The sequence below is a fragment of the Lactuca virosa genome, chromosome 4, assembly GCF_052849685.1.
Source record: "Lactuca virosa cultivar CGN04683 chromosome 4, Lactuca_virosa_CGN04683_v6, whole genome shotgun sequence".
Classification (NCBI taxonomy): domain Eukaryota; kingdom Viridiplantae; phylum Streptophyta; class Magnoliopsida; order Asterales; family Asteraceae; genus Lactuca; species Lactuca virosa.
Genome location: NC_136429.1, coordinates 263,952,814 through 264,019,978, shown reverse-complemented (window position 1 = coordinate 264,019,978; position 67,165 = coordinate 263,952,814). Strand labels below are relative to the sequence as shown.

At 38.2% G+C, this 67,165-nt stretch overlaps 3 protein-coding genes and 1 pseudogene across 3 annotated transcripts; 2 read left to right on the top strand and 2 right to left on the bottom strand.

The window, feature by feature from the left end:
* Positions 1 to 23,600: 23,600 nt before the first annotated feature.
* Positions 23,601 to 24,529, top strand: LOC145105865 (uncharacterized). Its single transcript, XM_079042946.1, has 3 exons — positions 23,601 to 23,774; positions 23,887 to 24,082; positions 24,132 to 24,529. Exons 1-3 carry the CDS (start codon positions 23,601 to 23,603, stop codon positions 24,527 to 24,529), a joined length of 768 nt encoding a protein of 255 aa, XP_078899072.1.
* Positions 24,530 to 25,236: 707 nt separating this feature from the next.
* LOC145108257 (glycine-rich RNA-binding protein 4, mitochondrial-like) lies at positions 25,237 to 27,065 on the top strand. The gene is made up of 5 exons (XM_079045279.1): positions 25,237 to 25,361; positions 25,910 to 26,064; positions 26,159 to 26,227; positions 26,327 to 26,433; positions 26,548 to 27,065. Exons 2-5 carry the CDS (start codon positions 25,926 to 25,928, stop codon positions 26,914 to 26,916), a joined length of 684 nt encoding a protein of 227 aa, XP_078901405.1. The 5' UTR covers positions 25,237 to 25,361; positions 25,910 to 25,925; the 3' UTR covers positions 26,917 to 27,065.
* A 3,113-nt stretch (positions 27,066 to 30,178) lies between these two features.
* On the bottom strand, positions 30,179 to 33,004 carry LOC145108256 (uncharacterized). The gene is made up of 2 exons (XM_079045278.1): positions 31,308 to 33,004; positions 30,179 to 30,865 (listed from the first exon to the last, which is right to left on the bottom strand). Exons 1-2 carry the CDS (start codon positions 32,280 to 32,282, stop codon positions 30,284 to 30,286), a joined length of 1,557 nt encoding a protein of 518 aa, XP_078901404.1. The 5' UTR covers positions 32,283 to 33,004; the 3' UTR covers positions 30,179 to 30,283.
* Positions 33,005 to 35,643: 2,639 nt separating this feature from the next.
* LOC145168820 (phosphoserine phosphatase, chloroplastic-like) lies at positions 35,644 to 37,417 on the bottom strand (annotated as a pseudogene).
* Between the last annotated feature and the right edge of the window lie 29,748 nt (positions 37,418 to 67,165).

The following is a 67,165-nucleotide window of genomic DNA, read 5'->3' as shown; positions in this document are numbered from 1 at the left end:
TATATACGAATATCACTAAGTCTTAGTCTTATATTACTGACCACTAATGATAGTCTAGATTCCTCATTAATCCCATTGTCTACATCAAGATCTATCAAGTAAGGAACAACCAGGTATGATCATATCAGAAGTAGGGTTTGTTTGATATACATAGTATACTGTTTGGAAATCTCACTTTAAACACCTCACTAAATCCAGCCTAGACATCATTCCCATAAGTAGATCAATCAGTATAATGACTTCAAATCATTGATAAATTTTATTTATAAGTTCATAATAACGACTATGAACATAAATATAAGTTACACTTAAAATAAAGTTAGTGTAGCTTAACTTACATGAATTTTAGCGAAAACCAGGAAATTACGCAGGCAAAATTCTGAAACCGAAGGCTCTATATCTCCGGGCTCTCTAGCCCTCCAAAACCTTACTATTAATCCCTAAAAATAACTATAATTGACACTTAAGGTTTTGGGGTTGTTTGAGAGTGTTTTGGAAGAGAGGTGTGAGAAAATAGGACAAATATGAGAGGTATTTATATGCTTCAGGGGGGGGGGCGTGCATTGCGTATCTTACTGGGAGTGTCGCACCCTTCGATAACACAGATGCCCTCGTCGCCTGACATGTGTCGTCGTCTCCGTGGTCCACCTCGTCGCTTCTAGAAGGTCTCCACGTGTCGTATTTATGTGGATCCATGTGTCATGCCCACGTTGCACCACATCACAGTGTCTCTTGGAAGAGTCGGCCACGTGGCGCCACCAGGTGGTGCCACTTCATCAACCCATGTAATTTTGTAACATCCGGATTCCCAGGTATATGATTTCACTTATTTATTTTTGAGGATTATTGATCCACTTGACGAGTTGGTGCTACAACTCGCCGAGTAGAGGCGGGTGTGGCCACGTGAGTTTAATGATCTACTCGACGAGTCCGAGAGTCGACTCGCCGAGTAGGCGCTGTGGGTGGAAACCCTAAATCCCCGGGTTTGGGGCCTACTTAAAGGCACTTATAGCCTCATTTGCGGCTACACTTCCCTGAGAAAAACCCTAATCACCCTTTTAAGCTTTAAGAGAGAGAGAGAGAGAGAGGGTGAGCTAACATTGAGCATTTTGGTGTATCTTTGGAAGAAAGGAGGAGGTTTTCGAGCAAGGAGCAAGAGGAGGCTGTTAGATTTGTTGTTATTCGTCCAAGGGCTCCTGTTAAAGGTATAAAGTTCGTACCTTTCTCATTTGTTGAGTAGATCTCAAGTTTTTGGAGATTAGGGCTTTTTATATATATTATTGGGACTTTGAGGATTGTGAGTTAATATGGAGGTATGGACTTTAGATTTGGACCTTGTGAGGTCCCCAGCATCCAAAGATCCATGCTTTATTCAGCCTTAGTGGAACACTTGAGTGAAAAACCCATATGAGAACATGTTCTTGGCATTTCATGCCCAAAGTGCCATGCATGAACGTAAAGCCTGTGACTTTACGTGATAAATGAGCCCTGAGAGTGTAGATCTAGAGTTTGGAGAAGTCTTCTGCCTTAAAATTGTCTAATTTAGGAGAGAGTCTGAATGGACTCGCCGAGTGCAGGAGCAGACTCGACGAGTCGGTTAGGGTTTGTCCCGAAGAGCTGTCAATGCTGTTACTCGTCGAGTTAGGGGTTAACTCGACGGGCTGGACCGTCGCAAGAACCTCTGGATAGCGACTGGACTCGACGAGTCACATGAGTGTACTCGGCGAGTCAGGTCAAACTAGGTCTGTTGACTCGAGTTGACTTCTGTTGACTTTAGGGTTTGACCAACAAAAGTAATGGAGACCGTGGAGGGGTAAAATAGTCTTTTACCCGTTCCAAGAGGTAGAAAGACAGTTAGAGAAACTTTTGGAGTATTTGAATAAGAGTGGGGTATTGATTAGAAACGCTTATCTAATGTGTTAGGCGGAGGCTAGTTCGAGATTTCCGAGTACGTGATTGTTACTTGCTAGTTTACGAGGTGAGTCTTCTCTCTATACTATACCTAGAGTGATATTTATGTGTGGTCGGAAGGTCTTTATGTGCTTACTTGAGTTATGCAGTTGTCTGTGTGATATATGCTAGATTATGACCGGACCGGAAGGTCCAACGATCCATGGGACTGGCGGGTCCCAACCAGACCGGACCGGAGGGGCCATCGAATCATGGGATTGGAAGGTTCCAACCAGACCGGACCGGAGGTTCCAACGAATCATGGGACCGGAAGGTTCCAACCAGATCGGACCGGAGGGTCCAACGAGCCGCGGGACTGGAGGGTCCTACTGAGACACATTGACTGGAAGGTCTTACAGAGTATAGCCTCGAGTGGCTAATGTGTTGTATGTGGTATTTTTGGGGAACTCACTAAGCTTTGTGCTTACCGTGTTATGTGTTATGTGTTTCAGGTAGTTCCGAGGATCGCGGGAAGGCACCGGCATAATTGTACACACTGGCGAGAGATTATTTTATGATTCTGGGATTTTGATTTACATTTGTGGATTGTTGACATTTGAGACACTTGTGATTTTTCTGAAGTATAATATATGAGTTTCATGTGTTTTAAAAATGAAAAAAAAAATGTTTGAAAATTTACGTCGTTACAAGTTGGTATCGGAGCCTTGGTTTGAGGGATTCGGATGCACCTTCGGGTATGTATGGACTCAAACTGAGGATTTGAGAAAAAAAATTTAGAGAAACAATTTTTAAATAAGCAAGAGTTTCTAAGAGAAAAACGAGAAAGAGCAGTGTGTACAATCAGCCAGCGCCCGAACGGTGATTTCTCAAAATACCCTTACTTTCTATGTTATGAGATATTTGTGAGATATTATGAGATATATATTATGCATGCTAGAGTGCAGGCTAGGTATTTCATATTTTAGGACTAGAGTGGCCTGATTTGGGATGCCTTAGCCTAGGAGTTACTGCTACTTGTGATTTGCTTTGAGTTCGAGTATGTAGCAGAAATGAGCTTATGAGGGTAGTTGGTGTTCGGCAAGATATAGAGTACTTGCAATCTAGAATCCTAGGAGGAGGACTTGGGGTGATTACAGATGCGGTGTGGAAGGTAGTATTGGGCCCGTACTGCTGGAAGCACCGGGTCGGTGAGCAGTTTAAGTAAGAATCATTGGGATACTAAGGAGCAAGTATGGGGAGTAATCGAGTGTGAGTATACTCGAGCGAGTCTCTGATTATTTTGTGTTGTATTTCAGAGACATCATGGTGGGTACGCACCACAACCCAGGGGCAGTGGTACCAGTGACGATGAGATTCGGAGGATGATTCATGAGGAGGTGGTCGCAGCCATCCGAGCAGAGATTCCCGTGATGTTTAGGTCTATCAAGACCACCCTGATTGAGACATTTGATGAGCGATACGCTGCTGTCACTGAGGCTGCTGCTGCTGCCGCCACTGCAGTTGTCGCTACTGCTAGGCCACAGGGAGGTGACTCGTTGTTGTTCCGGGAGTTCAACAACACGAAGTCACCAGAGTTTGATGGGACACAGGATCTGATTGTTGCGATGAGATTGATTTCTGATATCGAGGGGCGTTTCTATACGTGTTCATGTCCAGAGCACTTGAGGGTACGGTTCGCGCTGAACCAGCTTCGTTTGGGAGTGAAGGATTGGTGGAAGTTTGTGACAGCTCATTTTACTCCTGCAGAGTACACCGTCGTGACTTGGAGAGATTTACTGTGATGTTTCGAGACGAGTATGTTCCCCCGGTAGAGAGGGAATGGTTGGCCCAGGAGTTTCTTTCCCTCAAGCAGAGGACAGAGTCAGTGACAGTGATTACGAGGATGTTCCATGAGAGGGCAATATTTTTCCCTGAGCACGTGTCTACCGAGCAGGCACGTATGAGCCGGTATTTGGGCATTCTGAGGAGGGATATTCGAGAGTTCGTGGAGAACTCGACTTATCGGTCATTTGCTAAGCTTCAGGCAAATGCCCGAAAGAGGGAGATTGAATTGGAGACTCAGGGCAGAGAGGGGGTGGAGTCTCAGGGGAGGGATCGGCGACCGACACAGTCTCAGCCGGCAGCCAAGCTGGCTAAGCCCGCAGACTCGAGATCAGGGGGCCAGAAGAGCCCACTTGCGTGAAGTGCGGCAAGAGTCATAAGGGTACATGTCAAGCGGGAGGTTGCTACAAATGTGGCAAGGAGCGGCATATAGCGAGGGATTGCCCCAAGGGATTCTCAGTCTGCTTTCACTGCAACCAGATCGGCCATCGGAAGGCCAAGTGTCCCCAGCTACTCCAGGGATCTGCATCTGCTGTTACTCGAGCTACAGAGAGTCGGCCAGCGAAGGCCGAGGCACCGAAGGTTCGCGGGAGAGCCTTTCAGCTGACAGCGGAAAAGGTCCGCGCAACACCTGATGTCGTGGTCGGTATGTATTCCTTTGTTTACTCTATTCTGAGATATTTGTGCTTATATTGTGATATGCGTAGGTACTTTTCTTGTGAGTTTTGTACATGCCTTAGTGTTATTTGACTCGGGTGCGAGTCGATCGTTCGTATCATTAGCATTTAGTCTCCATATTAGTATCAAACGTGAGTCGTTGAGTCGACCTTTGAGAGTTTCTATAGCTGATGAGCGTGCGGTGTTTGCCACTGATGTGATCCGGGGATGTGTGCTCGACATTTTTGGTGTTGAGTTTCCGATAGATCTGGTACCGATCGCGATGGGTGATGTCTGTGTCATTGTGGGCATGGACATATTGAGTCGGTACGGAGTGGTAATCGACTGCGAGCGTCAGCTAGTGACCATACGAGACCCTAGTGGGGGAGTGCTTACATTATATGGCGAGGGTACCCGATCTGGATCAGCTTTCTGCTCTGCTGCCCGAGCGAGGCAGAATTTACAGCAGGGTTGCATGGGTTTTCTGGCGTATGTGATGGATACGCAGGTTACTGCTGAGAGACCGAGTTCTATCGCTGAGGTTCCGATAGTGAGTGAATTTACGGATGTTTTTCCCGAGGAGTTACCGGGTGTGCCTCCCGAGAGGCAGGTGGAGTTCCAGATTGATTTGGTTCCGGGAGCGGCGCCTATTGCCAAGGCACCTTATTGCCTTGCGTTGCCCGAGATGCAGGAGTTATCCTCGCAGCTTCAGGATCTGTTGGGGAAGGGTTTTATCCGACCGAGTAGCTCGCCTTGGGGAGCACCGACCCTTTTTTTCAAGAAAAAGGATGGTTCACACTGGATGTGCATTGATTACCGGGAGTTGAACAAGCTGACGGTCAAGAATCGCTATCCACTTCCGAGGATCGACGATCTGTTCGATTAGTTGCAGGGTGCGTCTTGGTTTTCCAAGATCGATTTGAGGTCTGGATATCATCAGATGAGGGTTCGTGAGGAGGATATCCAGAAGACGGCCTTTAGAACCCGTTATGGGCATTACGAGTTTGTGGTGATGCCATTTGGACTCACCAACACACCGGAGGCATTCATGGATCTCATGAACCGGGTGTGCAGGCCTATGCTGGATCGATCATTGATCATGTTCATCGACGATATTTTGGTGTATTCGAGATCCAGAGAACAACATGAGGAGCATTTGAGAGAGATTCTTGGAGTATTAAGATCGGAGAGGCTTTATGCCAAATTCTCCAAGTGTGATTTCTGGTTACGAGAGGTCCAGTTCCTGGGACACCTCGTTAATCAGAATAGGATTCTGTTCAACCCGGCCAAGATTGAGGCAGTTATGCGATGGGAGGTGCCGAGATCTCCATCCGAGATCAGGAGTTTTCTGGGATTGGTCGGCTATTTTCGGATATTTATCAGGGATTTCCAAGATTGCGGTTCCTATCACCAAGTTGACCCGGAAGGGTGTTATTTTTACTTGGGGTCCCAAGCAGCAGACCTCATTTGAGACACTTCGCCAGAGGTTGTGCGAATCCCCGTTGTTAGCCCTTCCGGAGGGAGTGGAGGATTTTGTGGTTTATTGCGATGCATCTATTACCGGCATGGGTACGGTACTGATGCAGAGGGGGCACGTGATAGCATACGCACCGAGGCAGTTGAAGCCTCATGAGACGAGATATCCCACCCACGATCTAGAGCTGGGGGCGGTGGTGCTCGCCCTCAAAATCTGGCGTCACTATCTGTACGGGGTTCGATATACCATATACACGGACCACAAGAGTTTGAAGTATCTTATGGATCAGCCCAACCTGAACATGAGACAGAGGAGATGGTTGGATGTGGTGAAAGATTATGACTGCGAGATTCTGTATCATCCGGGCAAGGCTAATGTGGTAGCCGACGCCCTGATCCGTAGAGCAGAGAGTGCACCGATCTGAGATGTGTATATGATTATGACAGTGATGACTCCGATCTTGGATACCATTCGAGAGGCCCAGGTGGAGGCCGTGAAACCAAAGATCCACAAGAGGGAGCGGGTGATTGGGCAGGTGTCCAAGTTTGTGACGGATAGCCGAGGACTTATGACTTTCCGAGGGCGGATTTGGGTGCCCTATACGGGCGGGGCTCGGCATATACTGTTGGAGGAGGCGCATAGATCGAGATTCTCGATCCATCCCGAGGTTACTAAGATGTACTTGGACCTGAAGAGGGATTACTGGTGGCCCTGTATGAAGGCGGGATGTTGCCTGGGTGGTTGAGAGGTGCTTGACCTGCCGTCAGGTCAAAGCAGAGCACCAGCTTCCACATAGTCCATTGCAGCCTCTCGAGATTCCCTAGTGGAAGTGGGAGCAGATCTCGATGGACTTTATCACGAAGTTGTCGAGGACTGCACGTGGAGTCGATGCAATTCGGGTGATTGTGGACCGATTGACAAAGAGTGCTCACTTCTTTGCTATTAGTGAGAGCTCTTCTGTGGAGAAATTGGCTGAGATCTATGTGAGAGAGGTGGTAGCACAGCATGGGGTGCCGATCTCTATCGTGTCAGATCGAGACGTGCGTTTTACTTCCAGATTCTGGAAGAAGTTCCATGAGGAGTTGGGTACCCGATTGCACTTCAGTACCGCATACCATCCGCAAACAGACGGGGAAAGTGAGCGGACGATTCAGACGCTCGAGGATATGTTGCGTGCATGTGTCATGGACTTTGGAGGAAGTTGGGACACTTACTTGCCTTTGGCTGAGTTTTCTTACAACAACAGCCATCATTCGAGTATTGGTATGCCTCCCTTTGAGCTCCTGTATGGGAGGAGGTGTCAGACTCCCATTTGTTGGGGAGAAGTGGGGAAGAGGGTGATGGGTAGCACGAAGATAGTGTTGAAGACGACCGAGCAGATTCAGCAGGTCAAACAGAGGTTACTGACGGCACAGAGTCGCCAGAAGAGTTATGCGGACAGGCGACGATCCGAGCTAGAGTTTCAGGTCGGAGACTTTGTACTCCTGAAGGTATCCCCATGGAAGGGGGTGATCCGATTCAGGAAGCGAGGTAAGCTGGGACCCCGGTACATCGGTCCTTTCAAAGTGACCGCCAGAGTGGGTAGAGTAGCATACCAGTTGGAGCTACATGAGGACTTGAGTCAGATCCATAACACCTTCCACGTGTCCCAGTTGAGGAAGTATGTAGCCGATGAGACGGCAGTGGTACCACTGGAGGACATTCAGGTAGATGCAAGCCTGAATTATACTGAGAGGTCGATTGCGATTTTGGATAGAAAGGTGAAGGTTCTGAGGAACAAGGAAGTGCCCCTGGTTCAGGTCCAGTGGCAGCATCGGAGAGGGTCCAATTTGACTTGGGAGCCGGAGTTAGAGATGCGGGAGCATCATCCAGAATTATTTGCGGAGCATGACTTCGAGGGTGAAGTTTGATTCTAGTGAGGGAGAATTGTAACATCTGGATTTCGAGGTATATGATTTCACTTATTTATTTTTGAGGATTATTGATCTACTCGACGAGTTGGTGCTACAACTCGCCGAGTAGAGGCGGGTGTGGCCACGTGGGTTTAATGATCTACTCGACGAGTCCGAGAGTCGACTTGCCTAGTAGGCACTGTGGGTAGAAACCCTAAATCCCCGGGTTTGGGGCCTATTTAAAGGCACTTATAGCCTCATTTGCGGCTACACTTCCCTGAGAAAAACCCTAATCACCCTTTTAAGCTTTAAGAGAGAGAGAGAGAGAGGGTGAGCTAACATTGAGCATTTTGGTGTATCTTTGGAAGAAAGGAGGAGGTTTTCGAGCAAGGAGCAAGAGGAGGCTGTTAGATTTGTTGTTATTCGTCCAAGGGCTCCTGTTAAAGGTATAAAGTTCGTACCTTTCTCATTTGTTGAGTATATCTCAAGTTTTTGGAGATTAGGGCTTTTTATATATATTATTGGGACTTTGAGGATTGTGAGTTAATATGGAGGTATGGACTTTAGATTTGGACCTTGTGAGGTCCCCAGCATCCAAAGATCCATGCTTTATTCAGCCTTAGTGGAACACTTGAGTGAAAAACCCATATGAGAACATGTTCTTGGCATTTCATGCCCAAAGTGCCATGCATGAACGTAAAGCCTGTGACTTTACGTGATAAATGAGCCCTGAGAGTGTAGATCTAGAGTTTGGAGAAGTCTTCTGCCTTAAAATTGTCTAATTTAGGAGAGAGTCTGAATGGACTCGCCGAGTGCAGGAGCAGACTCGACGAGTCGGTTAGGGTTTGTCCCGAAGAGCTGTCAATGCTGTTACTCGTCGAGTTAGGGGTTAACTCGACGGGCTGGACCGTCGCAAGAACCTCTGGATAGCGACTGGACTCGACGAGTCACATGAGTGTACTCGGCGAGTCAGGTCAAACTAGGTCTGTTGACTCGAGTTGACTTCTGTTGACTTTAGGGTTTGACCAACAAAAGTAATGGAGACCGTGGAGGGGTAAAATAGTCTTTTACCCGTTCCAAGAGGTAGAAAGACAGTTAGAGAAACTTTTGGAGTATTTGAATAAGAGTGGGGTATTGATTAGAAACGCTTATCTAATGTGTTAGGCGGAGGCTAGTTCGAGATTTCCGAGTACGTGATTGTTACTTGCTAGTTTACGAGGTGAGTCTTCTCTCTATACTATACCTAGAGTGATATTTATGTGTGGTCGGAAGGTCTTTATGTGCTTACTTGAGTTATGCAGTTGTCTGTGTGATATATGCTAGATTATGACCGGACCGGAAGGTCCAACGATCCATGGGACTGGCGGGTCCCAACCAGACCGGACCGGAGGGGCCATCAAATCATGGGACCGGAGGGTCCAACGAATCATGGGATCGGAAGGTCCCAACCAGACCAGATCGGAGGGTCCAACGAATCATGGGACCGGAAGGTCCCAACCAGACCGGACCGGAGGGTCCAACGAATCATGGGACCGGAAGGTCCCAACCAGACCAGACCAGAGGGTCCAACGAGCCGCGGGACTGGAGGGTCCCACTGAGACACATTGATCAGAATGTCTTACAGAGTATAGCCTCGAGTGGCTAATGTGTTGTATGTGGTATTTTTGGGGAACTCACTAAGCTTTGTGCTTACCGTGTTATGTGTTTCAGGTAGTTCCGATGATCGCAGGAAGGCACCGGCATGATTGTACACTACTACACACTGGCGAGAGATTATTTTATGATTCTGGGATTTTGATTTACATTTGTGGATTGTTGACATTCGAGACACTTGTGATTTTTATGAAGTATAGTATATGAGTTTCATGTGTTTTAAAAATGAAAAAAAAAATTGAAAATTTACGTAGTTACAAATTTTTCGTTGATCTTTGGATGGCCAAAACTTTTATATACGAGTTCCGTTTTTGATGTTATTTATATCCCCATAATCCTATCTAAGATCTCTACAACTTTCATTAAGGTCTCAACCGCTAATTCTCACTCTAACTAAAATTCATATTTAGACCGGTTTAGACTGTTAAAGTTTGTGCGAAATTCATAACTTCTTCATACGGACTCCGTTCTTGACTGTTTTTATATTAACAGACTCCTAATCACGAGATCTTCAACTCTCATTTAGATTGTTTTGCCCAACAATCAACCGATTTGAATTTTGATTTCTGTGCCCGCACTGCTGCGTTGAAACTTTGAAAAATCATAACTTCTTCATACGAAGTCAGATTTGGATGTTCTCTATTTGCACGCTCTCAGTTTTATGCTTACTACGACTTTCATTTGGATTGGTTAGGCTATACGCAACCTATCTAAAATTCACTTTTTACGATGCGCGTAGCCGTGTCGATTTAATCGTGAAACTTCGAAGAAGTATAACTTCTTCATACGAAGCCGGATTTCATAGTTATGTATATGTATGAAATCCTTGTCACGTATACTATAACTTTGATTAAGATTATGTATCCTAATTAATCTTCTATCAAAATGTTGTTTTTTATCATAGTCAATGCCTTGAATCTGAGTGTAACCATTCGCTGATCTTTGGATGGCCAAAACTTTTATATACGAGTTCCGTTTTTGATGTTATTTATATCCCCATAATCCTATCTAAGATCTCTACAACTTTCATTAAGGTCTCAACCGCTAATTCTCACTCTAACTAAAATTCATATTTAGACCGGTTTAGACTGTTAAAGTTTGTGCGAAATTCATAACTTCTTCATACGGACTCCGTTCTTGACTGTTTTTATATCAACAGACTCCTAATCACGAGATCTTCAACTCTCATTTAGATTGTTTTGCCCAACAATCAACCGATTTGAATTTTGATTTCTGTGCCCGCACTGCTGCGTTGAAACTTTGAAAAATCATAACTTCTTCATACGAAGTCAGATTTGGATGTTCTCTATTTGCACGCTCTCAGTTTTATGCTTACTACGACTTTCATTTGGATTGGTTAGGCTATACGCAACCTATCTAAAATTCACTTTTTACGATGCGCGTAGCCGTGTCGATTTAATCGTGAAACTTCGAAGAAGTATAACTTCTTCATACGAAGCCGGATTTCATAGTTATGTATATGTATGAAATCCTTGTCACGTATACTATAACTTTGATTAAGATTATGTATCCTAATTAATCTTCTATCAAAATGTTGTTTTTTATCATAGTCAATGCCTTGAATCTGAGTGTAACCATTCGCAACCAACCTTAATTTAAATGTGTGCTCATTCACATCCATATCAGTCTTCTTCTTGAAGATCCACTTGCACCAAACGTTTTTAATGTCATGCGTATGATCATCCAAATTCCAAACTTGGTTATCGTACATTGATTGAATCTCACTTTCCATAATCTCCTTCCATTTATTAGCTTCAGTGTTGTCATTGCTTTCTTATAATTAGATGGTTCATCCATATTAGCCGGTATACGATCATTGATTAGTGTTTCTCATTTGGTTCATACATACATTTTACCTTTTAAAAACAAACACCATCTAATGTCTTCCAATCTTAATATATATCAAAATACGAAGGTTGAACCTAAAAACCTAATAATCGCTACTTATTTCAACTCTTAAACGTTTCAAATAAACGGACTATCCAAACTTAAAATTAAACCTTTAAAAATATTTTCAAAAGATTAAAATATCTTTTATGCTTAATATGTTTAATATAAAGGGAAAAGCAACATCAACTCAATAAAATAAATATGTAATCTCAAAATAATATATATATATATATATATATATATATATATATATATATATCAAAAGAAAGTTGAACTTAAAAACATAATAATCGCTACTTATGTCAACTCTTACAGCTTGTTCCCCAGTTGTACTTAAGGACGGAAACGGGAGGATTTGGAGGTGATGTGAGGGATATGGACGGAAAACCTTGTTCCCGAGTTTAAATTATGGAAGGAAAGTGAGGGGAGGTGAAGGATTTTGAAGCCCCATTTTCCTTCCAAATTTTCCTCCCAATTTGGGCGGATTCGGGAAGAAAACTGGAAGGATACGTACACTGAATATATTACGGGCCATAATACCCTCAACCCTATTTATAAAATCACATAGCCACATAATCAATACCTCCCTATAGAATTCTCATTCGTCCGTTCCTGTTCAAGTCAACCCTGCAATTCAATTCGTCCCCCTGATCAGGTATATCTTCCATATCCCTGTACAATCTTCTTGCTCATTTCCTCCATCTAATCATCTTCTGTATGCATGAAACCATTGAATATGAAAAGATTATAAAAAACTGCATGTGACTTCACTGTGTTCGATGCTTCCTGTCATCTTCTTTTTGTTGTTTTTGTTGATTCATGAATCACATAACATCTAAACACCCGAATAACACTATGGGATTTGTATAATCCTTTTATAACAGATGTACAATTTATGTTATGATGAGCTATACAACTTATGAGTATATACAAAAATTACTTGAACATGAGAGGTTATAGATGTTTTGTTGGCCTGAAAGACAAAGACTAATGTTGCTAGGTTATATATTACAATTTATGTTATGATGGTAACCTTGCCATCGGCTTTTTCAAGTCTACCACATATAGCTTTCATATCAGATGCATAGTCTTTTATGTGTACATCCTCTTTGATGTGTTCTTCAGAATCACCATCTTCTATAACAACTCCTCTGTCTGCATCGTCCTCTTTCGTAATTTCAAGTCTTTGTAAGCTTCCCAAATGCTTTGCATAACGATATAAGTGGAACATATTGGTGTTTACTATTGAACCTGCTTTGTGTTCCCCTTCATTGCCAACTTCTTTCTTCCTTACTATTGTTGATTGCCTCACAATTAACCCACGAGTCTCAAGATTCCTTAATATATTGTATATGTTGTTGTTTTTAATGCCAAGTTCTTTGGCAAGATCATTATGGGTTATTCCATCTGTTCTGCAGCAGTAAAAGTAGAGTAAGATCAATAACCTTTATGCATAGTTTTAAACTTCAAAGTGGTCCAAGAGATAGCATATGAGCTGACTTCGAGTTCAAATTCACATAGCTAATGAGATTTTTTTTTTCTTTTTCTTGATCAAATGAATTTTTAGTATTAGGAAAGTGTCATGACCAGCCAAGATGATGATGGGGAAAAAAGACGAAGGCTAGTGGTTACTCTGATGTTCATGGCCATTGTAATACAACGTAGACTTTTGAAAAAAAATAACCATAATTTACTTAGTAAGGAAGAACTATTAAAGCGTCAACTTGAACGAGAACGACTATTACACAAACTTATTAAAGGTGGGAAATGTCGTGAGCTTATTCGTGTGAGTGAACAAGCTTTGAGAAAGTTGTGTACTATCTTACGACGTGATGGTGCACTGCGACCTACGCAACGCATGTCTGTTGAAGAACATGTTGCAAGGTTTCTACACATCGTAGGTAACGATATGAGAAATACAATGGTCTCCTTCATTTATGGGCGTGCTAAATCTACAACAAGTAGGTGCTTCCATAGATTTCTTCGCGCGGTTGTAGCACTAAAAAGTTACTACATTCAACAACCTAAAGGTGATGTGGTCCCGAAAAAATTCAAGAGAAAAAGAGATTTTATCCCTACTTCAAGAATTGTGTAGGGGCAATTGACGGGACACATGTTCATGTAAAAGTACCCAATAGAGATGCCCCTAGATATCGTGGTCGCAAGGGTTACCCTACCATAAATGTCTTACCCGCATGTCCATTTGATTTGAAGTTTACGTACGTTTTAACTGGGTGGGAGGGCACTGCCTCAGACTCAAGGATAGTGAAAGATGCACTTAAAAGAGATGATAAGCTACTAATTCCTAGGGGTAATTTTGGTTAACTAATTTAATTTTGTGTGTAGTCTTTTATTAGAAAACTAATTACATGTTATTTATAGGCCGATATTGTTTGGTAGACGCTGTTTTGCCTCATACCATTGAACTAATGACACCATATAGAGGTGTCAGGTATCATTTGAAAGAGTATTCTGCTCACCCCCAGTGAATGCAAGAGAGTTGTTCAATCTTCGACATGCTTCTTTATGTAACGCAATAGAACGGGCATTTGGTGTTTTAAAAAGAAGGTTCCCAATCGTTAGAAGTACACAAGAACCTTTTTACTCGTGCGACACACAATCAGACATTTTTGTGGCATGTTGTATCTTACATAATTTTTTACTAGACGAAGATCGTGATAAAAAACTTGAACATGAAGTCTTACAAGAGGTGTTGGATGAACAACCACAACAAGTGAGACATGATGTTAACAACGGACGTGTGCGTAGTGATGGGGCTGAGGAATTGAGGAACGCTATTACAACTCAAATGTGGAATGATTACTTTTTGAAACCAAACAATGAAATAGATATGTCTAATTAGTTTTATAGTAGATCAACAATTTATCAGTTTTAGTTCATTCTGTTAATTTAGTTTAATTTTGTAGTGACATTTGCAATTTATTTTTTTGATGGTGTTATTTAAATTATGAGCCCTATCTTTTTTATAAATATTTGTACAATTTTTAACAATGTATTTCTGGTTATGTTATCTTTGTATGTACAGAGCAATCATGAACAAAAGGGCAGCGAATGGAAGTGTTGTGAAAAAAGAAAATTTGACATGGACAGATCATATGGATAATGTTCTAGTTGAAGCTCTTGTAAAGGAAGATGATATAGGTAATTGGATGAATGGTACATTCTGTAGCACCCGGTTCCTGGTATGTATTTTCATTCAAGTAATTATAACATTTTGGCCTGGGAATCGGCGAGTTGAAGGACCAACTCGTCGAGTAGAATCGACTTTGGACAAGCGGGTTTAGTGACCTACTCAACGAGTCGGCGAACCGACTCGACGAGTAGGCGCTGTTTGGACAAAACCCTAAATTTGAGGGATTGCACCCTATTTAAACGTCCTAATGCAGCCTCCATCGTCCCTTATGCTCCCAGAACACCTCCTACTGAAACCCTAATCGTTTGTGTTAAGATATAAGGCCTTTGTGGTGGTTTTTAGTGCTTTTGGAACATAAGAAGGAAGAGAAAGGCTTGAGGAATCAAGAAGAGGCAAGAGGAGTTCGAGTTTGTGCACCCACTGCAGTTCTTTAGAGGTATAAAGCTGATACCTTGCTCTTTCATGTTTTAGATCCCCTTTTGGGGTGATTTAGGGCTTTTAGGAGCCATTCTTGGTGACCAATCATGAGTGCAAGCATGGTTGGGGGCTAAGACTTCAGATCCAAGGTCTTTAAGGGGTTATAAGGCAGAAAGGGACTGATTTTGGAGCTTTAGAGAGCCCTATGCATCTTAAGAGTCTCATTTAGGGCCATTTGAGCTCATAGTCCCATGCATGCACGTAAAGTTTGTAACTTTACGTGCTAGATCGATCTTAGAAGCCTAGATCTATCTTTTGGTCAAGTGTTGTACATCAGAAATCGAGAAATGAGACTTGGTCATTCTCGACTCGACGAGTCGTTCTTGGGACTCGACGAGTCCATGGCTTGACTTCCCTTTTCTGTTATGGTTTGAAGGAACCCAGTGAGTGTTAGAGTGGTCTTAGAGGGGTCCGAGGGAGTGACCCAACGCATTGGACTTAGCCATAGACCTGGAAATCATGGGACTCGGCGAGTGTATGAGCAGACTCGGCGAGTCCAAGGCAATCTCCCAACTTTCGAAGATGAACTCGACGAGTTGTTCATACAACTCGGCGAGTCAAGGGCAGGACTTGTTCATAGGATGGGGATGAACTCGACGAGTTGTTCATACAACTCAGCGAGTCGGATGAAGGTTCATTTGAGGTTGTTTTAGAAGGAGAACTCGTCGAGTCGTTGCTAAACTCGACGAGTAGCAGCGTGAAGAAGGACAAATGAAAGGATAGGGACTCGACGAGTTGGCGGCCCAACTCGGCGAGTCAGGTCAACTGGAAGTTGACTTTGACTTTGACTTGGTCAGGGGTAAAATAGTCATTTTACCCTAAGAGTAGTTATCAGTGTCTGATTAAGTGTTTTATGGATTTATAGCCGGAGGATCACCGGAGCAGCAGTTAGACATCTGCTGATCAGCTTTTCAGCAGTCAGCCTTACGAGGTTCTCTGGATTGTACTCTGACATTGTTACATTTATGGTTTGGTTTTCAGACATGAGATATTAGTTTTATGAAATGATATGTCTTCACTATGTTTTCTTATGAAAGTTTTATAAATCAATTAATTAAAAATGAAATTTTTTGACCCGAAATTTGGGATGTTACAAGTTGGTATCAGAGCCCTGGTTTGAGGGATTCGGACACACCCTCGGGAGTGTCTGGACTCAAAACGAGGGATTTAAAAGATTTTTTTTACAAAGAAAATGGTTTTCTAAAATCTAAGTCAAAGAGTTTTGAGAAAGAACAAGGTGTGTGATGTGCGTAACCGGCCGAGCTCAAGTAAGTACCCCAAAATACCCATACAAGTTATGTTATGATGTGCTTATTAGAACTGCATGCTAGATTAGGACTAAGGATATAGGAGGACGCCTTATGTGCCTATTATATGTGTATGAGACTTATGAATTGCATGCTATTATAGATTCCTGAGTAGAGGATAAAGCAGTATGATTGGATTATGTGGTAGGTTTACTTCGTCCGAATGCTACTTGCTTTGTGCTTTGCGGGACTCGGAGTGATGGGAGTTAGCCATTAGGTGAATACGTTAAGTCACATGTGATCAGGGTTGAATAATCTCAGAGTGCTGGATTTGGCCCTATTGCGCAACTCTTGTTTGAGTCTAACCGTTGTAGGGACGAGCCCTTTACTCGACGGATTATCTAAGTCTCGTCACATGTGATGGTATTCAGGTAGGGGCTAATTGGCATTATGAGGATACCTTCAGTAGCTGAGGACTGAGTTTGGGTGGGTGATTACCCTAGGGCAAGCCTGGGATGAGAGTGGTGCTGAGAGCAGTGTTAGTAGCAGTGAAAGGGACTTAGTGAAGTCGAAGCAATCCTCGGGGAAAGTACGGATAGATGTGGAAGGTAGTATGGGCCCGTACTACTAAAATCAAAGGATACGTACTCGGATCGAGAAGGGCCGAGATGGAGCCAGGAAACTTGTTGAGTGCATGGAACCTCTAGAGGTTTATACATGATTCTGACAGTTATGTGTTATGTTTCAGAATGGTAATGATCACACGTCATGGAGGAGGAGGTTCAGGATCAGGATCTGGTTCAGGATCAGGATCCGGTTCAGGATCAGGTACGGGGGCAGGTACCGAGCCAGTTGATGAGGGACTACGCAAGTTCATTGCTTCCGAGATCACGAGAGGTATCCTTGAGTCGACCCCGGTGATTTTCGGGTCGATCAAGGAAGGGATCATTGAGTTGATGGAGGGTCGACTCAGGTCGTTCAGGAGTGACATTGCGGCCAGCCAGTCAGGATCACGCACGCTGTCCTTTAAGGACTTCAGGGGCAGTGGTGCGCCAGATTTCCATGGGGCAAAGGACCCCATTGTTGCCAGAAGATGGATTGCAGACATTGAGTCTGCACAGTTGACTAGCTTCTGCCCCGAGGGGTCGAAGGTTCGATATGCGACAGGATGCTTGAGGGACAGGGCCGGGGATTGGTGGGAGTCGGTTGGTGACTCTCTTGGAGCCTCGGCTATTGAGGCTATGACGTGGCCGGATTTCGTGACCCGGTTCAGAGCTGAGTTCGCGCATGCGGTGGAGCTCCAACAGCTCGCCCGGGAGTTCCTGGATATGAGATAGACGACTGAGACAGTGGCAGAGATCACCGCCAAGTTCCGGGAGAGGGAGTTAATGGTGCCCCAGTATGCGGGAGACGAGGATATGAGGAGGACCCGCTACCATGACATGATGTGAGCCGACATTCGGGAGCATGTCAGTTTTTCAGCTTCCCCTACCCTGGATTCCATGATTTCCAGGGCAAGGGAGAGGGAGATTGACCTGGAGCACGTCCGGAAGAGGAAGGCCGAAGAGGGACAGGTGATTGGGGCTTCGGGGAAGAAGCCCAAGGGATCAGACGCTGGGCCAAAAGGCCAGCAGGGCCGAGGCCGCTGCAGGAAATGCGGCAAGTCGCATGAGGGAGCGTGCAGGTTGGGATCGTCGGGCTGCTATAAGTGCGGCAAGTTGGGGCATTTCAGCAAGGATTGTACCGCCCCTGCACCCACTATTCAGACATCCGAGTTGCTGTGTTTCCACTGCAACCAGAGGGGCCATAAGAAGGCCAATTGCCCCCAGTTGACAGCAGCAGCGCCAGTGAAGGCGCCAGCTCTAGCGACCCTGCGGATTACGGATGGCCGGCAGGGCAAGTCAGAGGCTCCAGTGGTGAGGAGTTGGGCCTTCCAGTTGACTACCGAGGAGGCACGCGCCGCACCTGATGTGGTGACGGGTATGATTCTTTCTCCCTGATTTATTCATATGATGCTTATGATATTGATATATGCTCTGTATATATATGTTTAGGATCGTTCCATGTGACCGGTATCCCAGTTCGGGTGTTGTTTGATTCGGGCGCTACCCGATCGTTTGTTTCTCTTGCGCTTAGCAAGAAGTTTCCTGAGTCCTCGAGGATGTTGGATTGCCCTCTAGAGGTCGAGATTGCGGACGACCGGTCTGTGCGAGCATCAGAGGTCTTCCGGGATTGTGTTTTGAGGTTGTTCGAAGAACGTTATCTAGTGGATTTGGTTCCCATACCGTTGAGGGGGAACAAGGTTATTATTGGTATGGATTGGCTAAGCCCCAATGGGGCAGTGATTGACTACGCGAAGCAGTTGGTTCGGATCAGGACCCCAGGTGGGGGAGAGCTGGTGATTCAGGGCGAGAGGCCACAGCCAGGACCAAATTTATGTTCGGCAGCGAGGGCTAGGCGCTACCTTCAGCAGGGTTGCGCAGGATACGTCGCCTATGTTATGGATACTCGGGAGGCGGGAGGGGCGAAGGTGGGTGATGTGCTAGTAGTGCGAGAGTTTGCGGATGTATTCCCCGAGGAGTTGCCCGGGATACCTCCGGAGAGGCAGGTGGAGTTCAGGATCGACCTAGTCCCTGGTGCGGCTCCGATAGCCAAGGCACCGTATCAGTTGGCTCCTCCTGAGATGCAGGAGTTGTCTACACAGCTGTAGGAGCTGTTAGACTAGGAATTCATTAGACCGAGCAGTTCGCCTTGGGGAGCCCCGATTCTGTTTGTAAAAAAGAAGGACGGGTCGCATCGGATGTGTATAGATTATCGGGAGCTGAATAAGGTAACGGTGAAGAACCGTTACCCACTCCTGAGGATCGATGACCTCTTTGACCAGCTACAGGGAGCATCTCGGTTCTCCAAGATTGATTTGCGTTCAGGTTATCATCAGATGAGGGTCAGAGAGGAGGATGTACAGAAGACTGCCTTTCGGACGCGTTATGGTCACTATGAGTTCGTGGTGACGCCTTTCGGGCTCACCAATGCTCCTGACCCGTTCATGGACCTCATGAACCGCGTGTGCAGACCGATGCTGGATCGGTCTGCGATAGTTTTTATTAATGATATCCTGGTATACTCCAAGACGCAAGAGCAGCATGAGGAGCATATGCGAGAGGTTTTGGATACTCTGAGGAGGGAGAGCTTGTACGCCAAGTTCTCCAAGTGTGATTTCTGGTTGCGCGAGGTGCAGTTTCTTGGGCACCTTGTCAACCAGAACGGTATTCTGGTCGACCCGGCCAAGGTGGAGGCCGTGATGAGATGGGAGGTTCCGAAGTCTCCATCTGAGATTCGGAGTTTCCTGGGATTAGCCGGCTATTATCGGAGATTCATCCATGATTTCTCCAAGATAGTCGTACCCTTGACTCGGCTAACAAAGAAGGTCGTAGTCTTTCGTTGGGGGCCTGAGCAGCAGGCAACGTTCGAGACATTGAGACAGAGATTGTGCGAGGCGCCGATCTTAGCCCTGCCAGAGGGCGTGGAGGATTTTGTAGTATACTACGACGCGTCTTTTTCGGGCATGGGCGCAGTACTAATGCAGAGAGGGCATGTCATCGCCTACGCCTCGAGGCAGTTGAAGCCCCATGAGGCGAACTACCTGACACACGATTTGGAGTTGGGGGCGGTCGTCTTCGCCCTCAAGATTTGGCGACACTACCTCTATGGGGTTCGATGTACCATTTACAAGGACCATAAGAGTCTGAGATACCTCATGGATCAACTGAATCTGAATATGAGCCAGCGTCGGTGGTTAGATGTGGTGAAGGATTACGACTGCGAGATCCTTTACCACCCGGAGAAGGCCAATGTGGTGGCCGACGCGCTTAGCCGTAAGGCAACGCCGATCAGAGATATTTGCATGCGGGTGACAGTAGTGACTCCATTGTTGGAGCAGATCCGGGAGGCCCAACAGGAGGCTATGAAGGAGAAACATCGGAAGAGCGAGCGTATAGTGGGTCAGGTTTCCTCCTTCGACTATGATAGCCGAGGGTTATTGACACTTGACCGTAGGGTGTGGGTCCCCTATCATGGAGGCGTGCGCCAGACATTGATGGAGGAGGCGTACAAATCCAGGTTTTCTATCCATCCCGGAGCGACGAAGATGTATAGAGATCTTCGTCTTGACTATTGGTGGCCCTGCATGAAGCGGGATGTAGCATGGTACGTGGAGCGGTGCTTGACCTGCAGGAAGGTCAAGGCCGGGCACCAGAGGCCGCATGGCAAGATGCAGCCGTTAGACATTCCCATGTGGAAATGGGAAGATATTACTATGTACTTCATCACCAAGCTTCCCAGGACTGCACGGGGAGTGGATTCGATTTGGGTGATCGTTTATCGGTTAACCAAGAGTGCCCATTTCATACCAATCCAGGAGAGCATTTCGGCCGAGAAGTTGGCCGACATCTACATCTGAGAGGTAGTAGCTCGGCACGGAGTGCCAGTTTCGGTGATTTCAGACCGAGACGTGTGGTTTACTTCTAGGTTCTGGAAGAAGTTTCACGACGAGTTGCGTACTCGTCTGCACTTCAGCACAACATTCCACCCACAGACGGACGGTCAGAGTGGGCGGACTATCCAAACTTTGGAGGATATGTTGTGGGCATGTGTGCTAGACTTCGGTGGTAGTTGGGATGCCCACCTCCCATTAGCTGAGTTCTCCTACAACAACAGCTACCACGCGAGTATCGATCGTCCTCCCTTTGAGATGTTATACGGGAGGAAGTGTAGAACCCCGATATGTTAGGGTGAGGTGGGCCAGCGGGTCATGGGGAGCACCGAAGTGGTGCTCAAGACGACAGAGAGGATTCAGCAGGTCAGGAGTAGGCTTCAGACTGCTCAGAGTCGGCAGAAAAGTTATGCCGACAAGCGCCGCTCGGACCTGGAGTTCCAGGTCGGGGATATGGTCCTCCTAAAGGTGTCGCCATGGAAGGGCGTCATCCGATTCAGGAAGCGGGGCAAGCTGGGCCCCAGGTATATTGGACCCTTCAGGATTATAGCCCGGGTGGGCAAGGTGGCGTATAGGTTGGATCTGCCACCGGAACTCAGTCAGATCCATAGCACTTTCCATGTCTCCCAGCTGCGGAAGTGCTTGGTGGATGACTCGACAGTGGTACCTCTGGAGGATATACAGGTTGATGGCAGCCTGAACTACATTGAGCGGCCTGTGGCGATCCTCGACCGGAAGTCGAAGGATCTGAGGAACAAGAAGGTCGAGCTGGTGAAGGTGCAATGGCAGCACCGGAAGGGCTCGGAGTGGACGTGGGAGCCGGAGGATGAGATGATGGAGCATTACCCAGAGCTTTTTCAGGATCGAACAGCAGACTTCGAGGACGAAGTCTAAAATAAGTGGGGGAGATTTGTAGCCTCCATCGTCCCTTATGCTCCCAGAACACCTCCTACTGAAACCCTAATCGTTTGTGTTAAGATATAAGGCCTTTGTGGTGGTTTTTGGTGATTTTGGAACATAAGAAGGAAGAGAAAGGCTTGAGGAATCAAGAGGAGGCCAGAGGAGTTCGAGTTTGTGCACCCACTGCAGTTCTTTAGAGGTATAAAGCTGATACCTTGCTCTTTCATGTTTTAGATCCCCTTTTGGGGTGATTTAGGGCTTTTAGGAGCCATTCTTGGTGACCAATCATGAGTGCAAGCATGGTTGGGGGCTAAGACTTCAGATCCAAGGTCTTTAAGGGGTTATAAGGCAGAAAAGGGACTGATTTTGGAGCCTTAGAGAGCCCCATGCATCTTAAGAGTCTCATTTAGGGCCATTTGAGCTCATAGTCCCATGCATGCACGTAAAGTTTGTAACTTTACGTGCTAGATCGATCTTAGAAGCCTAGATCTATCTTTTGGTCAAGTGTTGTACATCAGAAATCGAGAAATGAGACTTGGTCATTCTCGACTCGGCGAGTCGTTCTTGGGACTCGGCGAGTCCATGGCCTGACTTCCCTTATTTGTTATGGTTCGAAGGAACCCAGTGAGTGTTAGAGTGGTCTTAGAGGGGTCCGAGGGAGTGACCCAACGCATTGGACTTAGCCATAGACCTGGAAATCATGGGACTCGGCGAGTGTATGAGCAGACTCAGTGAGTCCAAGGCAATCTCCCAACTTTCGAAGATGAACTCGACGAGTTGTTCATACAACTCGGCGAGTCAAGGGCAGGACTTGTTCATAGGATGGGGATGAACTCGACGAGTTGTTCATACAACTCGGCGAGTCGGATGAAGGTTCATTCGAGGTTGTTTTAGAAGGAGAACTTGTCGAGTCATTGCTAAACTCGACGAGTAGCAGCGTGAAGAAGGACAAATGAAAGGATAGGGACTCGACGAGTTGGCGGCCCAACTCGACGAGTCAGGTCAACTGGAAGTTGACTTTGACTTTGACTTGGTTAGGGGTAAAATAGTCATTTTACCCTAAGAGTAGTTATCAGTTCTGATTAAGTGTTTTATGGATTTATAGCCGGAGGATCACCGGAGCAGCAGTCAGACATCTGCCGATCAGCTTTTCATCAGTCAGCCTTACGAGGTGAGTTGCCTTCCAGTAGAAGTGGGTCTAAGGCACCAATGTCGGCCCACCAGTAGGAGTCGTATGTTAGATGATTGTCTTTGTGATATTCATATAGGTTTGCTACTACCTGATATGTTATGTGCTAGTATGATATGATGTTGTATGCTAGTAGCAGTAGGGGAGATAGTCCCCAAGATTTCTGGTCGATAGGGCCGAAGGGGGTAGTCATACCCAATCATGCTAGATAGAATATGATTATGTGCTACATGTTATGTGGTAGTAGTAGAGGGGTGAAATAGTCCCCAGTATCCGGTCGAGAGGACCGAAGGGGAGGCCAGCACCTAGATATGCTAGGCAGTATCCGGTCGAGAGGACCGAAGGGGAGGTCAGCACCCAGATATGCTAGGCAGTATCTGGTCGAGAGGACCGAAGGAGAGGCTAGCACCCAGGTATGCTAGGCAGTATCCGGTCGAGAGGACCGAAGGGGTAGGTCGGGCACCCAGATATGCCTGACAATATATGCATGTTATGTGATTGTATGGTATGCGGTACGATGGGGGAACTCACTAAGCTTCATGCTTACAATTTTCAGTTTTGTTTCAGGTACCTCTTCAGCGAAGGGGAAGGAGCTGGCGCGGTAGCTGCACATCATACACACACGTTGGATTTCCGCATTACGAGATTCTTGGGATTGTACTCTGACATTGTTACATTTATGGTTTGGTTTTCAGACATGAGATATTAGTTTTATGAATATGTTTTCTTATGAAAGTTTATAAATCAATTAATTAAAAATGAAATTTTTGGACCCGAAATTTGGGATGTTACACATTCACTTTGCAAGCATATGCGAACATGATTGCAGGGTTGAGTAAAGAGTTTAACAAGTCTATTACAAAACATCAACTTAAAAACAGAATGAAAACTTTAAAAGGTAATTTTAGTAAATGGTATGATATGTATCGGGGTACTTCGTTGAGTGGGTTCTCATGGAATTCTCAAACAAAACACATTGAAGCAGAGGAGGAAGTATAGGAACAATTAATTAAAGTACGTGTTGGTTTTACGTTTGATTTATTGTTTTATATAACTTTTTTACCATTAACTTTACTAATTAATTTTTTGGTTTGTTTATAAACAGGAAAACCCTGAAGCAGCTGCATTCAGGACCAAAAAAATTTCAAACTACAATCAGTTGGTGATGTTATTTTCAGATGATAGAGCATCGGGATCAAAAGCGGAAACAGCAAAAGAAAAAAACGTCCGGTTAAGCAAATCCAAAGAAATTAAAATAGAAAAAATTGCTGATGTGGATAAACTAATGGCAAATAAGGGAGGTAATTTTGGAGAACGAACACAAAGATGATGATGAGGACATTCAAATAGTGTCAGCAACAGATGTTTCACCTGATGGGAGTTCAAAAGCCAAGAAGCTGAAGAGTAAAAAAAGAAAATTAGAAAGCAAACTTCAAGATGAAAATGAAGTAGTAGCTGAACCTGAACCTGAACCTCAACCTGAACCTCAACCAGAATCTTTTGAACACAATATTGTGCAAACATTTAAAGAAATCGTTGATGTTATGAGGGAAGGGAACAAATCTCGTGACTATACAGGTGAGGAAATCGAGAAAGAGTTAGAGTTGATGGGTTTGGATGACGATGAATTTACAGATGCTTTCATATATTTGTCGCGTAATCAAGCCGATGCTAGGACAATTTTTAGTTCTTCAATGAGGATGAGGAAGATCTTTTTAAGAAAGATGATGAGTGAAGCTAAAAATTGAGTCATATCTTTAGGTTTTATGAGAATTTTTTTTTGTTTTTTTATATTAGGTTGCATTGGACTTCATTTGTAAAAGGGGGAATTTTGATTTTCTAGGTTTTCATTGTTGACTTGAGTTTATTTCATTAGTTGATTGTTTGATTAAATGTTTTTGATTGATTTTGATTTCCATTGTAGTTTATTCATATTGTTTACATGTTCTTAACATGATGTGTAAATAGGGGTATAATTGTAATATTTTAATTTTCTTCTCTTTTCCCTCCTAACTCGGGAACACATAAACTAAAAATTTTACTTTCATTTCCTTCGAACTCGGGAACATGGATTAAATAAAATTTTCCTTCCCCTCTCTTTCATTCCGTTAATATTTTCCCTCCCTTTCCTTTAATGAATTTACAAAAAACTCGGAAACAAGGCGTTAAAGGTTTCAAATAAACCAATAATCCAAACCAAAAATTAAACCTTTAAAAATGTTTTCAAAAGATTAAAATATTTTTTATGCTTAATATGTTTAATATTTAGGGAAAAGCAACATCAACTCAATAAAATAAATCTATAATCTCAAAATAATACTCCTAAATCCTAATATCTACAAAAATATCAAGTTTATAAGTGGTGTTGTACAAAATTTATGGTGCAAACATTTTCTACGTCAATCGACGGCGTAAGCTACCCCGAATACGATCCAACGGTTTATACCGATTCAACCCTCGATAAATAGGAATACCACCGAAAAAATCTCATAAACCCTCGTTATCAGCTGCATAAGCCAAAAAGCCCTCGTCTAGGGTTTTATTCATCAACGCCCTCTCTGAAAGATCAGCGTTCCCGAGGTACTTCTTCTCTAGTTTCTTTTCATTATTGAGACCTTGTTAAGATCAATCGAGCTTTTGGTGAATGTTAATTCATCGCATACTTGTGTCTGATTTATATGTTCACCATTATTTTCGATCAAGGTCCTCTTTTGAGTTTATTGTAGCGTTTCTTGATCAAGTTCAAGTGTTCTGTGAAGCTATAGGTCTGATCGTTTAATTTTCTAATTTGTATTTTGGTCTAATTTGCTTGCGGTAAATGGTTTAATTAGTGATAAGATATGATCGAAAATGAAAATACGTGTGGATTCAGAAAGAAAAATGGGTAAAAACTGATTTTTTTTTTTAATAAAACGCGATCTTTGGATTATTTTACATCCACGAACAAGATTTTTGCTTTAGGAGTGTTTTTTTCTTAATTGATTATTGGATTTGTTTTCTAGCAATTTGTTTCAGTTGATTGTGTTTGTTTACTATTTACTAGATATTGAAACAAGCGTTAAATATATATATTTGTTAGATTGAACCATGGATTTCACTTTCTAAACCCCGAAATGTGTGTATTTTAGGTTACAAGATACAACCATGGCTTTCTTCAACAGAGCTAGTAGTATACTAAGGCAGGCTGCTGCAAGTAAACATATTAATCCTCAAATGTCAGCAGCTACTCCATCAATCTTTCAAATGATAAGATGCATGTCAAGTTCCAAAGTCTTTGTAGGAGGTAATCTCAAATTACACAAGAAATTAATGTGATTTTTCTACTGAATTCAAAAGTTTTTGTGTATTTATAGTAATGTTTGTCATTCTTGTTGCAGGATTGGCATGGGCTACAGATGATCAGAGCTTGAAAGAAGCTTTTAGCCCATATGGTGAAGTCCATGAAGGTTAAAAAATGTTTAATATAAACTATAACAAGATGCATGTTGAATTTTGTTTTAATATTTGTGATAAAATTCTCAATTAGTTCTTATGATGTGAAACAGCTAGAGTGATCATGGATAGAGAAACTGGTCGTTCAAGAGGTTTTGGCTTTGTTACTTTTGGCGACACTGAGGCTGCTTCTGCTGCAGTCCAAGCAATGGATCAAAGGGTAGATTTGTCATTTTTCTTTTCATTAGTATTTACTTTATTTTTAAAGATAATGGAGAAATCAGTAATTTTGATATGAGAACTTACCAGAAAAGGAAACATTTTTAATTTGCAGGAGTTGCATGGTAGAATGGTGAGAGTGAATTATGCCAATGATAGACCACAAGGTGGTGGTGGTTTCCGGGGAGGTGGTGGATATGGTGGTGGAGGTGGAGGTTATGGTGGAGGCGGTGGTGGCTATGGGGGTGGTGGATATGGCGGTGGAGGCGGTGGTGGTTATGGTGGTAGTAGCTATGGTTCTGGTGGGGATGGTGGCTATGGAGGGGGTAATGTTGGAGGGGGATTTGGTGGTGAGAGTCAGCAGGCGGCTGGTGGTGGTGATGCTTATGGAAGTGGTGGATATGGTGGTGGTGCTAATGATGGTCCGGTAGAAGGAGGCTATGGGAACAATGATGAGCCTGATGATTTTGCCAAAAGGGCTTAATTTATGTGTCTGCTGTGGGTTGAGTTTTTAATTTTTTCAAGTGGACTGATGCTGTTTGCAGCTTATTATGATAGTCTTTTCTTTTTCCAAATGTTTATTTTTATGGATATTGAAGTTGCAATGTAAAACTTTGACTCTTGTGGTCTCAATCGGGGCGAACTTTATTTATGTGTTTGAAGAGCAATTAGTGTTCTTCTGGTTTAATAGGATGGACATAAAGATTGATTCCTCTATTTGAGAAAATAACATTTTGTTTAAGGATTAATGATATGTGTATTGAACGAATTTTGTCATTCGTTTGATTTATAAATCACTATGTTCTGTTATGATTATCATGATGTTGAACGAATATAATAAACAATCATAAATGAATAAAACATAAACAAGCAAATGAACATTAATTTAACAAACATAAAGATTAAATGAAAAGTACTATGAGATGAAGATAAAGGTATAGATGTGAACAAAAATGAATCATGCATCATTCCTCAACCTTTAAGAAATCTTCATATGTATTTGATTAAATCCTTTAATTGAGAGAAACCCTCTCTAAAACTACATCATATTACTCCAAAACATGCTACATGTATATGCATAAACAATATTTTACATTGATAGTTTAATTACAAAAGACTCGATACAAACCGACTAAGTTTTAGTATATTCCATAACTATCCAGAAAATTATAATTTTATACATACACGATCACTAAAAACAAAAGTAATATTATTAACTATTCTAAATCTTCCAACAGTATGTGTCTATACTGGATCATTATTACCTGCAATAGTTAAACACTGAGAGAGATAAACGGTAACGCTTAGTGAGTTTAAAAATAGATACAATATAACGTTATGCCATATATATACCAATATGATAGAAGCAAAGAGGAACAAAGAACAACAAAGACATATATGAATCATGTGACAAGCTTTCCATATCAACAAATGATCTGATTCAAAGATTTACAATCAATGAGATACAACAATTTCAACTTGATATACATCAATAAGACTTCAGCCCAAGTGGCACAGAAAATAAACGATTTCTGAATTAACATTTTGCTAGAATTTACAGGCTTTCAGCCCTATCCAGCATTCTGCCAGTGCCAAAGTGATGCTTACTCATTCACTTCATGGTCAAAGGCTACATACCAATACCCAAGTGATGCTTAGTCATTCACTTCGTGGTCAACGATATAGCTCATTATCATAATAACACGGGAAAGCATATTGCACATATAACACATAACATACAACTGTTCCTATAATTTGAACTCACCGTGAAATAACCGGAGGTTAAAATAGTAATTTGGGCAGCACTTTGTTGCTAGAAAAAGGCTTTATTGTTGAAAACCGGGCTTTACGAGGGTCGGGTTTAGAAACTGAAAGACTCTTTTCTTGCGGACTTCTGGTGCCTCGGGATGTTCTTCGGGTGTTGGATATGATACCGGGGCTTCGGGGGGTTGTAAGGAGGTTTGTGGAGGTGAAAAGTGTGAAAAGTATGAGAAAGTGGGCTAAAAATGGTGAAGGAACCGGGTAATCTCGCACCTCCTTTTATACCCTGCGAGGGTTCTCGGCCGAAGGGATAAGAAGGACACGCGGAGGCTTCGGATGCGAGGGGGAGGGACAGACGTCGGTCTCAGAAGTTGCACACGTGTCGCCTTTGGACGCCTCCACGGACGCAACACGCGCCGGAACCTGCTTGGGCCGAGCATCGGGTAACTCAGCAGCTTGGACACGGGGCAGGCTCGCATGCGAGGGTGACGTGGCCGAACCCGGACCATGCACATGAGAAAATTCTCGGTTTTTGTGCCCCGAACGTTAAAAATTCATAACTTCTTCATCCGACGTCTGTTTTCGTCTGTCTTTTTACCGTTGTACTACTATTGACGAGACCTTCGATTCTCATTTAGGTTGTGTCGGCTAAAAATCACTCGATCTTTATTTCGAGTTTTTAGTTGTATACTGCAATACCGAAACTTAGAAAAATCATAATTTCCTCATACGAAGTCAGATTTTTACGTTCTTTTTATGAAAATTCTCGGTTTAACGAATACTACGACTTTCATTTAGATCACTAAATCTAAAAAGTAGTTTATCGAAAACTCACTTTTTACGCTAAATTGTGTTTTGCCGGTTTTGTCGCGGATCTTCGATTTGTCATAACTTCTTCGTTATAACTCGGATTTCGATGAGGCTTTCGCCTAAATGTTTCTAACGAGATAATATACGACTTTCAATAACATTATTTTTATTTATTTCCAACTTTATATTTTCGTTAATTTCAATAGTTGACTTTTGATTGGAATCTCATAAGACTTCCAATACTTCCCGAATGATTTTAAGCATAGTTTTACTTCAATTCTTCATAAAACTATCTTGTTAGAACTCAACACTCAAAAACATATAATAATATTCATTTTAAGCTAATAAGCTTTACAAAACACGATAATCGATAAGGTTATTAACGTGTATGTTACATTACTAAATTAATTTCAATATTAATTTTTAAATTTCAATAATAATATAAATTTCAATAATAATATAATTTTCAATAATAACAATATATTTAATTTGTTAATTTAAATATGATTTTAAATTCAAAATATAAATTTAATTTACTTAATTTATTAATTTGAAACCCATATTATAATTGTTAATCTAATACATTAAGTTTGTTAATTTAAATAGGATGTTAAGTATTATAAATTAAAATTCCAAATAAACTTAGAAAATATATTTTAAAACCTATTTTTCTAAATAGTTTAAAAGTTAAAATATAAGATCTAAATCAAAATGTCAATTAACAAAAAAAAAATATCAAAAACTATTTATTATAATATATATTTTTTTCAAATGAGATAGTTATAAAATTATTAAAGCATATTTAAAAGTTTAAATATGATGTTAAATATAAGTGAATGTTTTATACGTAACAATAGAAAACACAAGGAGTCTCTTATATAAGGATGTGTGGTTTCTGTAACATATTTCTATACATATTGTTTCTTGTGGTAAGATATTAGAAGTAAATGATCTCTACTTGCATATAGTGCCACCGAAGGTTGATGTCAACGAATTGCATCACTATTAACTTACCATATACATATAGTGCCAACGAATTGCATTAAGAACAATGAGTCCTAAACATATGGCAAAATTGGTTACCTATTCGTATAACCCTTTGTTTTAAAGAAAAAACTAGTCTTACAATGGATATCTATCTACTAATCAATGCCAAAAAAAAAAAAAAAAAACTATAGTTCGAAAGCTCACAAATAGTCCATGTCAAAAAGAATATGCTATCATTAACCTCTCTCTATATATAACAATTTGAATACAAACAAAATTATAAGTTCCAAGTTTTATTCAGAAAACAAGGCCCTTTGTGCATTTAAAACCATAGGAGACCCTTGTCTTGCTTTCTCCACAATATGTTTTATTAAAAGCTTCTCCATTTCATCCTCATCATCATCATCTTGTGAACCTCCATTGATGATGGGTGTTCCAACATCTTCATCTTCTTCTTCTTCTTCTTCATCTGAATCATCATCAAACTTTGCAAACTCATTACAAGCTTCATTATAAGCATCTAAAGCCTCACCCGATAAATTCAAAACAACAGGCTCATCATCAACATCAACATCAACATCAACAGTGTCAGGGTTAGGGTTTTCATCACTGCTTGACAAATCTTTCCAAGATTTGTGATTTTGGGTGTTTTTGCTTTCGATTTCTGCTTCTAATTCTCTGATACGTTCTTCAAGCTGCCATTGAAGGAGTTCATGTAATCTTAAGCTTAATTCTCTAGGTGAAACTGCATAGTTTGCACATGGAGGACTTCCAGTGGTGCTTCTGCTTCCACTTTCATCTTCATTCCTGTTATCCATCACCATGTCAGCCCTTAACTCACCTTGGGCCACATCTGGCTCAAAATCTGGATCAACCTGCAAAAAAGTTTATTTAAATTTAATACAAATAAAAAAAATTAATACAAGAAACATCATCAACACTAAAATATGAAAGAACAAACAAAGATTAGTGGTGTCTGGATTAATGATATTTCACAAATATTTGAAAAATGATGCACTTGAAAAAATCAAAAGGAAAGGTAAATAAAAGCGAAGTTGTAAAAAGTTGAAGACTTGATTGTGAAACCCTAACTTTCTCTAAGTCAAAAAGAAACACCCAAAAAGGTCACTAATCCTTCTTTTTGTATTAAATCATTCTTTCTGCATTAAGACATTTTAAGGAAATGTAAAAGTATAGCTTTATACTTTCTGTATTAAATCCTTTCCCATTAAAACATCATACTTTTAAAATGTAAAAAAAATAGGGCTAAATTGAAAATGTGCATATGCAATATGTTTAGGTATGTGAAGTGGTTACCTCAAAAAAATCACTAATCCTTCTTTCTAAGGTTGAAGAAGTCATATTCAATTCAAGCATTTCAAGTTCAGCTTCAAGCTCTGCTTCAATTTCACCAAAAGATTCATCCTTTTTCTTCTGTATAACAGATTCTTTGTTATTACTATCTGTTAATTCCTCCAAATTATTATATCCATTATCTGTTCTTTGAGATTTATGATCATCAATTGTAAGTTCTTGCATGACTAACGAATCTTTCATCTCAATCTCTTCTTCAAGATCTTGAACTAAACTTTCAGTTTGCTTCAACAACCGATTCAGTTTTTCAACCTCACGTCTATTTGCCATGAAAGAATATAATATGCCAAAAGACATCCCAATACACACATGTAGCATTGCATCTGAATCATTTTGTTTAATCTCTGAAGACCCAATAAAAGTACCCCCACTTGACCTGTTAATTACCTTATTGCCATCAGTCACTAGAAATGGTCTTGTGGTCTTTGAAGAAGGTGAAGCAAATGGAGTGTGTAACTGAGCCATGACACAACTTTCCAATGAGGTTAAAGGTTTAATGGCTCTTCTATTTCTTAATAGCATTCTATTTCTAGGAGTACCCATGTTTACTTCACTTACTCTATTATCACTGCCAACAAAACAAGGGAACGTGGTTGATGATGAAAAGACACTATTACCCTCACAATTGCCTGAAATTACACCATTTACACTAGTAGAAGTCGCTTCTGTAGTAGAAACACCTTGAGAAACTTTACTTTTTACTTTGGAATCATCTTGTTTCTTTGTTGACCTGCGGAAGGGCCATTTTGGGGAATTGGGTCTTTCGGGAGGGTATTTTGGGGAATTGGGTTTGTCGTTAAAAGAACTGTTGAAAGATGGTGATTCTGATGTAATTTGTTCACCAGTTTGTTTACATTTTCTAAAATGTTGGGCTATATAGCCTGCACCAGCGGCTACTGCAACCATCCATGTATCCATTTTTCACCCTTTCACAGGAGAAAATTAATCTATCTAATCTTCACAAAAACACCAGTGTTCGTCTTTTATTGTTATTCTCAATGTCAATAAACTAAAGAATGTAAATCCCATGAAATCAAAGAGGATTGAAGCACAAAAACGATTGAAAACCATGGGCGATTATAACAAGAAAAAGAGATTCAAAACAAAGAGCTCCATGTATTAGTCTTCCTCAATCCCTAACACTGCTGTTTTTGGCAGCAAAACTACTCTCAAAGATATTGAACACTTACCGATGCAAGGTGGGGAAAAAATCATCAATCCAAGCAGAAGAAGACGAGATGAATCCAGCGATATGAGTAAAACTCAGATTTCATCAGAAAAGCAATGAAATTCGTATTCGGATTGTTCGTAGAGCAACCTTAATCGTACCCCATTAAATATAAAAAAAATGGGGACGCTTTGAACTGCTCAATGACGAAGGAATACATTTATCAGGTTCATCTAACATAATATGGATGGCTTTGGTGGCCTTAAATTGTTGATGAAGACTTGAAGGAAAGCGACCTAAGGAGTGCGAAGAACTTCATAAATGCTGGCATTTGAAAAGTTCTGAAAAGATTTCACCAAAATAATAAGACTGTATGTATGGTTGAAGAAGCGTCTGTTAGAAAAAGGGCTAAAAAGAAGATAACGAATCGAATGATGACAAGAGCATTAAACCAATTTCGGATTAACGATTGACATTGCAGATAAAAAGGGGTTTTATGTTGAATTTTAGTGGGTAATTTGGGGGTTTCTTGTAACAATTGAATTGAAAAGAAATTATTCTAGGGTTTTTCCAAATTAACCACATCAAAATTGACGCCTCAACCACCAATCTTTGACAATTTAGATCTCTTAAGTCTCAACCATGTTGATTATTTAAATTAATTTTATGTCATTTTGTTGTTATAAAGACTTTAGAAGAATATTTTATAATAATTATATGACTAAATCAACTATATAGATTATTTGTAAGATATGAAACGAAATCATTTTTATCAATATTTTGGGGTGGCTATCTATGGTAGAAAAGTTATGGGTTAAAAACTTACTTAAAAAGAATGATAGGAAAGATACGGATTAAAAAATTACTTAAAAAGAAGTTATTATAGTTATTTAAAAATAATAACAATAATATATTCATTTAAAGTCGTTTTACTTTTCATTTTAAGAAATACTGTATTCTAAAATCTGCAAATAATTTGATATTTGATTAAGGTGAATATAAATTATAGTCAGTAAGTAAGAAAATGATATATCCTAAAATTGGGAAACAATTTCACCACTTATAATTAATATTTATATTTCTTTTATTGAGTTATTTACTAAAATCACCAAATTTCGAACTTATATATTTTTCAAATGCCATCCTTTTGCGAATATAAAAAAAGATCATTTACCATGCTAAATTCGTGAATAGGTCTGGCCGATAAAACTTTTTACTTATTCGTGATACAATGCCTTGTGAATTGATGTTAAATCAACTAGGTAAGGTGTTTGCTATTGCTAAACCCTGTTTTTATTATTAGACAAATAAAAAGAAAATTATGCAAGAAAATATCTATGGAAAAAATTCAAAGTCAGGTCATTAAGCATAGAAACATAAGACATTAACCAACCAATCTAGCGTATACATTTGTTATTAAATTCCTATGAACGTCACTTTATAATACAAGTGTGAGTTCCAAGTTCCAACATTACTATTTCTGATACAAGAGACATTAAAACAAAACTCTCAAATTTTATCCACGAAATAATACATCCAAATATGTGAACCATTTTTGGGCACTATATTATTTTTTCTCGAGGAAAAATTAAAAACTCAAACTTTAAAAGTATAATTAAGATATATTTATAAAAAAACATAAACAATTACAAACTCTATATGAAATGACTAAGATGCATGTGTTCTCGAGTAGAGGTTTTGGGTCACTCAAAACACATTTTTGTATTTGAAAGTTAGAAAAATAAAATAACATTTGCTTGTCTTTGTTTGGATTTAACTTTTTTAGTTTCCTCGATAAAATCTTTATGAACCCATACAACTTTTTGTTTTTTTTCTTTTCTTTGTCCCTAAACGTTCTTTAATTTTCCAACTTTTTATAGACTTCATTTATTTGTTTATTCAACTCACATACATAAGGACTTATATATGTCATATTAATTCAGAAAACATACAACTTAACAATTTCACCCATTTTTTTCTATTTTGTTTTGCAAATTCATCTTAACTATATTTTAATCATTTCAACCACACATTCTTTTACTTTGTTTATATAATTTTCAAAAAATATCTTGATTTTAAATTTCAAGTTTTTAAGTTTATTGACGATTTTTTTATTAAAAAATCCAAGTTTTTTTTTCTTTGAAAAATATAAGTGCCTACGAATCCATCGTTAATTTGGGGGTATTCACTAATTTGGGAGTTTTTTTTTTATGTAATCAAGTGTCTTTTGAGTAAAAAAAAACCTTGTAAATTTATCTTTCTAAATGGGGGTGTCAGGGCGCCTCATCTTGTCATTTCGTCCTTGCTCATTCCCGTTAGGCTGAAGTCTTTTTTTTTTCTTTTATAGCGATTTTTATGTCATTTAGACGTAAAAGAGAAAAATGGACACATAGTTACATATAATTTCAAAATATGATTATTTTATCGAATAATTCTTTTATTTATATATTATGAGTGATATTGATGTTAGATGTGATTGTGTATAGGAGATTAGACATGAACTTCATATAAAACCTATAAAAACCATAGGCAGGATTGGTTTAAATATGACATTTAATTAACTAATATTATACATGTCCATCAGATGAACGCATTTAAAGTTCACTCAAAATATTTAATTAAGGCCAAAACCGTAAAATTATAATAATAAACAAGACATTGAAAGTACAATGTTGACAAGACTAAAGATGAATAATCTATTTTCTACTTGTATTATATATCTTGGTCATCCTTAGTGACATGTGGGAAAACAAATTATGTCATTTCTCCACTTTAATCATTAAATTTTGATTAAAATTGAAGTTAACAGGGCTGAACAAATAAAGTATCGTTACCCTACAATATAAACATAAAATCATTTGGGACAAAGAAAAAGAAAAATAAGATGCACATGACTTTGGAACACAATAATTGTAATATGTCCACCAAACCCACTAACAAATCATAACATCCACCCAACCAATTGTAAGCTTCAAGCCCCTGGTTTCAACCAATGAATTTTCTCTCTTCAATGGCTATAAACACTTTAACAAAACATTAACCAAACCATATAAATTTTAAAACTTCCTCATATTAATTCATGTTTAACAAATAATACAAACATGGTTCAAGTTATTCCAAAGAGTTTATAAGATCTTTGAAGCTAAACACTAGCCAATCCGCCTTTGAAGACACAACCTCCCTAAGCTGGACGCCACCATAGCAGATAAAAAGATCTGCACATCCTGGTTTTCGAGCCTATTTTAAAAAAAAAATTAATGGATCTTTAAAGTCAAACAAAAACCACTTGGTCAACAAACCAAATAGAGTCCGAGTTATTCTTACCTCAAGATCAGTCGCACCATCACCAACAATTACTACTGTCTTGTATTCATGAGTCTGATAATTTCATTAAATTTTTGTTAAAAATATTTAAAGGGCTTAACACATTAAAGCACTTATTCCGGGTGTTTCTTTTTGACTTAATACATTAAGCACGTCTTAATAGGTTAAGTGAGAAGAGCATACAACAATGTAAAACGACATGTACTCAAATTCAGACAGTTTATTCAGTCTAAAAAAGAAACATACTTTATGCTTATAGTACTTTAGTACTTTATCCACACAGACAAAAAAAATGCAAACCTTTCTTATTAGTTCAACTGCAGTTGGTTTTCCTCCACTTCTAGAAGTTTGCTCATTTGCATCAAAACCAACAAACTCACCAGAATTCTTAAATAGCAGTTGATTAGCGAATATATTTTTCGGTTCTACCCCTAGGATTGCTGCAACCGGCTACAAAAAAAACATATTAACTGTCAATCAATGAATAAAAGAAATAGATTTTTGGGTAGATTATGGAATAAAGAGAGAAGGTCCCGGACTAACAATGTAACATTTCATTTTAAAACGAATACAAAGTGAAAAATTACAAAACATGAGGGGTGATATGGAAATTCTAATTACGGAATAAAAGAAATAGATTTAGGGGTAGATTATGGAATATATAGAGAAAAGATCAGGGACTAAAAATGTAAAATTACATTTGTTAGTGTGTGGAAGGCTTACATCGATCATTTGACGAAAACCTCCAGAGATGAGGTATACATCTTTACCACTTCCCTTGAGCTTCTCAACCAATTCCATTATGCAAGGTGAAAGTCTACCAATCCAAAAGCAAAAAAAGTACCTCTTATTTCCAATTTAGGGTTTAGTGTTTAGGGTTTAAGGGTATTTCATTTGAGAGGAAAGAAAGGGAAATATACTTTGGGGGTTCTTTTCAAGAAAATCTTAAACTGTTGATAATGAAGGTTTGAAAAGAGAGAGTCTTGCAGCTAAGGCTTCTTCAAAAGGAACTGAACCACCCATTGCTCTGTAAGCACACAATTAAATGAAAATAAATCAAAAACATAATTATTTTTTAATTAAGCACAAAAGACATTTATGATTTAACCTAGCAGTCCATTCAGCAACAGCTTTTCCAGCTCCACAAAACTCAGCAAGTTCATCAATGCCCTCATCCTGACACACAATGCTATCCACATCAAAGCATACAACATCAGCTTTCTGCCATAAATCAACAACCTCTGAAGTGTTCAAGAATGATCCAGTTAAAGACTTAAATCAATGTTATTTTGATTAACTTAATATAAAAGTGAAATATATGATGGATGAAATACCTTTGGAAGGTAATGTATTGTCGAATAGGTTTGATGAGGATTGAGGAGGCTGCTAATGGCTTAATGGAGGCAGCTTTTGAGTTGGGTGATGTTGAGGGCCCCATCATTTTGATTGGACCATAAAAGATTCTTCTTTTGTTTGATGTATATGATGGAAAGAAGGGGGTGTTTCTTTGATTACCATAGCCACGAATAGGAATTATTCGTGAACAGATCAATCCTTCCATCAAATTACTCTGGCATCAGGAAAATTAGAATTATGGTAAATGTAGCTGTTGTATATAAGTGAATAATCAGGGGAGAGTTATTATTGACAAAGAAATGGTGGCAAATACATAAAAACACTGATCAGATATTCAAAACAAAACCCTAGAACAGGCATTCAAATACGCACATATTTGATGAGAATGAATGAAATTAAAACCATGAAACAAACATATATTGAAAGTGAAGCAGTACTAAAAAGAAACAACATTAAGGAGGTGTTTTGCTTGTCTTTTTGAGAGGCAAAAGTCCTTTTTGGAAAAAATAAAAGGTAAAAGATGTTTGGTAAAAACATTTTAAAAGCTACTTTTGGATTTTGGATATAAGGAAAACTGACTTTTTGTAACTTTTCCAAAAAAGACTTTTGCCTCTCAAAAAGACAAGCCAAACACCCCCTAAAATCGAAATCAAAGCTTCAGAATATGAAAATCTTACATGAACGATTCGAAGATGTCGAAGTGAAGAACTTTGAATCCTAAAGACGTTCTTTGGGTCCTTGAGTTATGCTGGGGCCGGGGGGGGGGGGGGGGGGGAGTGGTCAAATTTGTTAAGAGGAAAAGGCTTTGCATAAATTAGATTAATGTTTGTTATCTTATGAGAAAATTGCAAATTTAGCCAAATACACTAATTATTTTGTGGAAAATAGCAAAAAAAAACCAAAATTGCATTTTTAGCCACTAAAATCGCAGATGGATATAAGCCATCTGCGATTTCGCCTTCCCATCTGCGAACGTACAAGTGGCTAAAGCACGTCTGTGCTTTAGCCACTTGTACGTCCGCAGGTGGTTTTTTTTTTTTCGCTGTATATATATCTCCTTTCCAGCATAAAATCGCAGATGGACATAGTCCATCTGCGATTTCCTCTCGTTTTCACCTGCGATTTTTTGAAATTTTTTTTTACTACGAAATTGATAGGGTTTGACTACGAAACAACCTTATTATATATAAATTTATTCAAGAAATTATCATTTTTGTTGTTATTTCTTTGGAAAATTTGTTTAAAATGTTGTTTCGGGATTGTTGAAGAAATCGTCAATGATGGCTCTAAAGAAATCGCAGGGAGAGAGAGTTTCTCTAAAAAAGATAGTGAAAATGAAGAAAAAAAAACGTTTTTATACTAAATCTCTACGAAATCGCAGATGGAATACATAAAATCGCAGATGGAAATGCGAAATCGCAGATGGGCTTAATCTATCTGCGATTTTAAGGGCTAATTTTGTAATTTGGGTTTTTTTTGGCTATTTTCCACAAACTAATTAGTTTATTTGGCTAAATTTGCAATTTTCTCTTATCTTGTTGCTTATTAGCTTAGTAGGTGCGAGACTCATTTATTACATGGGTAAATTAAAAAAAACATTAAATATGAAAATCTAAATATTTAAGAACTTTGGATTTATAAGAAAATAAAAAAATAACAAATTATAAAAATTGAAATGTTTTTTATCTTTTAAATTAAAACAAATAATTTAAATAAATAAACAAAAGAAACTAATGAACTTTAATTTTAAGAAATTTGAAATTAAAAGGTAAGTTTATTAATGAAATTGATATCCATTTATTACTATATTTATTGCAATTATTATATTAAAATATTATGAGGAATTTAATAAAATAGAAAAACTCATAAAATGACATGTGGAAAAAAATTAATTCAAAATAACCATAAAATGACATTTGGCAAATTGAATGAGAGTGTGACAAGTGACAAAAAACCCTTCATTTATTAGAGAGGATTTGCGGTGGGAATAAGCAATAAGCAATAAGGAGGGGGGTGCTTATTAAAATCAGCTTATTTAGCTTATCCCTACCACAATAAGCTGATTTTTAAGGATTCATATCCAAACACTTAAACTTAGCTTATTGTGGTGAGAATAAGCAATAAGCAATAAGCACCCTCTTTTTCCCTATCCAAACACCCCTAAAATTCGAATGTAGATCTTATTCGGTCCTACTAAAGAAGCTGCAGTTAAGAAATATCAAAATATTATAAATTTTATGGTGTGCATTTAAGAAATAGTTTCCATATTAGCCAAAAAAGAATAATAATAATAATAATAATAATAATAATAATAATAATATTTTTGTAATAACTCATTTTTTATTGGGATATTGACTAGAAAGGTAACATAATTTAGGTTGTGTTCACGTTTAGTCCTTGAAGTTACCTTTTGTTTACATATTACCATTGAACTTGTTTGGATTGTTCGCATTACATCCTTATAACCGGTTGGTATAGGTAACATCGTTTACGTTTTGTTCACATTTAGTCCCTTAAGCTTTTTTTGTCCACATATTAGTATTGAACTTTTTCGGATTGTTCACATTACATCCTTATAAACTTGTTTGGACAGTTGTCATTACATTCTTATGACCTTGCAGCTCTGATTGTCTTCTATGTTGTCATTAAACTGTTTTTCAACTAGCCTGTATAAGAGGTGTTTCAGTTTGAACTCAAACATACTCAATCAAACCGTCATAACGCATTCGTTTGAAGTCGGAATGTCATGATTTTTTTCAACACATACTTTTTTGTGTGTACTTAATTTTAATCTATATAAACACCTTATTTTGTTACATGTTGATTGAGTTACGGGTCCCGAAGCACATGGTATCAAAGTTAAATTTATGTTATTTCAACATTGAATTTATTGTTTGTACTTCATTTTAGATTATATAAACACCTTATTTCTTTATATATTGGGTTAATTTTTGTTGGTTGTTTTGATATTATTCTAATCATTTTGCCTCAAATCATTAACTAGTTGTACCAACCGCATAAGAACATGTGTCAATTCCAACCGAGTATTGAACCGAAAAACAACACTGACACCGAAACAGGTATAGTCTAACTCGCCCAATTATCGGTTCCATTATTAGCCTAATCTGGTTCCGGTTCCAAACCGGGTTCGGTTTACTTCGGACATGTTGCTCATCCTAGTTCCAACTAAGCAACATTGGCTTAGTCAACCTTTATCTGACCAACTACCTGATACAATACATGTTCATCAAACAACGAGATCGGTCCTAAAAAGATCAAATAATTTCTCTAGTGATGTCAATAACTATTGTAGAAAGGGTTAATGACTCATTAGGGTAACATCGTTTAGGTTTTGTTCACATTTGGTCTCTTATGTTTTTTGTCCACATATAACCATTGAACTTGTTTAGACTGTTCACGTTATATCCTTATGACCGGCTAAACCTACACTAACCAGTCATAAGAATGTAATATGAACAGTCCAAACAAGTTTAATGATAATATATGGACAAAAAACAACTGCAAGGACTAAACATGAACACGACCTAAACTATGTTACCCTTCTAAGTCGGTATCCCTTTTTTATTTGTCATTTACGTATCATCACTTAGAATCCTTTTTTTATTTTTGCATTGCAAAACTATGAAAATGACCGAAGAAAGTCTATGGTCAAATCAAATAATTTTTACGCCTACTTTCCATGTTTTTAGTTAAACAAAACAAAATCTGAAAAAAATAATAATAATTGTATTTTGACGTTCTGAGTTGGAAAGAAATGAAATTAATAAGATAAATCTTTATTCAAAATCTATAAACAAACACTTTTTTACATCTGTACTTTCCTTCAAATCCCTCTAATTTGGGAGGATGTGTAGGAGAGAACATCCATTATCTTTTCTTTTGGTCTCTCCAATTATTTCAAAAAAATAATTTTGAAAACAAGATATTTTTTTTTTCTATTTAAGTTGGATTTGGAAACAAAGTATTAGTGCAAGGTTGATTTCAATTGTGGCAGAAAGATCAGTTTTGCAGTGTTAGTGCAAGGTTGAGTACATATATTAACGAGAAGATCATACATTAGATTTTCTTTGTTAATTTTAATTTGATTGTGACGGAAAGACCAGTGTTGCAGTTTTACATTGTGTCGATAGTTACGTTGTTTTGCATTGCTTAATTGTATTAGCTTTAGGTTATATATAATATGAGTAATACACATATTGTTATATATTTTATATTTTCATAAAATCCATAGAAGAGATTCTTGTAAACATTTAATGTAAAGGGTCAGGTTATCATATTCAATTTGGCATGGATTTATATCTTTGAATTATTTCGTCTTTTGCTTTAAAATATATTATAAATACTTGTTTATGTACAATAAATTGTGTAAATATGTATTAAATAGTTAGATCCTCGTCTTAAATTAAATAAAGCGCCGAAAAACTGAAGTCCAAAGTTATTTAATATTAACTGGAAGTTGCCAGTCCTCGCTTTGTTGGGGACGCATGCGGGTTCATCTGTATTGTATTTTAGACGAAAATAACATTCAGAATTCAAAAAGTAACATATGATGTTCAAAAGGCGTTGTACATAAAGCATATTGTTACAATTTGTACAGTTGTTTGTTTATTATAGCGCACGTGACTTCTTATTTGGTATTTCATAGATTTTTTTTTTATCATAAGCATCATTCCAAACACGACTTCTTATTTGGTATTTTATAGATTTTTGATCATAAGCATCATTCCAATATAATACGACATGAATGGATGATATATTTTGTTACTTAGGTAAAAGACTTCGTACCCTTGACAATATATATACTTTTTTGCATACTCTTCTATGTTTCAAAGAGATACATTTTGGATCTGAATTTGTAAGTTTCTTCATAAAGTTATAATAAATGTTGTTTTTAGAAAATTTCCATAATTCTTATAAAAAAATTAAAAAATGATGTCTTCAGCATCCTACTTGTTTTTGGATTGTTTATCCCAAATGCGAAATGGCTGATAATTTTTGTTAGTGCGTGAGTTTTTAAGATGAATATTAATAACTATTAATATGTCCAATCTAGATAATTTTACCCTTGAAATAGTGGTGGGTAATTTCCAACAATGTTTCATTGATCATTGCATCTAGTGAGTAGTAAAAGATATTATGTAGGTTACTATATCTTATTTGTGACTCTTACATGAAAGACTGTGGTTGAATCACAACACGTGTTTGTCTTTGTGACTTGCATGGAAGACCATAGTTGGATCATGACAGGAAAGATTGCAGCTGAGTAGTAGCAACGGAAATGATTGTGTAACATCCATAAAAATCACAACAAATTTAAACTTTTAAAAACAACCCATAGTCATAAAATGTTTGCAAAATCATTGTTTCCAAATTGTTTATCCATATCAGATTATCCCAAAATCATAAAGTAATAACAGAGGATGTGTACGGTCACGCCTTCACTTTCCAGAGATCATCAGAAGTACCTGAAACAACAACTAAAAACCGTAAGTCAAAGCTTAGTGAGTTCCCCCAAAGTACCAACACACAAACATATAATATATACAACAACAAGTTGGGTCCAATCAACCATCAAGTTGGAATACCCTGGGACCAGTCAACCTCCGGGTCCAGTCATCCTCGGGATGGAATTGAAGGGTTTTGTATACTACAACATCCTATGGTGCACATACAACCCTAAATACCTTGGATCTATGTTTTCACTAGTTATACATGCAAATGGTTTCCAAGGCATTAAACCTATAACTAGCATGCATTTGACATAAACCATATAAGATACTAGTTAGGGTAACATACCTTTTATGTAGCTTGAAGTTTCGATGTATTTGGCCTTAAGAGCTTAGCCCCAATAGTGTGGAAGCCTCAAATGAAGTCACAACACATCATGGACAAAGGTAGAACTTGAGAGAGAATTCCTTCCACACCAAAATCAACTCCATGAGCTCCAAGAACTAGAAGTGGCGATTTTGGCTATGGAGTGACCTATTTATATGTAGGATTCCAAGGGTCATGGGTATAACCCAAATCCATACCCATGGGTATTACGATCCATGGTTCATGTGGCCCAACTCTTTATGTGTCCATACATAAACTTGGTCCAACATGGATCATAAGCCCAACACATATAAATATAACTAATTACCCTGATTAGTCCCCATAGATTTAATTAGTCTATTTTGATCACTAAATTAATTCCAAATTAATTCTTGATCAATACTAATTAAAACATATGATTTCATATTAATATAATAGAACTTATAACATATTAATAAATCATATATAACCTTCTCTCAAGAGTCCATCCTAACAAATTGTTCTGATGATATGCAACCCAAATGGACCATGCTACTCTCGGGTCGAGTACATACCAATAATAGTTATGGGCTTAGACATCTAATCCAACAGTCTCCCACTTGGATAAGTCTAAAACTATTATTGCAAGTATGACTCCAAAACCCGACTAGCAATCGTAGCTCTTAAAAGTCGTTGTCGAACTCTGACTTAGTCAATGATACGTACATTAGATAAGGGATCATATATTCCTCCATTCTAGATATCATATGGACTGAGACATGGATTATAATCATTCTCTCTGTCCATTTGTTGTTTCCTGATTTCTGATTTATGATGACCGACTAATGGAACAAATTCAAATCAGTCCAGGCCCGGCCGAGCACTTACGTTTGTCATCACTAAATCATCGAGGGGCCCACAGATATCGCTTTTATCCCTCTAAGGGTAAAAGGAATGGATAAACTTCGACTCATATGCTTGCTCTATATACTTATCAAATCACACACAAAAATGTGTTTTATAACACCAAGTTATTGGTGCGTTTTCACATAATCAATGTGTAACCGACTTGTAGACTGCAACTCATATCTCTTGGTTTGAAGAATATAAGATATTATCGTCTCATGATCACTCGTGATAAAACCATGAAGTGAGTCAAATGAGTGTAGGTTTAATCCAATGCTCGAATCTCATTCCAGGAGCACTCATGAATGTTGCAGCAACTTTTGTTATGTCTAAACACTTTAGACATCTACAAGCCCAATTCATGACAGTCTTGATTCATACCTACTTCCAAAGTATGATTGACTGTGGAGAGTTTGAATAACCTAGTTATTCGGGAAGTCAAAACATGCAAAGTGAAACACAAGAATAACTTAATTCAATATGGTCTCAGAACTTATGAATATAAATAAAACACCTTTTATTTATCACCATATTGATTAAACATTATTCATTGTATAATGTTTCGAATAATCAACTTAATACTTGAACCGAAACAATAGTCATGCCATGCTCTAAGCATGCACACTATGTTTGTCCAAACAATAGTTAAGCCATACTCCAAGTATGCACACTATGTTTACTTTGTGAAATAGATCATTTAAACATGATTCCAATGATGCTCATTTCATAATCCCAAATCCTTACCGCAAATGTAAGAATATAAGATTCTTTGTCATTTACTGAAATATGTTAGATTCTAAGCTTATATGCATTGATCCTCTTGTAATGACTATGCACAAAGGTCACAAAGACTTGGCAACGGACATTCACAAAGTATTCTAATGGAGAGCAATTCCATGGAAACGAAGTCTCACATTCAAAGTACATTCCTTTGAACATCCTTCTTGCATTAAGTTTTATAATCTTACACAAATTTAATAACTTCCACCTATGGAAACATTTCCATATTCCTATTTTGACTATCACTTCTGAACAAGAGTTGCCTCTTTTCAAAATATGTCAATATGATCCTTCCAAAATTAACACTATACTTCAAATTGTCCATGAGCAACCAATCTTTGGTAAACCTCAGATTGTCCTTGAAAATTGCTTAATCCTTTTAGTCATATCCAGTTCTAGTACTTTTTCCCTCTTAATTCCCTAGGCATTTGGAAAAATTTAGAACAGATGAATATTACAGCACACGAAATCGATCCTATATCCGAAGCATATGGGATACGATTCATGATGTCTCACATAAAGACATGATACTAGACCAGTCTTTTGCTATAGTATTTCTATTTCTATTTGCCATGTTCTCAAAATTCAGATTATGAAAAGGGATGCCGTAATCATAATCGAATTTTAGAACGCAAATAATGTAATTATGACTAAATTTGATTAAAAACTCACAATCTAAGCTTTTAGAATTGGAATGAAGTATAATTTCCTCTCCCTTAATTATAGCAAAACAACTTTTCAACCCATGCAGCTTTTCAAATTGAAACTTTTTTTTCTATAATTAACATTGCTAACTTGCAAAACTTAACATAAAAATCATGCTCTCACTAACATGATAATTATTAGCATAACACTTATGCTCCCACTAGCTTTGACATGTATCCAGAAATCAGCTGGACTTCTAGAAATCAATACTTTATTGACTTTCTTACCAAAGTTCAAATTTCTGATACGAGATGCTTTGATAAGACTTTATCAAAATCATACACCTTTTCTTATATAGCTCACATGTGTGTCTAAACAATTTTAGAACTATGAAAAGGGATGTCATAACTATAATTGGTATATACTTGACCCGACACGGCATGGTCCATTTGGGTTGCATGGCATCGGGACATTTGGATAGACCTTTCGTGAGAAGAGGATATATGTGACATAATAATATATTATAAGTTTTAATATATTAATATGAAATCATATTATTTAATTAGTATTGATCAAGAATTAATTTGGAATTAATTTAGTGATCAAAAGAGACTAATTAAATATATGGGGATTGATTGTGTAAATCATTCATTCTTATATATGTGGGCTTATGATCCATGATTCCTTATGTTGGGTTTAACCCATGTGGTGACCCATGGATACTCCATGGAGGTTAAAACCCATGGAGCATAAGGAATGGGTAGAGTCATGGGTTACATGGTGTAACCCTAATGTGCTCACTATATAAAGACCCCATTTATGACAACCCAAAATTTCTTCCGTTCAAACCGTTAAAAATAAATCAATTCGGAATTTATTCTGCTCTTGTCAGGTATATCTCGGGTCTAATTAAATATTTTGAACTCAGTACAATCGAAGTTTGGGTCCAAGAACGAATTTTTCCAAGTCAAATCGTAGCATCCGGGCCAAACACCCCTTCGAGAGGAGTGTACGGCCGCAAATTCGAGTTTACGGCCGTACACCCCCACACCACCCCTTGGCCGAAAACTCACCCCTATATAAAGGATGAGTGGCTTTCATTTCAAACTTTAAGCACTCAAGGGACTTTCTCTCTCTACTCTCTCTCTACAATTTTCGAGTTTGGCTCAAGGATCTTCAAAATGCAAGTGATTCTTCACTTCTATTGTGTTTCAATCCCTTTTCTAGTGATGAATCCATGTTCCATCTCATGAATTTCATCATTTGCTAGATCTTCTCTCTCACCAAAAACACACACTAGTTCTTGGTGGCTAAAAACCTCATTCCAAGCCTCTTACAGTGAGTAACTACTCCCTATGCTTGTTATCTACTAGGAATCACTTGTTTTCACCTAAAAATCGACCCAAAATCATGAACACAAAATGGGTTTACGGCCGTACACCCTTCAATGGCCGTAAACTCCATTTTTGGTCGATTATTGGCCTTTAAACCCTACTTTGAGCCGTGCATAAGGCTTAGAACATTTCCAAGAGGCTAGAAAGGACACTGGAACACCAAAAATCACACCTCTCACCAAGTGTTTACGGCCGTAAACTCATGGGCCGTAAACCTATAGGCCGTAAACCCATGGACCGCAAACACTTGGGCCGCAAACTCATGGACCGTAAACCCTGTTGGGCCGCAAACCCCTGACCGTACACTCCTGATTACGGCCGCAAACTCCCCATCTTCAATCACATGTGATTCTAACACTTAGTTTCAAGTGTTTCCTAGTCCCTAAGGTGGTTTCCTTCCATAACAAATAGTGTTATGCCTTCACCTAATACATATATGTGCTTCAATATGTTAAATAGGATCCGTTTGTGTCCGAGGCTCCATTTGATACTCAGCATTCCTATCGGCTTACATACGAATCCCACGTCAAACTGTGAGTTCATACCCCTACACTTTTTTCGAGTTTTCCATGTTTTCAGGGGGGAAATACAAGCAAAAGTACAAGGAAACTTGTGCTCAAAATATATTATTTTATATTCAGAATGCTTTTAACACAGAAAATAGTTTTACCAAACGATTAAGAAATCAACTCGTAGAAACAGTTTTCAAAACTAAAGCAACGAATTCGTGAATCATATCGTAAAATGTGTTATTTTATAAAGGATTCATACAAATCTTAAACAGGATTATCAGTATTATTACATACAAATTGTTAGTCTAAAGTTGGAGACACGTCCTTGGTAACACCCCCACAGAAATTGGGTGTAGGATTAGCACTTGTAACCAGAATCTCTTGTAGGGAGAACGTGACTATTTTGTATAGATCTATACGGGACTGACTATCCCACACCTTACTGCTAGCTACAGTTGGACCGATAAGGCCAGGGGTGACAAATTCATAAAAAGATACTGGCCCCGTTACGTGCCATATCAAGTCTAAGTACGGTTATGACACTCACAACCTAGATAACAGTAACTTACATTTGTAATAATGAAACAAGTGAACTAACCTCAAGGTAATAACCAATTCGATTACTAGAGGGTATTAATAACACCCTTAGGATTTGATTCATCACTTATTTATTAGTTTTATTTATGTAATAAGGCTAATACACCTCACAGGGAACAAACAGGGATTTTCAAGAAAACTACGTCTAGCGATACAAGTATGGTAGATACTTGTACACCTCAGACAAGAACAGATAACCAATTATCAACTTTTAGGGAAAATATAGGATTTTCCCGGGATAACTCAACCTTTCATAAACAGACTGTTTAACAAATAACTAATGGATAATCAAACATCTTTCATAAGAAAATACAAGATTTTCTTGGGAAAACACTTTTCAAAGGATCATAGAAACATCTTTCACCAGAACTAAGTACTTATGAACTCACCAACTTTATGCTGATACTCTTTCAAACTGCTTGTATTCTCAGGGCAACAATAGACAGGTACTCTTGCCAACTTTTGGAGAAGACGGAGCATTTTGGAGTCACGTCTTTTACTTTTGTTATATACACTGATGTACAAACTACGTTTTTCAAACAGATGTAAATATTCATATTATAATGTAATGGTTGTGTTTAATTTGATTACTATGATACGATTGTTGTGATACTACGCATGATGTCACCCGCCCCCGGACGTTTCCGCCGTCCGTTCTGACGGTTCGGGGGTGTGACACCATTGGTTGGTGAAATTGGCACTAGTGAATACACAAGAGGGCAAGTCGATTTCTAAGAGTCAAGTATCTCTTCTCATTGTTATTCCAAATGTTGATGATGTTGTGTGAACCATTTGAGGTGTCACACTTAGGGCACTAGGCTCTTAAGCTCCATGGAATCAAGCTACAACAAAGAGGTATGTATTCTATCTAGTTTTGTTATCCTAGTACATATGATTGTATGCTAGTTAGGGTAATACCTTGGAAAATTGATATTTGCATGTATAATAGAGAAAACATAAATCCAAGGTATTTAGGGTTGCATGTACACCTTAGGAGTGTTAGAATGCTCAAAACCCAACAGTGGTATCAGATCCTAGGCTTGTTTTCAAGTTATACATGCTGAAATAGCTGAAAAATCGAAAATTCTGGCTTCCTAGGCACTGGACTCGCCGAGTCCACTGATGGACTCGTCGAGTCCATGAAGAAATTCATCCTACTCGTCGATTAGGTTCATACACTCGACGAGTAGAAGCCCCTGACAGCATATTTTCGACTTTAATTTAAGGTTGGAATTGGTCTAGAATCATTACCTTAAATTGTTTTGGACTTATAAAACCTGTTTTTGATGTGGTAATGATTATGGTAAACCAATTTCAAAGTCATTATCAAAGTTTCAAGTTTTATATATGTTTATATGATTCTTGAAAATTGTTGATATGGATTGTTCATGCTTATGAGTTTTGGTAGATCATAGGAATTATATGCAAATTGTTTGTTAGTGTAATTCTTGATCTTAATGAAATTGTATGGACTCCATAACTTGTCCTCAAGTTATGGATTACCTAAAGTTTTTTGTGTCACCTTGTTTTATGAGTTAGTTTAGATTAATGAAAAAAAATTATGTGTTAGTTGTTTTCAATCCAAATTGATCTAAGAGTAGTTCATAAGATGTGTTTTTGTAACTTGTCCTCAAGTTATATGAAAAGTCACATTTATGAATCTTAAAACTCATAAAAGTGACATAGGTTACAAAATGAAGAGTCTTTTTCTCATAAATAGTTTATGGACTTCATAACTTGTCCTCAAGTTATGGATGTTCAAGAGTCTCTTCATTAAAGTTTTTAAAACTTTAATTAAACTCATAAGTTATGAAAATCGAAGAGTTTTGAAAAGTTTCAATACTTGCCCTCAAGTTTTGGAATTTGTAAAGTTTTGCTTATGAATGCTTTAATTCCAAATCAAACCCTAGAATTTTAAAAGTTTAAAATTCAACCCTTATACTATTATTATAATTTTAATTATATAGATATGTATAAGATAAAGTCAATCTTACCGTTAGTAGGCCTCATTCACGAAGCCAGTCTCTAAGGGGGGTATAAGGTTACTGCCTATAAAATGACAGTTTAATGGGTGTCCACTCTCACCCACCGATTCCTTGACTGGTGGAGGGTCGTTAGCCGAACGGGTAGGATAAGGACTATAAGTCTCCCTTCATTAAAAGTATAATGATAAATACTAAGTAACTAAACACTTATTAATTCCCAATCTTAGTTACTTAGGAAAAATGTGAAATGGTGCTAACCCATGAAATTGCACTTTGCACCTTTGTTAAGTCGTTAGTGGAGCGTGTGTGGTTAACCGACACACTAACATGGGACTGACAATGTGTGGCAAAGGGTAACTTAATGTTTATCATGGATTGGTGGAGCGCGTGTGGTTAACCGGCACATCAATTAGGTGATAAAGTTAAGGGTACCAAGTTAATTTGAATGGTTATTCACACCTTGTTTGTGATCCTCTGCATCCCAATCACAAACTTGAGAGGGCACAATCAAGATTTAAACATGCCATTGAAAGTTCAATGAATCTCAAAAGATCTAGGAGTTTCAATCCAATTAAAAATTAAGAATTTATTTTGTTTTTCGTGGTGGAAATTGGTAAATCGTCATTTACCTACCTTCAAATATTTTATAACTTGGATTACGGCATCCCTCTTCCAGTTATAAATAGTTTGTTGGGTCCTAGCCTTAATATTTCATATTGGGTGTTATATTAAGGACTTAAATCAACTAAACTTGAATTTCTCACTCATAAATGTCTATTTCAGACAACTATGGTCTTCCCAAATCTTTAGGAACAAGCCTTTCTAATGAAGATGATATCCCACATGGCAATCAAGGTGAAATATTAATCCCTTTGTTGTGCATTAATGGGACTGGAAATCATGCTTCACTTCCTCCACCTCCTCCAATAATTCTTCCTATACCACAAGTTTCAAGACTTGAAAAGTTCTAAGTCACTCAATCCCTATTGGCAAGCAAAGACTATATGTGCTTACATCTTGGAGGTTAAGTCACATATTGGCAAGTCGTGAGAGTCGGGTGTCGAAGTCTCGAGGTAGCTGGCTGTTGACCTGGTTCTTCAGTCACTCCCTGATGACAGATCACGACATGACCCTTAGTGATCTTACCTATTTGCTTGATGCTGCTAAATCAGCAATGATTTGGAGCATTAGTAAAGAAAATTAGATTGAAAGATCTACTTCCCAAACCTATTTGGACATTGACAATGGTGACATTGGAAGTCCAGAAAAGCTTTCTCTTCCCAATAGAAAGGGATTGGCCATGGTCAAGTCATTTGACCAATGGTAAAGAGAAAGGCTAAGTCTGAGACAATCAAGTGTACCGTTTCCAAAAGGTCCATATGTTTCTTTTGCCAAAGGAAGGGACATTGGTTGCGAAGCTGCCGAATTTACCTGAAAAGTTCATAAGGATGAAAGTCAAAAAGTTTGACTTTGCTTCAGGTAAAGTCCATTATCTAACTCTATGAAGTCTCTTTTGGAGATTCTTAATACATGATTTAATGTAAATTACATTTTGATGTTTTGGAAGAACCAAAGGAAACCTAAAGAAAGAGTATGTTGATCTGATCGCAAAGATGGATCTCGATCGCATGGTTCGATGATCAGAATTTTGAGTTGTTGCTTAAGAGTTATGATATATTGCATAGGAATAGATAACAACATGTTTTTCATATGTATTTACATTGTAAGGATTAGATTTTTCCGCAAGTTTTAAAATAAAAGAAAAGATTTTGATTTATTTTAAGTATCCTTACAATGACATTTGTGAAAAATTGTTGTTTATATGTTTCCATTGATAAGCAATATTGGAAAATGGATTTGAGTCTTCCATTTGTGGTAGTGTCGTAATTTACCAAATAAGGAAAGATTCTCATCACCCAAGTTTCAGATGGATAGAAACTTGGAATCATGCAAGTTGTATTGTGTGATGAATGAGAATTTTCATCTTTGGGAAATTAAAACTAAGTCCTTGCTCACATGTATATGTGAGTAAAGTGAAGGACTAAAGGATTAGGTACACTTGGTTGTGCGCTGGTCAAGTCGACCACAAGGAATGATAAGATTATTCGTCATGATTTACTAAAGTTTAGTAAATATGGTTATACCTACAAGTTTAAGTGTGATTCTGAAACATTGGAAAAGTTTCAATGTATGGCACGAAGAGTGAGAAGAATCAAATTAAGCAGAAAGATAAAAGTTTCTCCAATCTGAAAAGGTGGGATAGTGCTAAAGTATCTTGGTTTATGGTTATCTTGGTGATTATGAAACCATATCACAATTGATCCTCTAAGGACACCTTAGTGCATTTGTTTGGATAAGGAGAGGAATCATGAATTATTGAAATGGTTAAATCAAAAGATAAATCATACTTCGTTCCAAAATCAAATCTTAGAGTTATACTCCAAGATTGTAACTTGAGTGACATAATCGTTAGAAAGTTTATAACACTTGTCAAATGTAGAGTAAGATGTTTCCTATTATTGTACCTTTGAAGTTGATTAGTTGTGATGTTTTGGATAAAACAAAGACCAACTAAGACCAATTGTATGAAGTGTTTAACTTGATAAGAATCTGCACTAACTCTTGAATATTTGTTTTGTCAAGGAATGGTTCTTGACAAGAGAATCTTATATGTCAAGAGGTCAGTGGGAGTCTTAAAAGATCTTGAGAAAGTTTTTTAGAACTAATAAAGAGTATTGTTAATCACTAGCCCATGACTTGAGGTTTGTAACCTTTCGTGTTGACATATTCTTATTTCTGTGTCTATTACAGTTAAAGTTGACTATGCTTGTGAGTTCTATGAGTTCTCAATTGTTTGCATAACAATGTGGAAACAATGGTAGGCCCTTGAGCTGCCAAGTGGCAAGAAATTAAGATTGAACAAGTTCAGTCCATATGAGTTTGGGTTTGTCACTAACCCTGTCTTGTAATTATGTTTTTGACAAATTCACATGGATAGGAGTACATACACCATAAAAAATCTAAGTGTCATAAGGTTTCTCTCCGATTCATGAAAATGATGGTGAGGAAACGCTTTCACTAAGTAGATTTTAAGTAGATAGCAATTGTGATATTTGCATTCTCATGTCGTTAGTAGAGCGTGTGTGGTTAACCGGCACACTAACTAGTGAGAATGGCAATAGGTATAGACAAACATGTGATCTATCTAAGGAAAGGTGTATGATTTTGATAAAGTCTTATCAAAGCAATCTTGTATCAGAAATCTGAACTTTGGCAAGAAAGTCAATAAAGTATTGATTTATAGAAGTCCAGTTGATCTCTGAGTACATGTCAAAGCTAGTGGGAGCATAAGTGTTGTGCTAGTAAGATAATAATAATTGTGCTAGTGGGAGCATGATTATTATGGTTAGTGTTGCAAGTTAGCAATGTTAATTATAGAAAACAAAAGGTTCAATTCGCTTTGAAAAGTTGTTTTGCTATAATTAAGGGAGAGGATTTATACTTCATTCCAATTCTAAAAGCTTAGATTGAGATTTTAATCAACTTTAGTCAAGGATATATATTAATGTTATGTTGGAATGGTTCAACATAAGGAAATTCTATATATGTTGCATTCTCAAAATTCGATTATGATTACGACATCCCTCTTCATAGTTCGGATTTTGAGAACATGGCAAATAAAAATTTTTTATAGCATGAATCGGGTCCAATATGCTTCGGGTATAGGATCGATTACATGTGCTATAATATTTATCCATTCTAAATTTTCCAAATGCCTAGGGCGTTAAGAGGGAAAAGGGAATAGAACTGGATTTGACTAAAATGATTAAGCAATTGTTGAGGACAATCTGAGGTTTGCCAAATATTGGTTGCTCATGGACAATTGGAAGTATAGAGATAGGACCATATTGACATATTCTGAAAGGAGGCAACTCTTGTTCAGAAGTGATAGTCAAAATGGGAATATGGTATTGTCTCTATAGGTGCAAGTTATTCTTTGAATCTGTGTAAGATTAGAGAACTTAATGCAAGAAGGGTGTTCAAAGGAATGTACTTTGAATGTGAGACTTCGTTTCCATGGAATTGCTCGCCATTGGAATACTTTGTAGTGTCTGTTGCCAAGTCTTTGTGACTTGTGTGCATATTCATTGCAAGGGGATCATTGCATTTAAGTTTAGAATCTAATAGATTATAGTAAATGGCAAGAGTTTGGTATTCTTACATTTACAATAAGGATTGGGATTGTGAAATGAGCATCATTGAAATATTGTCAATTGATCTGTTTCACAAAGTAAGGATCATAAGACAAACATAGTGTGCATACTTGGAGTATGGCATAGCTATTGTTTAGACAAACATAGTGTGCATGCTTGGAGCATGGCATGACTATTGTTTTTATTCAAGTATTAATTTGATAAATCGAAACATTATACAATGAATAATGAGTAATCAATATGGTGCTTAGATAAAAGGTGTTTTTATTTACACTCAAAGTGTTGGGGCCATATAGGATTAGTATTATTCTTGTGTTTCACTTTGCATGTTTTGACTTCCAGAATAACTAGGTCATTCTTACCGAATGACTAAGTTATTTAAACCATCCACAGTCGATAATACGTTGGAAGTAGGTATTAAGGCAAGACTGTCATGAATTGGGTTTGTAGATGTCTAAAGTGTTTAAACATAGCAAAAGATTGCTGCAACATTCATGAGTGCTCCTGGATTGAGATTCGAGTATTGGATTAAACCCACGCTCATTTGAATCACTTCATGGATTTTATCACGAGTGAATCATGAGACGATAATATCTTATATTCTTCCAACCTAGAGATATGAGTTGTTGACTATGAGTTGGTTATACATTGATTGCACGAAAACGCATTGGTAACTCGATGTTATAAAACGTGCCTTTGTGTATGATTCAACAAGTAGTTAGTACAAGCATATGAGTCAAAGTTTATCCATTCCTTTTACCCTTAAAGGGATAAAAGCGACATCTTTGGGCCCCTCGATGATTTAGTGATGACATCCTAAGTGCTTGGCCAAGCCTGGACTTATTTGATTTGTTCAATTAGTCGGTCGTCATAAATCAGAAATCGGGAAACAATAAATGGACAGAGAGAATGATTATAATCCATGTCTCAGTCCATATGATATCTAGAATGGAGGAATATATGATCACTTTTCTAATGGACGCGTCATTGATTTGTTCAGAGTTCGACAATGGCTTTTAAGAGCTACGATTGCTAGTCGGGTTATGAAGTCGTACTTGCAATAATAGTTATTAGACTTATCCAAGTGGGAGACTGTTGGATTAGTGTCTAGGTCCATAACTATAATTGGTATATACTTGACCCGACACGGCATGGTCCATTTGGGTTGCATGGCATCGGGACATTTGGATAGACCTTTTGTGAGAAGAGGATATATGTGACATATTAATATATTATAAGTTCTAATATATTAATATGAAATCATATTATTTAATTAGTATTGATCAAGAATTAATTTGCAATTAAGTTAGTGATCAAAAGAAACTAATTAAATATATGGGGATTGATTGTGTAAATCATTCATTCTTATATATGTGGGCTTATGATCCATGATTCCTTATGTTGGGTTTAACCCATGGATACTCCATGGAGGTTAAAACCCATGGAGCATAAGGAATGAGTAAAGTCATGGGTTACATGGTGTAACCCTAATGTGCACACTATATAAAGACCCCATTGGTTGGTGAAATTGGCACTAGTGAATACACAAGAGGGCAAGCCGATTTCTAAGAGTCAAGTATCTCTTCTCATGGTTATTCCAAATGTTGATGATGTTGTGTGAACCATTTGAGGTGTCACACTTGGGGCACTAGGCTCTTAAGCTCCATGGAATCAAGCTACAACAAAGAGGTATGTATTCTATCTAGTTTTGTTATCCTAGTACATATGATTGTATGCTAGTTAGGGTAATACATTGGAAAATTGATATTTGCATGTATAATAGAGAAAACATAGATCCAAGGTATTTAGGGTTGCATGTACACCTTAGGAGTGTTAGAATGCTCAAAACCCAACAATTAGTGTGCCGGTTAACCACACACGCTCCACTAACGACTTTGAGAATGCAAATATCACAATTGCTATCTCCTTAAAATCTACTTAGTGAAAGCGTTTACTCACCATCATTTTCATGAATCGGAGAGAAACCTTATGACACTTAGATTTTATGGTGTTTGTGTTCCTATCCATGTGAATTTGTCAAAACCATAATCACAAGACAAGGTTAGTGACAAATCCAAACTCATATGGACTGAACTTGTGCAATCTTAACTTTTTGCCACTTGGCAGCACAAGGGCCTACCATTGCTTCCAGGTTGTTATGCAAACAATTGAGAACTTGTAGAACTCAGATGCATAGTCATCTTTAATTGGAATGGGCACAGAAATAAGAATATGTCAACACAATAGGTTACAAATTAACCTCAAGTCGTGTGATAGTGATAAACAATAGGTTTTTATTCTTGATTAGTTCTTGAAACTTTTTCAAGATCTTTAAGACTCCCACTGACCTCTTGACATATAAGATTCTCTTGTCAAGAACCATTCCTTGACAAAACAAATATTCAATAGTTAGTGCGGATTCTTATCATGATAAACACTTCACTCAGTTGGTCTTAGTTGGTCTTTGTTTTATCCAAAAACATCACAACTTACCAATTTCAAATGTACAAGAGTATAAAACATTTTACTCTACATTTGATAAGTGTTTTAAACCTTATTAAGATTATGTCACTCAAGTTACAATCTTGGAGTGTTACTCTAAGACTTAATTTTTGAACGAAGTATGACTTATCTTTTTTATTTAACCAATTCAACAATTCACGATTCCTCTTCTTAGTCAAACAAATGCACTAAGATGTCCTTAGAGGATTAATTGTGATATGGTTTCTTAATCACTAAGATAATCACAAAATAAGATACTCAAGTACTCTCCCATATTTTCAGATTGGAGAAACTTTTATCTTTCTGCCTAATTTGATTCTTCATGTTCGTTCTGTCTTACATTGAAACTTTTCCAATGTTTCAGAATTACACTTAAACTTGTAAGTATAACCATATTCACTAAACTTTAGTAAATCATGACGAATAGCCTTATCGATCTTTGTGGTGGACCTGACCAGCGCACAACCAATTGTACCCGGTTCTATAGTCCTTCACTTGACTCGCACGAACATGTGAACAAGGAATTAGTCTTAATTTTCCAAAGATGAAAATTCTCATTCATCATACAATACAAGTTGCATAATTCCAAGTTTCTATCAAACTGAAACTTGGGTGATGAGAATCTTTCCTTATTTGGTAAATTATGACACTACCACAAATGAAAGAATCAAGTCCATTTTCCAATATTGCCATCAATGGAATCATATAAACAATAATTTTCACAAATGTCATTGTAAGGATACTTAAAATAAATAAAATCAAAATTTTTTCCTTTTATTTTAAAATTGCGGAAAAACTTATCCTTACAATGCAAATACATATGAAAATGTTGTTATCTATTCCTAAGCAATCTATCATAACTTTTAGCAGCATCTCAAAATTATGATCTTCACGATCAGAATCAGCTTACTCTTCCTTTAAGCTTCCTCTCTTTTCTTTGATTCTTAAATCATCAAAATGCGACCTAGTCACATCATGTAATAAGAAAATCAAAATAGGAACTTAATAGAGTTAGATAGTGGACTTCACCCGAAGTAGAGTCAAACTTTTTGACTTTACCATCCTTATGATCTTTCAGGTAAATAGGGCAGCTTCACAACCAACGCCCCTTCCTTTGGCAATAGAAACATATGGACTCTTTGGGAATGGTATACAGGACTATCTCAGACTTATCCTTTCTTTTTACCATTTGGTCAACCGAGTTGACTATGGCCGATCCCTTTCCATTGGGAAGAGAAAGCTTTTCTGGATTTCCAATGTTACCATTGTCAATGTCCATGAAAGTTTGGGAAGTAGATCTTTCAATCAAATTTTCTTTACAAGTGCCCTAAATCACTGTTGATTCAGCAACAACAACCAAATGGGTAAGATCAATAAGGGTCATGTCATGATCTGTCATCAGGGAGTGACTGAAGAACCAAGTCAATAGCCAGCTACCTCGAGACTTCGACACCCAACTCTCCCAGCCTGTCAATATGTAACTTCATCTCCAAGATGTAAGCACATATAGACTTTGCTTGCCAATAGGTATTGAGTGACCTTGAACTTTTCGAGAACTTGTGGGTTAGGGAGAATAATTGGAGGAGGTGGAGGAAGAGAAGTATGATTTCCATGATGCAATCGCGGGACATCATCTTCATTAGGAAAGCTTGTTCCAAGAGATTTGGGAAGACCATAGTTGTTTGAACCAGACATCTATGAGGGAGAAATTCAAGTTTAGTTGATTGAAGCCCTTAATATAACACCCAATATGAAATATTAAGGCTAGGACCCAACACAATAATTTATAACTTGGAAGAGGGATGCCGTAATCCAAGCTATAAAATATTTGAAGGTAGGCGAATGACGATTCACCAATTTCCACCATGAAAACCTAATAGGGTATTGGGTTTTAATTGGATTGAAACTCTTAGATCCTTTGAGATTCATTGAACTATTCAATGACATGTTTAAATATCGATTGCGCCCTCTCAAGTTTGTGACTGGGATGCCGAGGATCACAAACAAGGTGTGAATAACCATGCAAATTAACTTGGTACCCTTAATTTTTATCACCCAATCGATGTGCCGGTTAACCACATGCGCTCCACCGATCTATGATAAACATTAAGTTACCCTTTGCCACTCTTACTAGTCCATGTTAGTGTGCCGGTTAACCACACACGCTCCACCAACGACTTGGTAATGTACAAAGTGTAATTTCATGGGTTAGCACCAAATTCACATTTTACTAAAGTAACTAAGATTGAGAATATAATAAAGTTTAGTTACTTTATATTTATCGTTATACTTTTAATGAAAGGAGAATTAATGTCCTGTCATACCCGTTCGGCTAACGACCCTCCAGTAGTCAAGGAAGCGGTGGGTGAGAGTGGACACCCATTAAACTGCCATTTTATGCAGTAACCTTATACCCCCCTTATAGTCTGGCTTCGTGAATGAGGCCTACTAACGGTAAGACTGACTTTGTTCTTATACATATATATAAATATTAACTATTAATATTATAATAGTATAAGGGTTGAATTTTAACTTTTAAAATTCTAAGGGTTTAACTTGGAATTAAAGTATTCATGGGGGGAAACTTTACAAATTCCAAAACTCGAGGGCAAGTTTTGAACAATTCAAAGACTTTTCAATTTCATAACATATGAGTTTAATATAGGCTTTTAAAGACTTTAATGAAGAGACTCTTGAACATCCATAACTTGAGGACAAGTTATGGAGTTCATAAAACTATTTATGAGAAAATGACTCTTCAAGTTGTGTAACCTATGGATTTAATGAAGATTTAACACAAAAACTTTTGGTTTTCCATAACTTGAGGACAAGTTATGGAATCCATTAAAAAAACATCAAGATCATCAATTCAACTAACAAGCATGTCAAGAAAACTATGATCTAGATTAAACTCATTTGAACAAGACAATTCAAATCAAACAATTTTCATGTAATTAGCCTAACCATTAAACTAATACAAAACATGAAACTTTTGACAATTATCCTTTGAATTGGATTAGCATGAACATTACCACATCAAAAACAAGTTTATAAGTTCAAAAACAGCTTAGGGTAATGTTCCTAGTCCAATTCCAGCCTTAAAAGTCGAAAATATGCACTTTGGGCCTCCTACTCGCCGAGTGTATGAACCTACTTGACGAGTAGGATGAGTTTGTTCATGGACTCGGCGACTCCATCAGTGGACTCGGCGAGTCCACAGTCCAGACGGCCAAAAAATCGATTTTTTCAGCAATTTGCATCAAGTATAATTGAAAACAAGCCTTGGCTCTGATACCACTGAATGGTTTTGTATACTACAACATCCTATGGTGCGCATACAAGCCTAAATACCTTGGATCTATGTTTTCACTAGTTATACATGCAAATGGTTTCCAAGGCATTAAACCTATAACTAGCATGCATTTGACATAAACCATATAAGATACTAGTTAGGGTAACATACCTTTTATGTAGCTTGAAGTCTTGATGTATTTGGACTTAAGAGCTTATCCCCAATAGTGTGGAAGCCTCAAATGAAGTCACAACACATCATGGACAAAGGTAGAACTTGAGAGAGAATTCCTTCCACACCAAAATCAACTCCATGAGCTCCAAGAACTAGAAGTGGCGATTTTGGCTATGGAGTGTGTAACGCCCGTGTTTCTTGGCTAAGAATTAATGATGATGTAATAGTCTAGGTCAACTATTGTAATTCTTTTTAAAGTAATAAAGATGAATTACTTGAATATTATGTGGATTATGTGCTTTTGTGTGCTTATTACTTGTTTATAATGATATAATAAATAAATGATAAAAATAAGCGTCAAAAATAAAATGTTAGATAAACCCGATATCTACGAAGAAAGTTGTAGTGGTCGTGACAAGGATTCCGGACATATGAAGAACGCCGAAATCCGAGTTATAACGAAGAAGTTGTGACCTGTCGAAGTTTCGCGACAGAACCGGCACGCCACTGCGTGACGTAAATAGTGAATTTACGATAGAAGACTTTTTAGCCTTGGTAATCTACACGAAAGTCGTAGTGTTTGTTAAACCGAGAGCATGCATAAAAACAACGCCCAAATCTGACTTCGTATGAGGAAGTTATGATATTTCTAAGTTTCGGATCGGCAGTGCACAGCCTGAAGTTCGAATATTAGATCGAGCATTTTTTAGCTGACACAACCTACACGAGAGTAGAAGATCTCGTCAATAGGAGCTCAACGATAAAAAGACAGACGAAAACGGAGTCCGTATGTAGAAGTTATGAGTTTTACACGGTCGTTTAACGGTGTAATCTTCTCATACCACTAAATTTAAAATCGGTCAAGAATTAACCGACGAAGTCTAAACGAAAGTTGTAGAGTACGATCTCACCTACGCTTGTATATAAAGAACATAAAAAACGGTGCTCGTATGCGAAAGTTACGAATTTTAGAAGTTGGGAAGCAAAATCACAAGTCTGGTGCGAGGGGTACGCCCAACGTATCCTCGGACACCAAGCGTACCGAAGTACGCCCTGCGTACCGAAGCTCGTATGCCCTGCGTTTTGACTTTTTTCTGCGGACCCAAAGTAGGCACATCCCTCCATCCGAAGAATAACACATGTGTACGGAACGAGCCTTACGCCCAACGTAGGTCCGAGGTACGCCCAGCGTACCGAGGCCTCGCAGGCTATAAAAAGGCAGCGAAGCCAACCACTTTTCTCACTCATTTCTCACATATTTCTCCCTCTACGCTCTCTCTCTAGACTATCCTAACTCCCCCGAAGCCTAGGAAACCTTTCTAGCTCTAGAAGAAGGCCTCGGAGAGCCCGGAGTCTCCGAGAAAAAGAGTTTTTTGGTTTGAAACTCTGCCCGCGCGGAGCCCAGTTTTCAAGCAAACTTCCCGGTTTCGTCAAAGAAGATTATTTTAAGAAGCGAAGTGCTGTCTGAATCACTCCGTATCAAGTGAGTGTATAGTCACTTTCATCTTACACATAGATATGAAGTATTTTATATAAATTATGTGCTATGTGTATATTTATGTTATCTGTTTACCTGAGATGTTTGTTGGATGAAAGATCTGAACTTCTTTCTTTCAGATCTGAAACTTTTTCCTTCAAATCTACACTTTCTCATCGCAGATCTAAACTTTTTCTTCAGATCTAAACTGTATACTTTGAGATCTATGTTGGATGAAAGATCTGAACTTCTCTCCTTCATATCTGAACTTTTTTCTTCAGATCTAGACCATATATGTATTTTATGCTTTGAAAGTTATGCTGGATGAAAGGTGTAAACATTATTTTTCAGATATGTACTGTGTATGTACTTTATGCTTTGAAAGTTATGCTGGATGAAAGATGTAAGCTTTGTTTTACAGATCTGGACCATGTATGTATTTTATATCTACAAATATGTTGGGTGGAACATGGGTAGATGAAATAGATGATGTGTGATAAAATGATGAGAGGCCTCGATGTTTACGATGTTTAAGATGATCCAGTCGTCTAGCGGAGTATAAATGACGACCACGCACTTTTCTAGGCAGTCCAGTGGAACGCTAGCAGGCTCGCAACCTGTAGGTGTTTTTGAAGATGTACTCCATCCCCCCATGGTTGCCTTACGGACACTTATGGCTGAGGAATCCCCTTAGCAGTAGTGTTCATCCCGATAAAATTCCTTAGGATAGGTCCCTTATGATAGATGCTTTAGGGATGTAAGGTGAGGATAACGGGAACGGGTAATCGGGTTTAATGATTGTTAAAAAATAATAAACTTATTTGTTGTGGGTTGAAAACCCTATATGCTCACCAGGCTCCCCAACCTGACCCACTCAGTTTCTTGTATTACAGGTAGTGGCAAAAGCATAGTTGGATGACTTGACGAGAGATTATGGATTTTAGGCCAGTAGAAAATAAATTGAATATTCTAAGGCCTATGTTGTTTTGAGGCCAGATTGTGTTTTGTGGCCTATGATGTTTTTGGTTTATGCTTATGATCTGTATCGATGATTGACATCCCGAGTTTTTGTAATGTAATGAAAATACATTTCTTTAAGAAATGCTTCGATAAATTTTTATCATATTTTGTTTTGGGAACAATTTCCGCAACATTTTTTTTAAGAAGTTACTCTGATTTTTATTAAAAAGCATAAACGAAATTGGTATTTTCTGGCCGTAAAAATGGGGATGTCACAGAGTGACCTATTTATATGTAGGATTCCAAGGGTCATGGGTATAACCCAAATCCAGACCCATGGGTATTATGATCCATGGTTCATGTGGCCCAACTCTTTATGTGTCCATACATAAACTTGGTCCAACATGGATCATAAGCCCAACACATATAAATATAACTAATTACCATGATTAGTCCCTATATATTTAATTAGTCTCTTTTGATCACTAAATTAATTCTAAATTAATTCTTGATCAATACTAGTTAAAACATATGATTTCATATTAATATATTAGAACTTATAATATATTAATAAATCATATATAACCTTCTCTCAAGAGTCCATCCTAACAAATTGTCCTGATGATATGCAACCCAAATGGACCATGCTACTCTCGGGTCGAGTACATACCAATAATAGTTATGGGCTTAGACATCTAATCCAACAGGAATACCCCAGGTTGGAATGCCAATATACAACGGGTCCACTCAGTCATTAGACTGGAATAGCCTCAGGCCCTCAGTAGGAGTCTGGCATGCCAACCGGCGCTCAACTCGTATCTGGAATGCTCCCGAGCCCTCAGTATGAGTCTGGCATGCCAACCGACCCTCAGCTCATATCTGGAATGCTCCAGGGTTTGTTGGCTACAACACAAAGCAGTACAACCTCAACCCAACACAATATGTTGACATATAACAGATAACAAACATAAGCAACAGACATATAATCATGCAAATAGAAATCACAGGTAGTCCTATAGATCTACCAGTCTATACATATCAGCAACTAGCATATAATCATGCAGGTCTATCCCATACTCAGCATATCAATGTATAGCAGGATGTCAATCCAATGGGTTGGCCTTGGTACCTTCGACCTGTAAGTACAGTGAGGAAAACGCACCTCACAGTCTGAACAATAGCTTATGAGTCCTGACTCCGAATCTCAACTCTGACTGTCACCTATTCATCCAAATGACCAATTTTGTGACAATCGTCAAATTCTAGTCAAAGTCAAAGTCAAAAGTCAAAGTCAAAGTCAACAAGTCAAACCGGTCAAACTTAACTAGTACTGGTATGTTGAAACTTATGCTATGTATAAAAATATGCATTGTATGTCAAGAGCTCAAGTGTCTCGGAGAATCTATGTGTTTAGCAATGTAAAAACCCTAAAAATGGAGTAAAACGCATCAAAACACGACTATGGACCCTTTTGGGAACTTAAAACAATCATAAACGAAGCATAACGGGGTTCACAAACCTTGCATTACGAGATTATACGGTAATAACGGCTAAGATTAAATCTCTCCCAAATCTCTCCAAGTATGTGAAATCTCTCCCAAATCTCTCCAAGTATGTGAAATCTCTCCCAAATCTCTCCAAATATGTGAAATCTCTCCCAAATCTCTCCAAGTATGTGAAATCTCTCCAAGTATGTGAAATCTCTCCCAAATCTCTCCAAGTATGTGAAATCTCTCCCAAATCTCTCCAAGTATGTGAAATCTCTCCAAGTATGTGAAATCTCTCCCAAATCTCTCCCAAAATCTCTCTCAAACTTTTTATAGTCATCCGGGTCATCCCGACCCTTAAGTTGGTCAAAAACCGTTTAAACGGGGAGTTATATCGAAAAACGGCTAATTAGGGCTGAAACCCTTCTTAGGAACCGAACCTCTTAGGAGCCGAACCCTCCTATTAGAGCCGAAGCCTCTCAAAACCGAACTTGTCAGAAGCGAACCTGTCAGAACCGAACATCCGAACCGAAGCCTAAGAGCCGAACTAGCATGCAGGACCGAAACTCCCTACAACCGAAATAGGCCGAACCCTCGGTCCATTTCGGTTCCATAGCCATTTCGGACCGAGCCTCCACTTTCGGTTCCTCCTCTCGCACCTTCGGTTCCTTCTCCCTTCTCTCGGTTCCTTCTCCCTTCTCTCGGTTCTCACCTTCTAAGAGCCGAACCTCGCAGGTTCGGTCCATAATGCCCGGTTTTCGACTACTTTCGCTTCCTAAGCCCGTTTTTGACGGGATTTTTTCACCAAATTCATATTTTTACCATTTTAAAGCCCCAAAACTCATATTTTATTTATTTCTCAAGGATTTATTAATTAAAAATCATTATTTTATATTAAGAAGAGTATTCTACCCCACAAGTGGGTCAAGTGTGCCCACTTGCCTCCATGTGTCATCCTCTCATTAGCCCAACCTTATCCACATCACACAAACCAAGGTAAACATCATTTCAACTTGCAAATTGCTCCAACAACCTTCACTATATAAAGAAATCCCTGGAGGATTTCTTGGTTTACCTTGATCATTCCAAACTTACACACTTCTTAACCCCTCAAGAAAGCTCCTTTTCTCTATACTTCCCACCACTTTGTGCTAGTGTTCTTGAGCTACTACTTCACTTTTTGGTAAGTATTCCATCTAAACTCAAGTGTTATTCCATGTTTTCATAACATCCTTGAATCATCTACACACATTTTAACACCAAAGAATCGTTCTTAGGATCATCCAAGCTTTCACGTGTTCATCAAGTGTTCTTGACTTGATACTCCTTGTCTTCAACCTTCCACTCTTCAAGAAATCACTCAAGGTGAGTTCATACCCCTACATTTTCCAGTTTTCTTTAGTTTTCAGGGGGGGAATACAAGCTAAAACACCAAAACATATTTAAAACTTAACTTGACAGCTTACAACAGAAAAGTTGTGACCTGTTCACGAACTGTTTTACCCAACTTAAACTTAATATTTTTCAAAACTGTTTAATATGCAAATATTTCAGGTTCATACCTTTAAAATGACTACTTGCACATCTCCATACGATTTTTCTACAATTTATGGTGATTTTTACAAAACTGCCTAACATTTCAGAAACGAATTCAGACCAGTCTGTGAATATGAACATTTTCACACAAGTTAGAGACTTCTAAAAATCATAATAAAAATTATGAATAAACTAGACACATTTTATAAACTCTTAGAGTTTACGGATTTAGTTTTCGACTTTGTATGATTTTTCTATGATGTTTTCAAAACAATGCAGAAAGGTTAAAAACTAGCTACATAGTTTACCATATTAACAACACTTTGTAGTATGTTAAGCAAAGTGCATAACACTAAGTTCGTAAATTTTGAATGTATTTCTTGTTAGTTTATCATCATAAACAGAAATTAGCCATTCATAATAAGGTTTTCCCATTCATTTAGAACACATATAATAAACTACAATAAGTATAGTTTATGGATTTTTCGATAAAAGCATCCTACATGGAAAAGGTTTTACTCTCAAAACAAATGGGTTTTTCATATACTACATGATAAACTATAATAGTAATAGTTTATGGATTTCATATCACTAATTGCTTTCATAAAAGGTGATTTCACTTCCACCACGAAAGAGGTTTTATACTCAAACTATATGTAAACTAGTTAACGTAATTTGTGAGACATTCTCCTTCGGGGTACTCTTATGTACCACAGAAAAGTCCTGTAGTTATAGCCAGAGTCTCTGGTAGGTAGAGCGTGATAGTTGTGTATAGATCCATATTGGGTCTGACAAACCCGCACCTGAGCTGCTTGCAACAGCTAGACCGGCAGGTCTGAGGTGACAAGTGTCATATCATTCCGACACCTGAAGAACGTTGAGTACGAGGTCCTCGAGTTATAGTATGGTTATAACAACTCACATAGGGAGTTAACAATCTTTCAAGTTTACAGGGAAAATTCTATTTTGAATAGGGGTTTTATCTATTTAAAGATTATTATAAACATTATAAGTACAAAACCCACACACATTCTCGGTCTTGGGATTTAAGGCTACATAACTTTTTATAAGGAAAATATTAGAATTTCTTTGGAAACGCATTACGATTATAAACATTATAAGTACAACACACACACACATATTCTCGGTCTTGGGATTTAAGGCTACATAACTTTTTATAAGGAAAATAAGGGGTTTTTCTTGAAGTATACATGACAAAGTACTAGGTTACACTAAATGGCTTTCATGATATTAAAACTACGTTTCATCTAGAATTGTTAGACTTCAGCTATAATTTGCTAAGTGTATATGTTAGAGTTATATAAGAATTTAGTCACAATCGACTTAGAACTAATGGGTCCGCCCTACTTCCTGTTCCTTGTTTGGTTGTGGACCTAGGGCAGATCCATTAAATTCGACGGTTGATTTAACTTAAATCTTATATAACTTATATACACTGGGTGATTATAGAAGGAATCTGCGGGTCTCTCTAGGGTACATCATTGCATAACATAGGAGAGTTCCTTTCGCGTTTAATAAAGAAAATATTGAATTTTCTGGAATCATACTCTATCGCTTTTTACAAGGAAAACGACTTCTTTTTCAAATAAAACTCTTATGAACTCACCAACTTAATTGTTGACACTTTTTCAAAACTGCTTGTATTCTCAGGAATTCA

Bases quoted from the DNA above. Each gene is read 5' to 3' on its own strand.
- LOC145105865 (XM_079042946.1), top strand. From the start codon at position 23,601: ATGATTGCAGGGTTGAGTAAAGAGTTTAACAAGTCTATTACAAAACAT. The intron at 23,775-23,886 runs GTATAGGAACAA...GTTTATAAACAG, and splicing joins ACATTGAAGCAGAGGAGGAA to GAAAACCCTGAAGCAGCTGC. The intron at 24,083-24,131 runs GTAATTTTGGAG...ACATTCAAATAG, and splicing joins ACTAATGGCAAATAAGGGAG to TGTCAGCAACAGATGTTTCA.
- LOC145108257 (XM_079045279.1), top strand. From the start codon at position 25,926: ATGGCTTTCTTCAACAGAGCTAGTAGTATACTAAGGCAGGCTGCTGCA. The intron at 26,065-26,158 runs GTAATCTCAAAT...TTCTTGTTGCAG, and splicing joins TTCCAAAGTCTTTGTAGGAG to GATTGGCATGGGCTACAGAT. The intron at 26,434-26,547 runs GTAGATTTGTCA...TTTAATTTGCAG, and splicing joins TCCAAGCAATGGATCAAAGG to GAGTTGCATGGTAGAATGGT.
- LOC145108256 (XM_079045278.1), bottom strand. From the start codon at position 32,282: ATGGATACATGGATGGTTGCAGTAGCCGCTGGTGCAGGCTATATAGCC. The intron at 30,866-31,307 runs GTAACCACTTCA...ACTTTTTTGCAG, and splicing joins GGATTAGTGATTTTTTTGAG to GTTGATCCAGATTTTGAGCC.